Here is a 65,597-nt window from a genome sequence, read left to right as displayed (position 1 = left end):
GGACCCACCCACTCCGTTAGAGCCTCCCCTGTGGAGCGCTGTGATGAGGGAGCTCCACGCCGTCACGTCCACCCGGGCATCGCTCCACGCTGGTGGGCAGCCAGCTCCCTCCGGGGCAGGGGATGAATAAAATGGTGAAGGCCAAGTAGCCTTTCGGAACTTCCCCAGGAGCCGCGATTCCAAAGACGAAATTCCTCCAAATTTTGCCCTCCACCTCCTTTTCACCCCCAGCTTTCGCACCCCCTTCACCTGCCGATGTCCCTCTGCAGGAACCGCCGCCTTTCACACAAGACCGTGAAGGCGAGGAAGAGATCGCCAGAGAGGTCGCGAAGAGATCAGAGCGGAGAAGAAGGAGATCAGAGGGGGACGCGTGGGGAAGAGGAGAAGGAGAAGGAGAGGGTACTTCCATGCCCGTCCGCCATAGGGTAATCCCTCTGGCGCACCGAGGAACGGGAAAAGAAGGCCCCAGCGTCGCGCAGATCCGGGAGATGCGGGAATCATTCACGGGGGTGTCGGGAGATAAGTTATCCCGTGACATCCTTCCTTCTTCCACTCGTTCACCCACACTTGTTTTTACCTGCCATTGTCTGTCCTCCACCTCCAAAATCTCCTTCGTCCCCACCTTGCCCCTCCCTTGCATCAGTCCCCTTGGTACCCTCACTCATCTGCCTCCCTCGGACTGTCATCCTCACCTTCTCGCTCCACCACTCCCCTCCATTTCTACCACATTCTACTCCCATGGTTCTTCACTTCCCAACACTTACCGCCTCTCTCTCCACCGCCCCAAAATCGCTCTCGCCCTCCACCCCTCCCTCTAACTACCCGCCTTTCCACTCTCCAGGATCCTCTCTCCCTCTTCTGTTTCTCCCTCCTGCTGTACCTCAAACTCCCTCCCTACTCCACTGCAACCTTACATCACCTCTTTCACTCATCTCCTTTTCCGCTTCCTCCCACTATCCATATAACAACCCTTCGCCTTTCTGTTCCTGTCCCTCTTCCCACCCCCACACTGCTCTCTCCCTCTCCGTTTACCCCACCCCCCACCACTTCTCCCACCCTCCCGCCTCACTCCCCTTCTCTCCTTACCCATATCACCCGCCCGCTGCATCCATCTCTTTCTCTCTCCCCCTCAGTCAGAGGGACCCCACCCACCCACGCCTTCCGCCCGGCGCACCTCTTTTCTCGGCGTTAGGATGAGTTTCCGATAGTCTTCTGCTGTTCTTGGTGCAGAGGCGAGGAGAGCAAGGGAAAGACTGGTGAGTTTTGCAACAGACGGACCGATTCTTGTGCAGAGGATGAGGAAATGGAGGGAGGGGGAGGGAGGGACAAGCAAGCGATATGTGTGGGCCGTTTGTTAAAGCGATAGAAGTGGAGAGAGCAGATGAGTGGGAGATAAATGAATGTTTCGAAAGAGGGAGGAAAACGGCAACGGGACGGAATGAGGTAAGAACCCGGGGGGAGTGTTGTGGTAGGGAGAGATTGTTGACGAGTTATTGTGTGGACAGGTTGGAGCCTCGGATCAACATTAGGAGTGGAGTAGAGAGTGCAGGTGGGGTTGAACATTATAGGCAGGAAAATCTTTCCCCCCTAACTCGTGGGTCCCTCGCTCAGAAGGAGGAGATTCTCAAAGAGAAGTTAGAGACCGAATGGGTAGAGAGGTGAGAGGGGAACGGAGGATGTGAGGAGGGGTGGCGGGTTGGATAGCAAATGTTAGAGATCTGCTTCATGACCCTGTTCTCCACTCCGGCCGTCTCTGACCGTGGCTTTCTGCCTCTCTGTGAAGGCTCGGAACATCCGAACGGAAACATCACGGCGGATGGCGGCGCACGACAAGGCGAGGGACAGAGTGGAATCCACTCCATCTCCCTCTCCTATTCACTACAACAACGCCGTCTGCCCTACTTGTTTCTCCAACCTCGCTGTCTCTCTCTCTTCTAGATATAAATGCACAGGTATTTTTTTTCCACTCTGCCTCCCTCTCCCTATCCCGCTCCTATCCCTTGAATCTCACGGTTCCTCACCTCTCCATCCTCACGATCCTTTCTCCCTGTCTCTCACTCTCATTCACTGTCCGCCAGCCATGGATTCTCTAACCGTTTCACTTCATATCTCTCCCCTACAGTTACATCTGCATCTGTCACACAGCCTCCCTCTACAACCGTCTCTAACTTTCTCTCCCCCCTCCATATTACCCCTCTCGCCGTCATCACCGTCCCTATCGCCTCCTTTCTCCCTCTAGACCACCCTTCGTCATCTCTATCCCCATATTCCACTCTCTCCCGACTGTCTGTTATGCCGCTACCCCCTCTCTAACTGTCCATGTGCCTTCCCACACCCTCTCTCTCCCACACCCTTCCTCTCCCCAAACTCCATCCCATCCTCTCCCCTTCCGTTCACCTCTCCTCTCTCTCCCCACTCCCCCTTTCTCTGGTTCGCTGCCTTCACTCTCTATATGAGAAAGTTTCTCTCAGTCTAAACTTATTTTACGATTCTTTCTCTGCCTCCCCCTCAATAACCACCCTCGCTATCCCCAACCTGCTTAAATTTCGCTCCTCTGTCCAGCTCGCTCACGCACTGTACCCACTCTCTCCCTATCCCTATCATTCTCACTGTGCTTTACACACAGTCCTCTCTTTCACTCTCCCTTCTATCTTTCTCCACGACCCTCACTCTCATCCTTTCTCTCTTCCCAATCTCTCCCGCCCGCACTGAATTCGCACCAGACTGATATCCGATAACAGAGCGGCTCACTGTTCCGTTTCCGGGAAAAGCGCCCCAGCTGGACAGGTTCGTCCTCGTCACCATTTTTATCACCGCAATCGGGATCGGTCACACATTCCATTGTAAGTCAGGTGAGCGGTTAAAGTAGAACGTATCTTTGGAAATGATGGATGTGTAGAGAGGGAGCAGGTGGGGATTGTCCGGACAGGTGCAGAGAGAGAGAGAGAGAGTGAGACACGAAAAGTGACACGGACAACCTCAGCAATGCCCATACACACATACCCTACGTCAGACACAGAGTGAAGCTTACTCTGCACCGTCCCATTACACACCCCCGGGGTTAGACACAGAGTGAATCTCCCTACACACCGTCGCATTACACTCTCCCGGGGTCAGACACAGAGTGAATCTCCCTCCACACAGTCCCATCACACTCTCAAGGGTTCAGACGCAGAGTGAATCTCCCTACACACCGTCGAATTACACACTCCCGGGGTCACACACAAAGGGAATCGCTCTCCGCACCGTCCTACCACACACTACCGGGGTTAGACATGGACTGAATCTCCCTCTGCACCGTCCCATCACACTTCGGGATCAGACACAGAGTGAATCTCCCTCCAAACCGTCCCATCGCACACTCCCGTGGTCAGACACAGAGTGAATCTCCCTCCACACCGTCCCATCACACTCTCCCGGGGTCAGACACAGAGTGAATCTCCCTCCACACCGTCGCATTACACACTCCCGGGGTCACACACACAGGGAATCGCTCTCCGCACCGTCCTACCACACACTACCGGGGTCAGACATGGACTGAATCTCCCTCTGCACCGTCCCATCACACACTTCCGGGGTCAGACACAGAGTGAATCTCCCTCCACACCGCCCCATCACACACTCCCTGGGTCAGACACAGAGTGAATCTCCCTCCACACAGTCCCAATGTACTCTCAAGAGGTCAGACACAGAGTGAATCTCCCTCCACACCGTCCCATCACACACTTCCGTGGTCACACACAGAGTGAATCTCCCTCCACACCGTCCCATCACACACTCCCGGGGTCAGACACAGACTGAATCTCCCTCCACACCGTCCCGTCACACAGTCCCGGGGTCAGACACACAGTGAATCTCCCTCCACACCGTCCCATCACACACTCCCGGGGTCAGACACAGAGTGAATCTCCCAGCACACCGTCCCGTCACTCATTCCCGGGGTCAGACACAGAGTGAAGCTCCCTCCGCACCGTTCCAGTAAACACTCAACGGGTCAGACACACAGTGAAGCTCCCTCCACACCGTCCCATTCACATATTCCCGGTGTCACACACAGAGTGAATCTCCCTCCGCACCGTCTCATCACCTCTCCCAGTGTCAGACACCGAGTGAATCTCCCTCCACACCGTCACATCACACACTCCCGGGGTTTGACACAGAGTGAATCTCCCTCCACACCGTCCCATTCACATACTACCGGGGTCACACACATAGTGAATCTCTCTCCACACCGTCTCATCAACCTCTCCCAGTGTCAGACACACAGAGTGAATCTACCTCCACACCGTACCATTACACACTTCCGGTGTCAGACACAGAGTGAATCTCCCTCCATACCGTTGCATCAAACACTCCCGGGGTCAGACACAGAGAGAATCTCCCTCCGCACCGTCCCATCACACACTCCCGTGGTCAGACACAGAGTGAATCTCCCGCCACATCGTCCCGTCACACACTCCCGGGGTCAGACACACTGTGAATCTCCCTCCACACGGTCCCATCACACAATCCCGGGGTAAGACACAGAGTGAATCTCCCTCCACACCGTCCAGTCACACACTTGCGGGGTCAGACACAGAGTGAATCTCCCTCCACACCATCCCATCGCACACTCCCGTGGTCAGACACAGAGTGAATCTCCCTCCACACCGTCCCATCACACTCTCCCGGGGTCTGACACAGAGTGAATCTCCCTCCACACAGTCCCTTCACACTCTCAAGGGGTCAGGCACAGAGTGAATCTCCCTCCACACCATCCCATCACACACTTCCGGGGTCAGACACAGAATGTATCTCCCTCCACACCGCCCCATCACACACTTCCGGGGTCAGGCACAGAGTGAATCTCCCTCCACACCGTCCCATCACACAGTCCCGGGGTCAGACACACAGTGAAGCTCCCTCCACACCGTCCCATCACAGACTTCCGGGGTCAGACACAGAGTGAACCTCCCTCCACACCGTCCCGACACACACTCCCGGGGTCAGACACAGAGTGAATATCCCTCCACACCGTCCAGTCACACACTTCCGGGGTCAGACACAGAGTGAATCTCCCTCCACACCGTCCCATCACACTCTCCCGGGGTCAGACACAGATTGAATCTCCCTCCACACCGTCCCATCACACACTTCCGGGGTCAGACACAGAGTGAATCTCCCTCCACACCGCCCCATCACACACTCCCTGGGTCAGACACAGAGTGAATTTCCCTCCGCACCGTCCCATCACACACTTCCGGGGTCAGACACAGAGTGAATCTCCCTCCACACCGTCCCATCGCACACTCCCGTGGTCAGACACAGAGTGAATCTCCCTCCACACAGTCCCATCACACTCTCAAGGGGTCAGACACAGAGTGAATCTCCCTCCACACCGTCCCATTACACACTTCCGTGGTCAGACGCAGAGTGAATCTCCCTCCACACCGTCCCATCACACACTCCCGGGGTCAGACACAGAGTGAATCTCCCTCCACACCGTCCCGTCACACTGTCCCGTGGTCAGACACACAGTGAACCTCCCTCCACACCGTCCCATCACGCTCTCGCGGGGTCAGACACAGAGTGAATCTCCCTCCAAACCGTCCCATCACACTCTCCCGGGGTCAGACACAGAGTGAATCTCCCTCCACACCGTCCCATCACACACCTAAGGGGTCAGACACAGAGTGAATCTCCCTCCACACCGTCCTATCACACACTCCCGGGGTCAGACACAGAGTGAATCTCCCTCCCCACCGTCCTATCACACACTCAGGGGGTCATGCACAGAGTGAATCTCCCTCCACACCGTCCCATCATACACACCTGAGGTCATACACAGAGAGAATCACCCTCCACACCCTCAGATCCCACACGCCCGGGGTCAGACACAGAGTGAATCTCCCTCCAGACCGTCTCATCACAATCCCGGGGTCAGACACAGTGCCTCTCCCTCCAGTCCGTCCCATCACACACTCCCGGGGTCAGACACACAGTGAATCTCACTCCACACCATCTTATCACACACTTTCGGGGTCCGACACAGAATAATGCTTCCTCCACACCGTTCCAGCAAACACTCCAGAATTCAGAGAGGTTAGCGAAACTCCCTCCACCTTTCCGATCAAACGCACCCGTGATCAGGCATGTAATGGAGCTCTCTCCCTTCATCATTCTGCCCCGCTCACCTCTGGAAGGAGTCCGTGATTCTAGCTTGGCGACCTTTGCATTCATGTATGTATCGCTCAGTCGTCCTGTCGAGGATTCTCTGCGTCTCTGAGCTCAGTGTGTGGAAGTAACCGTTGTCAGAGGAAGTCTGCGTTGATAAGGGAATCAGAACGACACAAATATCGGATGAGCAGCTGATAAAGAGACCGGGGGAGGAGAGAAATTGAGGATGTTTGGGAGCGTGATCGAGTGAGTCGAAGGTGGCGGGGCAATTAATAGTGAGAGTGGGGAGGCAGGGGGGAGTTAGATAGTTTGGTGTTGCTGGAGAGAGAGAACTGGCTAACAGGTTGCAGTCTGGTTAGAGAGAAAGAGAGAAGTGGGAGTGTGAGGCGTGACCTGGGAAAGTAAGAGATGGAGACGACAATCGTACGGTTAGGAAGACTTAGAGAGGGACTCAGAGGGAGTAAGGAGAAGGCGAGCAAACTGGGAAAACAGAGAGTGAGAGATGGAATGTGAGGAACGGAGAGGAGAAGGGGGACGAGAGGGAGAGCGGGAAGGGTGAAAAGGGGCTCATGGAAGGGAGGAATGAAGTAGAGAGAATGACGATGGAGGCGGAGAGTTCTCGAATAAGCGGGAGAGAGAGGAAATAATTTAAGCGAGGGGGGTGGGGAGGGAGGGGAGTAGAGAGAGGACAGGCGCAAGGAGGTGGAATTGGAGGGAATCACGGATGGATGTGTGTCTATAATAGAGAGAATCCATTTCGACTGTTGTTACAGTTGTGTCACCGAATTATAGGAAAGATGTCAACAAAATATAGTTAGTAACGAGATTTACTAGAATGTTACCTGGGTTTCTGCACCTATGTTACAGGGAAAGGTTGAATAAGTTAGGAATTTACTCTTTGGAGAGAAGAAGGTTGAGGGGGGGACGGACTTGATAGAGGTATTTAAATTTATGAGGGGGATACAGTTGATGTGGTTAGGCTTTTTCCATTGAGAGTAGCGGGGATTCAAACAAGAGGACATGAGCTGAGAGTTAGGGGGCAAAAGTTTAGGGGTAACACGAGGGGGAATTTCTTTACTCAGAGAGTGGTAGCTCCGTGGAGCGAGATTCCAGTAGAAGTGGTAGATGAAGATGGTGGTGCTAGTCATAAAAAAATCAATAGGTACATGGACAGGAAAGGAATGGAGGGTTATGGGCTGAGTGCAGGTCGTTGGTTTAGGTGAGATTAAGTGTTCGGCACGGACTAGAAGGAACGAGATGGCCTGTTTCTGTGCTGTTATTGTTATAGGGTTAACCTCAAATTCCATGACGCAAAAGCCTTCACAGAACACATCAGCTCGGTGGATGAAAACGTTAAATCTACATCGGACGCGTCGAGAACAATGGACTGCCTTTTTTAGACTGTGGAGTCCTTATCCAAGGAAATGGACATCTGGATATTGAAGTTCACAGGAAACCAACACAGACAGATCACCATCTACGGTTTGACTCTGATCACCCATTAGAACATAATTGTGGGTTATCAGAACATGACATCACCGGGCCGAGTGGAACCCCATCAATATTACAGCTAAAGTCAGGGAGCGCAGGTATTTGACAGAAGCCTTGAAGGCGAGCGGCTACCCGGACTGGCCCTTCGTCAAGACAGCAACAACAAAAATAAACAGTAGTGACGTCAGCCCAGCAGACAGCTGGAAGGAGCAAAGCAAACGGAAAAACAGAGTCATGCCATACGAAGCTGGAGCTTCAGAGAAATTCAGAAGTGTTTTCAACAACCACCCCTCCTTCTCTACTCCCTCTCCCTCCATCCCACACCCTTGTGTTTCTCACTGTCCCTATATAACTTTTTCAACCATCTACCTCTCCCTATATCTCCGTGACCTCTCTCTAACGCCTGCTATCACGTTGATTGTCCTTTTCTCTCCCTCCGCAGCTCGTTCCGTCTCTCTACTCTCTCTATCCCTCTGCCTTTCCACCTCACTGCACTCCTCACTGGGCCGTCTCGGAATATCTCCCCTCTTCCTTTCTCCCCTATCCATTCAACACACCTTTCTCTTCCCTCTCTCTCCCAATCCCACAGAATTGTCTCCTGACGGAAATCTGACAGCTCGAACACACCTCCCGGGGTCAGAGACAGAGTGACGCTCCTCAAGACGGCCCCATCATACGCTCCCGGTTTCGGACACAGTGTTAAGGTCCCTACACCCTGAAATATCACATATTTAATAGGGTCAAATCCAGTGTGCACCTCCCTGCACACCGACCCATCACACACTCCTGGGGTCAGACACAGAGTGAATCGACCTCCACAACGTCCCATCACACACTCCCGGGGTCAGACACAGAGTGAATCTCCCTCCACACCGTCCCATCACACACTTCAACGGCCAGGCACCAGGTGGCGCTTCGTCCGCACCGTCCAATCACACAATCCGTGGGCCAGACCCTCAGTGAAGTTCCCTTCGCTCTCTGCCATAATACGGTAACGGGGTCAGAAACTCTGCGAATCCCTTTCTCTCTGACCACTCTCTCCTCTCACCAATCCCCAGCACATCCGCGTTCCTGTAGTCTTGCATTCTGTGTCTGTTTCAGAGATGGTATGTGTGTGTGACCGGAAGCAGCGCAGAAGGAAAAGGGGGAGAGTGAGGGCACTGAAGATGTGGTGAGGTGCAGTTCCTGACAGGAAACCGTTTTGAACCACACGACCGGTCTGTCCACATGGAAACGCAGAGAAGCTCAGCCCGAGAGATCGATATCAGATGGTGAGGAGGAAGTGTAACACGGGACGTCAGCTCCCCCCTATTCTCCCCACAATTCCCTGTGATCACAGAGCGGGAAGCGTTTGGATGCGAGTGGTTAGTTACGGAGACGTTGGGGCTGCTGGTGATGAGGCCGGAAACGGGAACTGGGCATCGGGGAGGGAGAGCATGCCTGAGAAGGGGAGGGGTGTAGATCCCACAATGTCGCAAAAACATAGGGGCTGTTTGTGGACTATAGCGGACTGGAGACAGCCTGAGCTCTATTGACATCAATGGAATTGCGGTTGAGAGGTGACCAGCTTTACGTTCCTCGGCATTTACATCACCGAGGAACTAATGCGGACTGTACATAGCGGCTGTGCGGAGAAAAATGCACAACAGCGCCTCTTACACCTCAGACAGTAGACAATGTTTGGTATGGGTCATCAAAACATTAGAACTTTCCACAGAGACACAACAGGGAGCATCCTGAGTGGATACATCACTGACTGGTATGGGAATCTTATCCCCTCAATCGCAGGACTCTTCAGAGAGCGGTGTGGACAGCCCAGCGCATCTGTAGATGTCAACTGCCCAGGATTCAGAACATTTACAGAGACAGGTGTGTAAAAGTGGCGTGAAGGATTATCGGGGACCCGAGTCAACCCAACAACCAACTGTTCCAGCTGCTACCATCCGAGAACGTGTAGCACAGCAAAAAAAAAAACACAGGACCAACATGCTCCGTGAGAGCGTCTTCCGTCAGGCCGTCAGACTGATTAATGCACGCTGATACAACAGAATTTCTAAGTTATATTCACTGTCCTGTTGTACACAATGTTTATTACAAATTGCTATAAAATGCACATTCCACATTTAGACATAACATAAACATTTTGACTTCTCATGTATATGAAGTATGGAAGTAATAAAGTCAATTCGTTTCGATTGAAGGGGCGGGGGGGTGTAGATGGGGGATAAGGTGACGGAGACGGGGAGGGGTGTAGATGAGGGATAAGGTGACGGAGACGGGGAGGGGTGTAGATGAGGGATAAGGTGACGGAGGTGGGGAGGGGTGTAGATGCGGGACACGGTGGCGGAGACGGGGAGAACTGTCGAGTGGACTGGAGTTGCCGAGGATATCTTCAATCTCTCACTGTTGCAGACGGAATTTACCCCCTACTTGAAAATGCGGAAAATGACACCATGCCCGAGAAGAGTAGGGTGAGCTTCCTCAACTACACTCGCCCAGTGACACTCACAACTGCTGTGATTAAGCGCTTTGAGAGTCGGGTCACACCCAGAGTTAAACTCTTCTCCAGCAAGGACGTGGACGCGCTGCACCCTGACGATGAGCACAATAGGTCTACATCCGACCCTGTTCGCTCCCCACTGGTCACTGGACCACCTGGACAATACAACACCGGGCAGCTGTCCTCCTCATCGGGAAACCTCAGTCTGTGCAGATCGGCAGTGGAATCCCCGATCTACAGATAGTGTTGAGGAAGCAGAGAGGCTACAGAATGTTCCAGAGAGATTGAGAGAATGGGGAAAGAAGCGGCGGATGGATCACAGTGCCGGGATGTGTATGGTCATGCACTTTGATGGAGAAAATAATGGCACAGACTGTTCTATAAACGGGGAGAGAATTCAAACACTTGAGCTACAAAAAGACTTGGGAGTCCTTGTGCTGGATTCCCTGAAGATGAATTTGCAGGCGGAGTCGGTGGCGAGGAAGCCAAATGCAATGCAGCATTCATGTCGAGAGGATTAGAATGGAACAGCAGGGATGTAAAGTTGAGGCTTTATAAAGCACTGGTGAGGTCTCAACGAAGATCGTAAGCAGTTCCGGGTCCTTTACCTTACCCGGCCGGATGCCTTTGCATTGGAAAGGGTTGAAAGGAAGTTCACGGAAATCGCTCCGGATTGATAAGTTTATCAAATTAAGGGCGTTTTATGGCTGGAACTCTGAAGAATGGTGGGGTGGTGGGAGGTGGGAGGGTGGTGGTTAGTGTTGTTGAAACCGATCAAATGCTTAAAGGCCTCGCTAAAATAGATGTGGAGAGAAGTTTCCCTAGGGTGGGAGAGTCTAAAGCCAGTGGGCCCACCTGGAATAGCGGCCCGTCATTTTAAAACGCAGCTGAGGAGAGTTTCGTTCGCCTTTCTGGGATGAAGCTATGGAATCAGTTGCCACAGCAGGCTGCGAAAGTTTTGGCCTGATATTTAAAGGAGAGGCAGACAGAATCTTGATTAGTCATGCCATGTCGGGATACAGGGAGACGGCGGGAGATTGGGGCTGAGAGGGAAATGGATCGGCCATCATGAAATGGCGGAGCAGACCCGATGGGGCAAAGAGCTTAATTCTGCCTCTCTATCGTATGATCGCATTTGAAGTTCCTGTGTTGCTGAGAGTCGGCATCTCAGAGGATCGACACTGGGCGTCCAGGATTCGGAACCTCCATTCCCCGGAGAATGGTTAGCTGTCACTGTCCCTTTTAAGGGTGTGACTGCCAATGATTGCCCGGCAGTAATTAAAGGGCTCGTGCTGTACTAGTAGTTTTAATGGTACAGATTGTGATTTAATCTTTGGATTTTCGTCACTGTCGTCTTGTTTATTTCGAGTCTGAGTCTGAGTATATTCTGGACCATACTCTACACTTACCTTCACCACCACCCATATCTCTCCCATTACAGAAGGCGTTACAACGCCAGGAGATTGAGAATATTTGACCATTCAATGAAGACCAGGAATTGTCTACAGATTAACGTTGGGAGCATTCTGACTTGGAGCATGTCCGCCTGGTGTGGAGGCCGCAAGGGACAGGGTCACCGGAGGCTGCAGAGGGGTGTAGACTCAACCAGCGTCAAATGCACCACCTTCCCCAGCATTGGGGACATCTTCAAGATGCGATGCCTCGAGAAGGGAGCATCCATCAGTGAGGCCCCTCACCCCGGGAGATTCTCCCTGCTTAATACCACCATCGGGGAAGAGGAACAGAAGCCTGAACACTCAAGGATTCGGAAACACCTCCTTCCCCTCCAGCACCACGGTTTCGAACGCATGTGCAACACCCCCACATTTTTCAGGTCTTTCATTAACTTTTTTTTTTGGTAATTTACATTGATTCTACATCTTTGCGCCGTATCGATGCTGCAACACAAAAAATTCCAGGTTTTATAAGTTACAGATAATAAATCAAATAGCGGTGTGGCCGCCCTGCTTCAGGAAAAATGTCAGTGAACTGGACAGAATGTACAGGGAGTTCTCCAGGGATGTGACCGAAACTCGGAGGACTGAGTTATGGAGGGAGGGAGGGAAAGTTGGGACTATTTCCTGTAGAGTAGTTGTAAATTTACAGATTTCCTTAAACCCAAGAGGGGCACAGACAGAGGAAATAGGCATAGCCATTTATCCAGGGTTGGGTTGTCGAGCAACAACGGCACAGGATTGAGATGAGAGTGTGTGGAAAGCAGAAAGAGAGACGGAGATTTTAGAGAGAACGGGAAGTGGAGGTAGAGAGTTCCTGAGGAGGGAAGGGAAGAGAGGAGTAAGATATATGCAGATGACGTAGAGAAAGAGCGGGCGGAGTAGGTTCGAGGGAATAAGGGGAGCTGAGCGGCAGAGAGAAAGGTAGAGGGAGCTCGGAAGAGCGGGACGCGGGGAATAGGAGATAGCCGGCCGGAGGGGTTTGTCGGTGTCTCGTGGAGAGATTATGCTTGAGATAAGAGGAGGAGGGAGTTGGAGTGTGGGGAGCAAATTTGAAAGAATTTATTAGTGAGAGTGAAGGAGACAGAAGGAGGAGAATGTCCGGGTATTCAATAGATACATGTCGACTCCACTGGCTGTTGACAGAGACCCTGGATCTCTTCAGGAATATCCGGTAGCAAAGGTGCCGACTTCTCGCAGATGAAACGCCGATCACTATCACAAGGGTAACTTCCTACGCGTGGTCCGCAGTCTCTGCAGACGGACGTCCCAGGGGACACATTGTACAGGAGGGCCAAGCCAACAGTCCTATCGAAGAGGGTTAAACAATTTCAACAGAGACAAAACAGCTCCAGCAGAGAACCCGAGCCGAGACCGTCCCCAAGATAATCTATGAAATCGCTCTCTCCTGCGTCACACCCACAACTCATCCCACTCAACCACTCCCTCCCCACCGTCCCGTGTCAGTATACAGACAGATACCACGGTCCCAATGTCTCCCGACAGCCCTGCGTCTCCCAAACTAATCCCACCGAATCGCTTTCTCACCACAGACCTCTGTCAGTCATCATACGAATCGAACAGACCAACCCTCTTCCCTCTGATCTGTTTCAGTCCCCGAACAAACCCCACTGTCCCACCGTCCCCCCACAGAGTTATATCTGTCAGGCCTTTTTCGGTCCCAAATCAATCCTGTTGCCCCTCCCTCTATCCAGAGCTTCGTGTCTGTCTCCAGACATATGCCACTACACCGCGCTCTCCCCACAGCCTCTCGTTTTCCTCCAGAATTATACCACTGGCACCCTCTCTCCCACACCATTGCCTCAGTTCGCAAACTAATCCCATTAACCCACTCTGTGACCACCGCCCTGTATCGATCTCCAAACTCATCCAGTTGTCCTACTCTCGCCCCTCAGAGCCATGTAATTCACCAAACTAATCCCACTGTTGCTCCTTCTCCACTGTTGCCCGGCGACTATCTCCAAAATCATGCGTCACTACAAGAATGAATTAATTTCTGTGTATTGAACTCTCCCCACTGTCACCTAACAGTTTCCGAACTATTTCCACTGCCCTGTCCTTCCCCGACAGACACGTGTCGGCCAAAAAACGTTCCCATTGTACCACACGCTCCCGACAACCTCGTACAGTTTAATCGTAAACTAATCCCATTTTGTCCCGTCAGGACTAGGTCAAAGTCCAACTCTTACCCCATGTATCAGTACAAATCTCACCCGTTTTCGCATTTTCCAATCCAGTGTGCAAGGTTTCGGTACAAAAGTTTGTGGGATACAAGGCTCTGGAAAATAAAATTTATTTCATTATTGCCAAAAATTGAAAAATATCTACGGAGCTTCACTCTGTTGATGACAACAGGAAAGTGTGATGGGGCGGTGTGCATTCTGTGTCTGACCTTGAGAGTGTGTGCGGAGACGGTGTGGAAGGAACTTCACTCCGCATTAGACACCGTGAGAGTGTGCTGGGAGTGCATGGTGGGTATTCACTCTGTGTCTGGTCCGGGGCGTGTGTGATGGGAAGGTGTGGAGGGAGATTCACTCTGTGCCTGACCCCGGAAGTGTGTGATGGGATGGTATGGTGGGAGAATCACTCTGTGTCTGACCATGGGTGTGTGTGATGGGACGGTGTGGAGGGAGATTCACTCTGTGTCTGACCCCGGAAGAGTGTGATGGGATGGTGTGGTGGGAGACTCACTCTGTGTCTGACCATGGGAGTGTGTGATGGGACGGTGTGGAGGGAGATTCACTCTGTGTCTGACCATGTGAGTGTGTGATGAGACGGTGTGGAGGGAGATTCACTCTGTGTCTGACCCTGGGATTCTGTGATGGGACGGTTTGGAGGCGGATTCACTCTGTTATTTACCCCGGGAGTGTGTGATGGTACGGTGGGGAGGGAGGATTCACTCTTGTGCCTGACACTGGAAGTGTGTGATGGGACGGTGTGGAGGGAGATTCAATCTGTGTCTGGCCCCGGCAGCGTGTGATGGGACGGTATGGATGGAGATTCACTCGGTGTCTGATCCCGGGATTTTGTGATGATTCCCGTGTTACTGTGGGATTTGCTCGTGCTGTGATACATACCGTTTCATCACTTGAATTGATTTCGAGCAGCCTTGAATCACGGTTTGAACATTCTTGCATCGCTCTGGGGAAAGAAGCTTCAAACGTCGAGACGTAATAACACCTGTCATTATTTGTGACCCATTCCTTGGAACACGTTTGCTCTGGAAATCAGGAACAAGGAACAGTGAGACACAGAGTGAATCTCACTTCAGACTGTCCCGTCACACACACGTGGAGTGTCACACAGAGTGTATCTCATCACGCACACCTGAGGTCAGGCACAGAGTGAACACCCCCACACTCCCCCCACACCATCCAATCGGACATTAACAAGGATCAGGAAGAGTGAAGTTCCCAGCAGTCCATCCACGACACACTCGCGTGGATAAGACACAGAGTGAACATCGTACCACACTGTCTCATCACACACTCCCTTGTTCAGAGATCAGAAATTAGTAACCTCCACCAATTCCAATAACACACAGCCTTGGTTAGGCAGAGTGTGAATCCCTCTCTCCCCGGCCACATCACACACTCCAGCAGTCAGACACGGAAAGAAACTCCCTCAGCACACACGATAAATGTCAGAGGGGGAGTGATTCTCCCTCCAGAGCTTCTCAACACACCACACAGCAAATCGAGGGAAGCTGGCTCCACTCGGTACCATCAGATACTCCCGAGTCTAAGAAAACGTCAATCCCCCTCCTTACGTCCCAACACACTCCCTGGCGAGTCACAGAGTGTAGCTCTGTCTGAACCCCCCCCCCCCCATCACTCCCCCCTGTGTTCTCACACAAAGAGTAGTTCGGCCCACCCCCACCCATGGCACACTCACTGGGTCAGACTCCCTCGAAAACATCCAGTCACCATATCCTGTGTCACACAGAGTGAACTTCTCTCTGCACAGTCACTCACTGACTCAGACACAGACGCACTCTCTCTACGATCCCATTAGACACTCTGGGAGTCAGACACACAGTGAAGCTTCATCCACACCGTCCCATCACGTACTGCTGATTCAGACACAGAGTGTATCTCGCTCTACACCGTCGCATGACAGAATCTAGGACACAGATTGAAACTATCTCGGCCAGATCCCACACTCACTCCCGCAGTCAGACTTAGACGCTCTCTCTATCTCTCTCTCTCTCTCTCTCTCTCTCTCTCTCTCTCTCTCTCTCTCTCTCTCTCTCTCTCTCTCTCCGTTGCCATTTCATATTCCGGAAATCAGACACAGAGTGAAGGTCCAGTCAAACCATCCTATCACACTGTCTTATCACTCACTCCCGGGATCAGACGCAGACTGAATCCTTCTTTCCAGGAACCCATCATGCACACCTCAAGTAAAAAATACCAGGAGTCTCTCTACGATATCATTACACACTCCGGGAGTCAGACACAGAGTGAACCTCCAACTGCACCGTCCCGTTTCACACTCCCGGATTCAGACAGAGTGAAAACCTCTCTGCACCGTCCCATCACACACTACCGGATTCAGTCAGAGTGAAACTCTTTCTTCATGGTCCCATAACAACTTTCAAGGGTCAGACATGGGTTGAAGCTCTCTGGGCACTGTTCCATCACACAATCCGGCTGTCAGACACAAGGTGAAACTGGATCTATACTGCCGCATCAGAGATTCCCGGAGTGAGACATAGAGTGAAGCGTTAATGTTTCGTCTCACAATCCCTGGTCAGACACGGTGACTCCACCTCACAACGTCCCATCATATTCTCCTGGATTCAGTGATAGAGTGAAACTTCCTTCTCGTAGACCTATCACACACTCACGGGTCAAACCCAGATTGAATCACGCCATATACCATCTCTACACACTCTCCCGATGTTAGGCACGGAGTGACGCTTCCTGTCTCCATGCCTGTCCTGTGATGAGGAGCGGGTGAAAGAGGGGGATGATGTCTCACCTCTTCTGCTGGTCAAAAATTCACAGATTTGAGCCTTGGTTTCGTTGACGGATCTGTACTTCGTTTCCATCTCATTGAACTGGTGACGGAGATCGCTGTGCATTCGTTTAAGATCGGACAGATTAGAGTTGAGCGCAGAAAGCTTGGATTGAAGGGTTGAGTTTAACTCATTGTAGTTTCCGTGACAGGTTTCCTTAGAGTGACGAATCTGTGACTCTGAGAGAGATGGCGAAGGATGTTTAGCGTTTACAGTGACACGTGAGTCAGCGCCAAGCTACCGAACAGGTCCCAGAGAGTGTTGTGTCAGTGTCACGGTGAAGGGTGTCACAGTGAAGGATGTGCTTGTGGCACAATGAGAGGCGTCGGCGTCACCATGAGCGACGTGTCGTTGTCACGCTGAGGGGTATTTCAATATCCATCTGAAGTTTTTATTGTTGTTACCAGTAAGGGCTGCGTCTGTATCGTGCGGGACATGTCCGAATAGGGACTTGTCAGTGTTCAATCTAATAGGAGTTTCTGTGCCCCGGCGTGAGTTGTGCCGGGTCACAACGAACTGGATCACGATGTCAAAACGAGGAACATTTCAGTGTGAGGGGCCCTGGGGTGTTACCGAGGGTGGAGTATGTGTGTAATGGTGTGCTGTTCTCGCAGAGCGGGGTTATGTCTGTGTCACGGTGAGATATGTCATGGCCACGGTGTGTGTGAGAGTGTCACGCTGAGGGATGTGTTGGTGTCATGGAGAGGACTTCGGTGGCATTGTGAACGTCTGTTTCACGTTAAGTGGTTTCCATGGGTCAGGGTGAGGTGTGGGTACCTGCCTCAATGAGCGGTACATCGGTGTTATGTTGAGGGGTGATACTGTCTCGGTAAGGGCTGTTACAGTGAGCAGTGTCGGCGTCACCATCAGGGACGTGTCGGGGTCGCGCTGAGGGGTATATCAATGTCACGGTGAAGGTTTTTTTTTGTTTTTACCATGAGGGTTTGCGTCACTACCGTGCGGGGCATGTTCAGGTTGTTGTGACGGACGTGTCGGTGTCACTCTAATAGGAGTTCCTGTGCACCACCGAGAGGTGTAACGGGTCACAATGAAGTGTATCTCGATATCAAGACGAGGGAAATGTCAGGGTGAGGGGTCCTGTGGTGGCACTGTTCGTGGAGTATCTGTGTCATGGTGTGGGGTGTGCTAAGAAGGGTATGTCTGTGTCACGGCAAGAGACAAATCATCACCACAGTTTTAGCGAGGGTATGACGCTGAGGTGTGTTTCGGTGTCACGGAGAGTACTATGTCGGTGTCATTGTGAATTTAGGTGTCCGTATCACGGTGACGGATTTGCCTGTGTCAGCGTGAGGTGTGGGTAATTGCCTCAGCGAGCTGTGCATCGGTGTTATGTTGAGGGACGATACTGTCTCGGTAAGTGGTGTTACCGTGACTTCTGAGTCTTTGTCACGATGCGTTGCGGGGCGGATCACGTTGAGGAGTTTGAAGGTGTCTCGGAATACGGTACCTCAGTGTCACGGTGAACCGCGTGTCGGTGTCACTGTGAAGTGTGTTTATGTGTCCATTTGAGGAGCTTATCAGTGACACGGTCAGGAGAATGTCGATGTGACAGTGAGGGGTACGTTGTGGTCAGTGTGACAGCCACGTGTGTGTCACGGCGATGGCCGTGTCAGTGTCGCGGTTAGGAGTGCATCTGTGTCTCGTTCAAGGTCGTGACCGGGACAGTGTTGTTCATGGTAGAATGACTGGCGTGTCAGTGTCAGGACGAGTCTTGATTGTGTTACGGTAAAGGCGGTGTCTTCATCACGGTTAGAGTGGTGACCGTATCATGGTGATGGGTTTTAGTCGGTGTTACGGTGAGGGGCGTGTCGGTGCCCCTGTGGTCTTTTACAATAACTATTTATTCCACTCTTTTTACTTACGGTCTGTCTCCACCAGGAGCCCGTTCCACTCACCGTGGATCGAGAGACCGGCCACAATAATGGCGAGGGCGGACATAGCAAGGCAGAGTAGGCAGATCAGACGGTACGGTCTCCTTCCGATGTTCCCTTTCGGCTCCTTTTCATGAGCAGCTGTGGAGAGACCACGCCACCATAACACCATAAGACACAGTGATAGGCAATTCGGGCCATCGACTCTGTTCCGTCATTCACTCATGGGCTGACCCAATTCCTCCAGTAATCCCCGCTCCCCTGCCTTCACCCCATACCCTTTGATTCCCTGGCTAATCAATAGCCTGTCTATCTCTGCATTAAATGCACCCAATGACTTCTCCCCCACAGCCGCTCGTGGAAACAATTTCCACATATTTACCACCGTCTGACAAAAGTGATTTCTGAGCATCTCCGTTCCAAATAGACATCCTTTAATCCTGAGTTTCTGTCCTCTTGTCCTAGATTCCCCTATCACGGGAAGTAACTTTGCCATATCTATTCTGTTCAGGCTTTTGACATTCGGAATGTTTTCACGAACACCCCCGCCCCCATTCTCCTGAGACATTGAACAGTCTTTGTACACCACGGTTCCTGTACCTTGTCATCCTTCCCGTGTCTCTTTGGAACGTACCACTGCAGAATGCCACGTAAAGAACCCCTGAACATTTGCCACATTCCTGCCGTACATTTCCCTTGGAGCAACTACTACCAAATAATGCTTCCAGATTCCCGACAGACATCTTCTTATTTTCCCTTACTCCAAGTAAAGATTGTCTAACGTGTCCGTCCCTCTCCCTCTCCAATGCTATGGTAATGGAGATAGAATTGTGGTCACTTCCTCCAAAATGCTCTTCCACTGAGAGACCAGACACCTGACCGGGTTCATTACCCAATACCAGGCCAAGTACAGACTCTGCTCTGCTAGGCATATCTACATATCTACATATTATGTCAGGAAACCTTCTTGGACACACGGCACCAAGTCCACCCCATCTAAAACTCTTGCTCTATGGAGTTACTAATCAACATTTGGGACATTAAAATCTCCCACCACGACGTGGTTATGACATTGTTACACCTTTCCAGGATCAGACTCCCTATCTGCTCTTATATGTCCCCTGCTACTATTGGGTGGTCTATTAAAAAACACCCAGTAGCCTGACCCCTTACTGTCTCTAACTCCCACGCACAGAGACTCGGCAGACAATCCCTCCGTTTCTTCCTCCTTTTCTGCAACAGTGATACCATCACTGATCAACAGTGCCGCGTCCCCCTGTTTTCCCTTCCCCCTGTCCGTTCAGGTTTGTTCATATTGGTAGATACAATGTACGCTAAATTTTAAAAAATACATTAACAAGATTCTATATGGTCGATCGCTCTATAGGATGGTAGACCGGGAGTTGGGGAAAGGCAGAGAAGGAATGGAGCGGGAGTTACGAGGAGGCAGAGAAGGAATGGAGCGCTGAGACGGGGAGGCAGAGAAGGAATGGACCGCTGAGACGGGGAGGCAGAGAAGGAATGGAGCGGGAGTTACGGGGAGGCAGAGAAGGAATGGAGCGGGAGTTACGGGGAGGCAGAGAAGGAATGGAGCGCTGAGACGGGGAGGTAGAAGGGAAGATAGTGAGAGTAGAAGAGAGAATGACGAGGGAGATGCCGGATGGTGTGAGACCCAGGGAAAGTTGTCGGGTTAATTTGACGTGGGAGGACGGATCAGGCACTAGTAGTGGATGCAGCGTACAGAGACTTGACCAAGGCTATTAAGAAGGGCTCAGATGATAGACTGTTCTGGAGAATGACGTGCAAACAAAGGCGATCTCTTTGAATGCAGAGGTCTGATCAGGTCTGGATGGCTGATGTAACATACACAACATTTAACAAGGTCACAGAAGGTACATCGCTCTGGAAGAATTGGCTTTGCGGTAGGGACAAAGGTTTAGGGTGGAAGTTCGTTTCTCAGACAACCAGACCGGCACCAGCGGTGTTCTCCGGGGAGTGGGTGGTGAGACCTGTCATCATTGTCAAATATCGACCATTTATAGCAGATTGTACAGGACACGGGTGGTAAGCTTGCAGACATTGGTGGCGTGTTCAACAGTCGAGACAGTTAACTCTTGCCGTGGGATCTCGATTAGCAAGGGAAGAGGGCCAGGCGGTACAAAATGTAATTTATTTCGCATAAGTGTGGACTATCATATTCCAGGAAGGGAAATCAGGGTAAAACTTTCAGTTTTCGTGAGGAACCCTGGGGTGTGTTGTAAAGCAGTGTGTTGGGCCCAGGTACATGGTTCCGGAAAGTGAGATCAGAAGGAGGCGGGACGGCGAAGAAGGTGTCTGCCGCTCCGGCATTCATCAGTCGGGATGCCGAGTACAGGGCTATGGGGGTCACGTTGCTGTTGTACAAGACATCCCTAAGGCCACACATGGCGCTCTGGTCCCCTTGCTGTAGGAAAGATGCCACTGAGCTGGAAAGAGCACAAAGGGAGATTTACAGGATGTTCCGGAACACGACGGACTGAGTTACGAAGACTTGTCAGGCTTTGGAGCGCAGGGATGACCTTATAGAGGTCTATAAAACCAAGTGGGCACAGACAGGGTGAATGCGCACTGTCATTTTTTTTTCTGGGCTTGGAGAACCGAGGACGAAAGCGGACATGTCAGAGATTAGCAGAAAGAGATTTAATCTGGGACACAAGTGACAACGCGCTGCCACAGCAAGTGGTCAAGGCAGATGCAATATATCTAGTACACTTGAGACCATCAGAGTGACGTCAGTAATGTGAACTTTGACCTGTTTGTGCAGTCACCGGCAGTTCGGCGGGTCCCGAGGCGGTGGGAGGATCTTCACAATCATCGATGTGAAGTTTGTCTTTCGGAAGGTTCAGCACTGAATAGATGGATGGTAGACCGTCTGGGAAAGAAAGCCAATGTGAGACAGTGAAATAGAAGGAGGGGAGACCGGTAGGGTGTGGGGGTTGAGGAAAGAGAGAGAGCAGAGATAGTGGGAGAGCGTAAGGAGAGAGAGGTTTAAGTGAGGGAGAAAAAAGGGCCAAGAGGGAGAATCAGGTGCGAGGTGATGTGTGAAGTGCAGGTGAGAGGGATGAGTGAGGTAGCGAAAGAGTGCGGGAGGGAGGGTGAGAGTGATGGGAGGGTAAAAGTAGGAGACAGAGCAAGATAATTGAGGGAGAGCAAGTGGGGGTGAACGTGGAGATAGACTGAGATTGGATGGAGCGTACGTGGAGGGGCGAAGTGAGCGGTGTGAGGGAGAGAGTGCGCCAGTACAGCGAGAGCGGTAGAGAGGGGGAGTGTGATATAGCAGAGAGTGTGGGGAAGGGGAGAGTTGCGAAAGGGAAGTAGATAGAGGGGAAATGGCAACAGAGAAAGCAGGAGTAGCAGGGGAGACCTGGAAAAGACAGAGAGAAGGGTTGGGAATGGGGAGAGCGGTTGGGTGGGAGGGTGAGGGAAAGGAAGTAGTGAGCCAGAGAGGAGGAAAGGGTGTGAGGGAGGATTAGCGTGTAAGAGATGGGGGAAAAAGGGGGAAGCAGGAGAGAGGAGAGAAAGTGATGAGAGGGAGGGTGAGGGAAAGGAAGTAGTGAGCCAGCGAGGAGGAAAGGGTGTGAGGGAGGATTAGCGTGTAAGAGATGGGGGAGAAAGGGGGAGGCAGGAGAGAGGAGTGAGAGCGTGAGAGGGAGGGTGAGGGAAAGGAAGTAGTGAGCCAGCGAGGAGGAAAGGGTGTGAGGGAGGATTAGCGAGTAAGAGATGTGAGAGAAAGGGGGAGGCAGGAGAGAGGAGAGAGAGTGATGAGAGACTGGGGTTGGAAAGGGGAGAGTGCTGCACACATTTTATAAAGTTCACGTTCCTGACTGCTTCTTGCCAGTTTCTTCCCTCCTCGCCACTCCCCCCAGGGTGTTTCTGCTCACCGACCATGCCACATCACTCACTGATCACGCACCACCCTCCTCACCACACAGCTCTCCCTCATCATTGCCCCCAGTTTAAACCCCTCTCACGGTACTCCCACCACACAAAAAAATCTCATGGCATTCTCTGCACCGAATCCCCCAGAGAAACTCCTCACCCCGTTCCTCAGCTCTCCCTCTGTTGCTCTGCCTCCACCGTCTCTCCGGCTCTGCCCTACTCACCTCTCGATGGAGACAGTGAATCCGGTTTTACGAGCTGCACATTCATGTCAGCCCCGCTGTCGTCCATCCTGTTGAGGATCCTCTGCGTCTCTGAGCTTAGAAAAGAGAAGTAACCGTTGTCAGAGGAAGCCCGTGTTGACAAGCGGATCAGACCGACTCAGCCAAACACTAGAACAGCGGCTGATAAAGAGAGGAGCCGAGAGCAGGGGGAGGACGTGCTGTGGAAGAGTGAAATCGAGGGTGTGAAGCGGGGTTGACTGGATCGATGAGAGAGGCGGGAGGAAGAGTCGTGTGACTGGGGATAGACAGAGGCAGGTGCCTGTGAGGGGAAGGTGAGGGTTTGGTGGAAAGTGAGGCGTGGGTGACAGGGGTCAGAAAGGAGATTGGAATGACACAAGGGGAGTGCAAGAAGTGTGGTAGAATGGGGAGAGAGAGGGGTAGAAATTGAAAGGGTGGATTGTTGGAGGGAGTCATCCACAGTTAGTAAGGCGGGGAAGTGAATGGAAATGGGAGCTTTTGAAATGGGAGTGAGAGTTCTGCCTTACGGGGTGGTGGCGCGGGAGGGGATGTGCTGTAGCGGCTGTGTGTGTGTGTCTCTGTGTGAGAGAGAGAGAGAGAGAGAGAGAGAGAGAGAGAGAGAGAGAGAGAGAGAGAGCGAGAGATGAGAGAGAGAGAGAGAGAGAGAGAGAGAGAGAGAGAGAGAGAGAGAGAGAGGAGAGAGAGAGAGAGAGAGGAAGATAGACAGCAAGACAGACAGACAGACAGAGAGAGCCTCGGCTCCGCCGAACAAGTACTCTCGGAGTCAGACACAAAGCGAATCTCCCTCCATACCGTCGCAACACACACTCCAGTAATCAGACACAGAGCGCATCTCCCTCTTCTCTCCCTCTCTATCCTCCCACCAATCACCAGCACTTCAGCGTTTCTGTATTCTCCAACAGTTTGTCTGTCTCTGAGATAATAAGTGTGTGTGAGACCAAAGGTAGAACTGATAACTGTGTCTGATCCCGTGAGTGTGTGATGCGACAATGATGAGGGAACTTCAACATGAGTCTGTTCCCGGGAGTGTGTGATGCGACGCTGAGGAGAGAGATTCACTCTATGACGGATACTTGGAGTGGGGACGGTGTGGAGGGAGCTTCGCAGTGCGTCTCATCCCCGAATTATGAAATGGGACGGAGTGAGGGGATGTATGTATGGTGTGCATGTATCTTCTGTGTGGCTCACACTTACCTCTTCCTCTTTTGAACTTATTTCAAGACGCTTTGAAAGTGAGACAGTACAATGCTGCTTCGGCCCATCGTCTGTTCTGGAAAAAAGGAACAATGAGCAGTGAATCTCCGCACAGGGGCCATTCCATCCGTCGGTAGTCAGTCAGAGAAAGGGGAATTTTTCACATCTGCCCATCACGCACTCCCGGTGTCAGACACAGATTTAATCTGGAGCCTCGCTGTCCGATAACACAGTAACGGATTCAGAAACAGAGCGAACACCCCTCCACACTCCCACTCTGCCCCTCACCAATCACCAGCAGTACAGCATTCCTGTAGTTTCCGACATTGTGTCGTCTCAGAGATGATAAGTGTGTGTGAGACTAGAGGTGGAACAGAGGAGGGAGTGGAGTGGAAAAAGGGCTGTGAGTTAGCAGTCACTGGGAGGAAATGGTGTGAAACCACACGACTGGCCTGTGCAGACAGTGACGCAGACAAGCGAGAAACGAGAGATCGTTATCCGTGGGAAGCGAGCAGATGTAGCAGCAACCGTGTGCAAGGTGCTTGACCATGTGTCTGACCCCGGGAGTGCGTGATGGAACGGTTTGGAGGGAGATTCACTCTGTGTCTGACCCCGAGAGTATGTGAGTGGACAGGGTAGAGGCAGATTCACTCTGTGTCTGACCACGGAACTGTGTGATAGGACGGTGTTGAGTGGGCTTTGGCATGTGGTTGACCCCGGGGGTGTGTGATGGGACGGTGTGGAGGGAGATTCACACTGTGCCTGACCCCGGGGGTGTGCGATGGGACAGTGTGGAGTGAGATTCACTCTGTGACTGACCCCGGGAGTGTGTGATGGGGCGGTGTGGAGGGAGATTCACTCTGTATCTGACCCCGGGTGTGTGTGATGGGACGGTGTGGAGGGAGATTCACTCTGTGTCTGAACTTGAGAAAGTTTGATGGGACAGTGTGGGGGGTGATTCACTCAGATTCGGACACCAAGAGTTTGTGATAGGGCGGTGTGGAGGGAACTTCATTCTGTGTCTGAAAACGGGAGTGTGCGACGGGACGGTGGTGAGGGAGATTCACTCTGTGTCTGACCCCGGGAGTGTGTGATGGGACGGTGTGGAGGGAGATTCACTCTGTGTCTGACGCCGGGAATGTGTGATGGGACGGTGCGGAGGGAGATTGACTCTGTGTCTGACCACGGAAGTGTGTGATGGGACGGCGTGGAGGGAGATTCACTCTGTGACTGACCCCGGGAGTGTGTGATGGGACGGTGTGGAGGGAGATTCACTCTGTATCTGACACCGGGAATGTGTGATGGGACGGTGCGGAGGGAGATTGACTCTGTATCTGACCCCGGGATTGTGTGATGGGACCGTGTAGAGGAATAATCACACTGGGTCTGACCCCGGGAGTGTGTGATGGGACAGTGTGGAGGGAGATTCACTCTGTGTCTGACCCCGGCAGTGTTTGATGGGACCGTGTAGAGGAATAATCACACTGTGTCTGACCCCGGGAGTGTGTGATGGGACGGTGCGGAGGGAGATTGACTCTGTGTCTGACCACGGAAGTGTGTGATGGGACGGCGTGGAGGGAGATTCACTCTGTGTCTGACCCCGGGAGTGTGTGATGGGACGGTGTGGAGGGAGATTCACTCTGTATCTGACACCGGGAATGTGTGATGGGACGGTGCGGAGGGAGATTGACTCCGTATCTGACCCCGGGATTGTGTGATGGGACCGTGTAGAGGAATAATCACACTGGGTCTGACCCCGGGAGTGTGTGATGGGACAGTGTGGAGGGAGATTCACTCTGTGTCTGACCCCGGCAGTGTTTGATTGGACCGTGTAGAGGAATAATCACACTGTGTCTGACCCCGGGAGTGTGTGATGGGACAGTGTGGAGGGAAATTCACTCTGTGTCTGACCCCCGGGAGTGTGTATTGGAACGGTGCGGAAAGGGATTTACTCAGCGTATGTCCCCGGGTGTGTGTGATGGGACGGTGTGGAGGGAGCTTCACTGTGCGTCTGATCAGCCGAATTCTGAAATGGGATGGAGCTTCAATCTGGTCTTTATGTATCTTATGTGTGGCTCACAATTCCCTCTTCCACTTTTGAACTTATTTCAAGACGCTTTGAAACAGATTCATAACAATGCTACATCGCCCCAGCGTCTGTTCTGGAAACTCGTCCAATGAACAGTGTATCTCTCTCCACAGCGTCCATAAAATCCGTCCATAAAAGCAGACAGAGAAAAGGGAATCGTTCCTACCGGCCCATCACTCATTCACGGCGTCGCTTGTAAAGTGAAGAACACTCCAAACTGTCCGATTTCGCAGACTCGCCCGGTGAGTGAAAGAGTGAAGCTCCCTCTGCACTGTTCCATCAAATTATAATGTTAACTGACATACTGAGAAGTTCCCAAAACACTTTTTCCAAAGCACATTCCCGCGATCAGGCACACAGTCAAGAAACAAAAACCCACTATCAGCTCATAAAAACAGTTGTAGAAAACGAGTGAAGTGTCTTCCACACCATCCCATCTCACACATCCGGGGTTAAACACCGAGCGAAACTCCCTCCACCCACCGGAGCCAGACTCGGAATTGAATGTCTCTCCACACCTTCTCAGCACACGCTCCCGGGGTCAGACACAGATTTAATCTGCCGCCTCACTGTCCGATAACACAGTAACGGATTCAAAAACAGAGCGAACATCCCTCCACACTCCCACTCTGCCCCTCACCAATCACCAGCAGTACAGCATTCCTGTAGTTTCCGACATTGTGTCATCTCAGAGATGATATGTGTGTGTGAGACTAGAGGTGGAACAGAGGAGGGCGTGGAGTGGAAAGAGGGCAGTGAGTTTTCAGTCACTGGGAGGAAATGGTGTGAAACCACACGACTGGCCTGTGCAGACAGTGACGCAGAGAAGCTAGAAACGAGAGATCATTATCCGGTGGAAGCGAGCAGATGTAGCAGCAACCGTGTGCAAGGTGCTTGACCATGTGTCTGACCCCGGGAGTGCGTGATGGAACGGTTTGGAGGGAGATTCACTCTGTGTCTGACCCCGAGAGTGTGTGAGTAGACAGGGTAGAGGCAGATTCACTCTGTGTCTGACCACGGAACTGTGTGATAGGACGGTGTTGAGTGTGCTTTGCCATGTGGTTGACCCCGGGGGTGTGCGATTGGACAGTGTGGAGTGAGATTCACTCTGTGACTGACCCCGGGAGTGTGTGATGGGGCGGTGTGGAGGGAGATTCACTCTGTATCTGACATGGGGAATGTGTGATGGGACGGTGCGGAGGGAGATTGACTCTGTGTCTGACCACGGAAGTGTGTGATGGGACGGCGTGGAGGGAGATTCACTCTGTATCTGACATGGGGAATGTGTGATGGGACGGTGCGGAGGGAGATTGACTCTGTATCTAACCCCGGGATTGTGTGATAGGACCGTGTAGAGGAATAATCACTCTGTGACTGACCCCGGGAGTGTGAGATGGGACGGCGTGGAGGGAGATTCACTCTGTGTCTGACCCCGGGAGAGTTTGATGGGACAGTGTGGAGGGATATTCACTCTGTGTCTGACCCCCGGGAGTGTGTATTGGAACGGTGCGGAGAGGGATTTACCCAGCGTATGTCCCCGGGTGTGTGTGATGGGACGGTGTGGAGGGAGCTTCACTGTGCGTCTGATCAGCCGAATTCTGAAATGGGATGGAGCTTCAATCTGGTCTTTATGTATCTTATGTGTGGCTCACAATTCCCTCTTCCTCTTTTGAACTTATTTCAAGACGCTTTGAAACAGATTCATAACAATGCAGATTCATACAGATTCATACTGAGAAGTTCCCAAAACACTTTTTCCAAAGCACATTCCCGCGATCAGGCACACAGTCAAGAAACAAAAACCCACTATCAGCTCATAAAAACAGTTTTAGAAAACGAGTGAAGTGTCTTCCACAGCGTCCCATCACACACTCCCGGGGTCAGACACTGAGTGAATCTCCCTCCACACCGTCCCATCACACACTCCCGGGGTCAGACACAGAGTGAATCTCCCTCCACACCGTCCCATCACACACTCCCGGGGTCAGACACAGAGTGAATCTCCCTCCACACCATCCCATCTCACACATCCGGGATTAAACACCGAGCGAAACTCCCTCCACCCACCGGAGCCAGACTCGGAATTGAATGTCTCTCCACACCTTCTTATCACACGCTCCCGGGGTCAGACACAGATTTAATCTGCCGCCTCACTGTCCGATAACACAGTAACGGATACAGAAACAGAGCGAACATCCCTCCACACTCCCACTCTGCCCCTCACCAATCACCAGCAGTACAGCATTCCTGTAGTTTCCGACATTGTGTCATCTCAGAAATGATATGTGTGTGTGAGACTAGAGGTGGAACAGAGGAGGGAGTGGAGTGGAAAGAGGGCAGTGAGTTTTCAGTCACTGGGAGGAAATGGTGTGAAACCACACGACTGGCCTGTGCAGACAGTGACGCAGACAAGCGAGAAACGAGAGATCATTATCCAGTGGAAGCGAGCAGATGTAGCAGCAACCGTGTGCAAGGTGCTTGATCATGTGTCTGACCCCGGGAGTGCGTGACGGAATGGTTAGGACGGAGATTCACTCTGTGTCTAACCCCGGGAGTGTGTGAGTGGACGGGGTATAGGGAGATTCACCATGTGTTTGATCGCGGGGGTCTGTGACAGGACGGTGTGGGGGAGATTCATCATGTGTTTGACCGCGGGGGTGTGTGACGGGACGGTGTGGGGGAGATTCAGCATGTGTTTGACCCCGCGAGTTTGTGATGGGACGGTATTCAACAAAGACCAGAAAACAGTACATCACAGTAAATGTCCTTCCGCCCGCAATGTTCTGCCAACCCTTATACACGGTCTCCCATATAACCATCCACCATAAATCCCACCTAGTACCTGTCTAGTAGTCTCTTAAAATTCACTAGTGTATCTGCCTCCACCACTGACTCAGGCAATACATTCCACGCACCAACCGCTCTCTGAGTAGAAAACATTCCTCTGAAAGATCCTGTCTCGAAGAATATTCTCCTAGAGCCTTCCCACCACAGGCGAAAGGCTCACTGGGCTATAATTATCCGGATTATCCCTGCTAACCTACTTGAAGAAGGATACACAATTAGCCTCCCTCCAATCATCTGGTACCATTCCTGTGGACAACGACCACATAATGATCCTATCCAGAGGCTCAGCAATCTCTTCCCTCGCTCGTGGAGCAGCCTGGGGCAGATTGCGTCAGGCTCTGGGGACTTACCCGACCTAATGTATTTTAACAAATCCAACACCTCCTCTCCCTCAATATGAACATGCTGCAGATCATCAATCTCACTCATATTGTCCTCACCGAAATACAGTTCCCTCTGATTAGCAAATACTGAAGAGAATTATTCAATGAGGACCTCGCTCACTTCCACAGCCTCCAGGCACATTGTCCCTAACGTTATCTCTAATCAGTCGTACTCCTGTTATCCTTTTGTTCTTCACATAATACAAACATTTCTTGTGATTTTCCTTTACCCTGATCTCCTAGACCTTCTCATGCCCCTTTCGTGCTCTCCTGAGCCCCTTCTAAAGGTCCTTTCTTATTATCCAATATTCCTCAATTGACCCATCTGATGCTTGCTTTCTAAACCTCATGTATGCTGTCTTCTTCCACGTCACCAGATTCTCCACCACACACGTCACCCATGGAGGCTTCATCCTACCATTGTTTATCTAACTCACAGGGACAGATTTACGCTAATATCCTGCAACAGATATCTGAACATCGAACACATTTCCATAGTACATTTCCCTGCAGAAACGTGTAACTGTGTTACAACTACTCAGTTCCAACTGACATCGATCTCTCCGTTCTCAGCTTTTCTACGTCTCTGCTTTTAAAAGCCGGTCCTGTACTTTCGCACCACTTTCTGCTAGTGACTGCAAAATCAGCACCACTTCACAACCTTCTCTCTCCTCCCCTTCCATCCTCTGTCGTGCCCCTGGAATCACTCAAACTGATTATCTCTGAGACAGACACACTGTTGAAGACAGTTCACTCTTTTGAGGAACGTTGAAAAACTGTTGCTTGGTGAGAGGGGAGAGCTGGTTCTGAATCCGGTCCTGTGTTATCAGACTGTGAGGCGGCAGATTGAATCTGCGTCTGACCCCGGGACTATGTGATGGGACGGTGTGGAGGGATATTCACTCTGTGTCTGATCCCCGGGTGTGTGTAATCGAACGGTGCGGAGAGGGATTTACTCAGCGTCTGTCCCCGGGGGTGTGTGATGGGACGGTGTGGAGGGAAATTCACTCTGTGTCTGACCCCCGGGAGTGTGTAATGGAACGGTGCGGAGAGGGATTTACTCAGCGTATGTCCCCGAGTGTGTGTGATGGGACGGTGTGGAGGGAGCTTCACTGTGCGTCTGATCAGCCGAATTCTGAAATGGGATGGAGTGGAGAGAGCTTCAATCTGGTCTTTATGTACCTTATGTGTGGCTCACAATTCCCTCTTCCTCTTTTGAACTTATTTCAAGACGCTTTGAAACAGATTCATAACAATGCTACTTCGCCCCAGCGTCTGTTCTGGAAACTAGTCCAATGAACAGTGTATCTCTCTCCACAGCGTCCATAAAATCCGTCCATAAAATCAGACAGAGAAAAGGGAATCGTTCCCACCGGCCCATCACTCATTCACGGCTTCGCTTGTAAAGTGAAGAACACTCCAAACTGTCCGATTTCGCAGACTCGCCCGGTGAGTGAAAGAGTGAAGCTCCCTCTGCACTGTTCCATCAAATTATAATGTTAACTGACATACTGAGAAGTTCCCAAAACACTTTTTCCAAAGCACATTCCCGCGATCAGGCACACAGTCAAGAAACAAAAACCCACTATCAGCTCATAAAAACAGTTGTAGAAAACGAGTGAAGTGTCTTCCACACCATCCCATCTCACACATCCGGGGTTAAACACCGAGCGAAACTCCCTCCACCCACCGGAGCCAGACTCGGAATTGAATGTCTCTCCACACCTTCTCAGCACACGCTCCCGGGGTCAGACACAGATTTAATCTGCCGCCTCACTGTCCGATAACACAGTAACGGATTCAAAAACAGAGCGAACATCCCTCCACACTCCCACTCTGCCCCTCACCAATCACCAGCAGTACAGCATTCCTGTAGTTTCCGACATTGTGTCATCTCAGAGATGATATGTGTGTGAGAGACTAGAGGTGGAACAGAGGAGGGAGTGGAGTGGAAAGAGGGCAGTGAGTTTTCAGTCACTGGGAGGAAATGGTGTGAAACCACACGACTGGCCTGTGCAGACAGTGACGCAGAGAAGCGAGAAACGAGAGATCCTTATCCGGTGGAAGCGAGCAGATGTAGCATCAACCGTGTGCAAGGTGCTTGACCATGTGTCTGACCCCGGGAGTGCGTGACGGAATGGTTAGGACAGAGATTCACTCTGTGTCTAACCCCGGGAGTGTGTGAGTGGACGGGGTATAGGGAGATTCACCATGTGTTTGACCGCGGGGGTCTGTGACGTGACGGTGTGGGGGAGATTCATCATGTGTTTGACCCCGCGAGTTTGTGATGGGACGGTGTGGAGGGAGATTCCCTCTGTGTCTGACCCCAGGAGTGTGTGATGGGACGGTGTGGAAGGAGATGCATCATGTGTTTGAAGCCGTGAGTATGTGATGGGACGGTATTCAACAAAGACCAGAAAACAGTACATCACAGTAAATGTCCTTCCGCCCGCAATGTTCTGCCAACCCTTATACACGGTCTCCCATATAACCATCCACCATAAATCCCACCTAGTACCTGTCTAGTAGTCTCTTAAAATTCACTAGTGTATCTGCCTCCACCACTGACTCAGGCAGTACATTCCACGCACCAACCACTCTCTGAGTAGAAAACATTCCTCTGAAAGATCCTGTCTCGAAGAATATTCTCCTAGAGCCTTCCCACCACAGACGAAAGGCTCACTGGACTATAATTATCCGGATTATCCCTGCTAACCTACTTGAAGAAGGGTACACAATTAGCCTCCCTCCAATCATCTGGTACCATTCCTGTGGACAACGAGGACATAATGATCCTATCCAGAGGCTCGGCAATCTCTTCCCTCGCTCGTGGAGCAGCCTGGGGAAGATTGCGTCAGGCTCTGGGGACTTACCCGACCTAATGAATTTTAACAAATCCAACACCTCCTCTCCCTCAATATGAACATGCTGCAGATCATCAATCTCACTCATATTGTCCTCACCGAAATACAGTTCCCTCTGATTAGCAAATACTGAAAAGAATTATTCAATGAGGACCTCGCTCACTTCCACAGCCTCCAGGCATATTGTCCCTAACGTTATCTCTAATCAGTCGTACTCCTGTTATCCTTTTGTTCTTCACATAATACAAACATTTCTTGTGATTTTCCTTTACCCTGATCTCCTAGACCTTCTCATGCCCCTTTCGTGCTCTCCTGAGCCCCTTCTAAAGGTCCTTTCTTATTATCCAATATTCCTCAATTGACCCATCTGATGCTTGCTTTCTAAACCTCATGTATGCTGTCTTCTTCCACGTGACCAGATTCTCCACCACACACGTCACCCATGGAGGCTTCATCCTACCATTGTTTATCTAACTCACAGGGACAGATTTACGCTAATATCCTGCAACAGATATCTGAACATCGAACACATTTCCTTAGTACATTTCCCTGCAGAAAACTTGTAACTGTGTTACAACTACTCAGTTCCAGCTGATATCGATCTCTCCGTTCTCAGCTTTTCTACGTCTCTGTTTTTAAAAGCAGGTCCTGTACTTTCGCACCACTTTCTCCTAGTGACTGCAAAATCAGCACCACTTCACAACCTTCTCTCTCCTCCCCTTCCATCCTCTGTCGTGCCCCTGGTATCACACACACTGATTATCTCTGAGACAGACACACTGTTGAAAACTGTTCACTCTTTTGAGGAACGTTGAAAAACTGTTGCTTGGTGAGAGGGGAGAGCTGGTTCTGAATCCGGTGTGGAGGGAGACTCACTCTGTGTCTGACCCCGGGAGTGTGTGATGGGACGGTGTGGAGGGAGACTCACTCTGTGTCTGACCCCTGGAGTGTGTGATGGGACGGTGTGGAGGGAGATTCACTCTGTGTCTGACCCCGGGAGTGTGTGATGGGATGGTGTGGAAGGTACTTCACTCGTTTTCTAAAACTGTTTCTATGTGCTGGTAGTGGGATTTTGGTTCTTGTCTCTGTGTCTGATCAGGGGAATGTGCTTTGGAAAAAGTGTTTTGGGAACTTCTCAGTATGTCTGGGAACATGATTATTTGATGGGACAGTGCAGAGGGAGCTTCACTCTTTCACTCACCGGGCGAGTCTGTGAAATCGGAATGTGTTATCAGACTGTGAGGCGGCAGATTGAATCTGCGGCTGACCCCGGGAGTGTGTGATGTGATGGTGTGGAGGGAGATTCACTCTGTGTCTGACCCCGGGAGTGTGTGATGGGATGGTGTGGAGGGAGAGTCACTCTGTGTCTGACCCCGGGAGTGTGTGATGGGATGGTGTGGAGGGAGATTCACTCTGTGTCTGACCCCTGGAGTGTGTGATGGGACGGTGTAGAGGGAGATTCAATCTGTGTTTGACCCCTGCAGTATGTGATGCGGCGGTGTGGAGGGAGATTCTCTCTGTGTCAGATCGCGGCTTTGTATGATGGGATGGTGTGGAGGGAGATGCAAACTTTGTCTGACCCCGGGATTGTGTGATGGGATGGTGTGGACGGAGATTCACTCTGTGTCTGACCCCGGGTGAATGTGATGGGACGGTGTGGATGAAAATTTCATTTTGTGTCTCTCTGCAGGAGTGTGTGATTGGACGGTGTGGAGGGAGATTCACTCTGTGTCTAATCCCGGGAGTGTGTGATGGGACGGTGTGGAGGGAGATTCACTCTGTGTCTGACCCCGGGAGTCTCTGATGGGATGGTGTGGATGAAAATTTCATTCTGTGTCTCCCTGCGGGAGTGTGTGATGGTACGGTGTGCAGGGGGATTAACTCACTGTCCTACCCCGGGAGTGTGTGTGGGTACAGTGTGGAGAGAGAGTCACTCTGTGTCTGACCCCGGCAGTGTGTGATAGGACGGTGTGGAGGGAGATTCACTCTGTGTCTGACTCCTTGTGTGTGTGATTTGACGGTATGGAGGGAGTTTCACTCTGTGTCTGACCCCGGGAGTGTGTGATGGGACGGTGTGGAGGGAGATTCACTCTGTATCTGACCCCGGGAGTGTGTGATGGGACGGTGTGGAGGGAGATTCACTCTGTGTCTGACCCCGGGAGTGTGTGATGCGACGGTGTGGAGGGAGACTCACTCTGTGTCTGACCCGGGGAGTGTGTGATGGGATGGTGTGGAAGGTACTTCACTCGTTTTCTAAAACTGTTTCTATGTGCTGGTAGTGGGATTTTGGTTCTTGTTCTGTGTCTGATCAGGGGAATGTGCTTTGGAAAAAGTGTTTTGGGAACATCTCAGTATGTCTGGGAACATGATTATTTGATGGGACAATGCAGAGGGGGCTTCACTCTTTCACTCACCGGGCGAGGCTGTGAAATCGGACGGTTTGGAGAGATTTTCACCTTAAGACCGAAGCCGTGAATGAATGATGGGCCGTTGGGACGATTCCCTTTTCTCTGTCGGACTACCGGCGGATTTTATGGACGTGTGGAGAGAGATACACTGTTCATTGGACTATTTTGTGAACAGACGCTGGGGCGAAGTAGCATTGTTCTAAATCTGTTTCAAAGCGTCTTGAAATAAGTTCAAAAGAGGAAGAAGGAATTGTGAGCCACACACCGAAGATTCATGCACACCAGACTGTAGTTCACTTCACTCCATCGCATTTCAGAATTTGGGGGATCAGACGCAGTGTGAAGCTCCCTCCACAACGTCTGATCACACACTCCCAGTGTCAGATACAGAGTGAATGCCCTTCCGCACAGTCCCATCACACACTCCCGGTGACAGACACAGTGAATCTCCCTCGACACTGTCCCATCACACACAAACCGGCGGTAAGACACAGATTTAATCTGCCGCCTCACTGTCCGACAATACAGCAACGGATTCAGAAACAGAGCGTACGTCCCTCCACACTCCCACTCTGCCCCTGACCAATCACCAGCAGTACAGCATTCCTGTAGTTTCCGACATTGTGTTGTCTCAGAGATGATAAGTGCGTGTGAGACTAGATGTAGAATAGAGGTGGGAGGGAGAGTGGAAAAAGGGCTGTGAGTTTGCAGTCACTGGGAGGAAATGGTGTGAAACCACACGACTGGCCTGTGCAGACAGTCACGCAGAGAAGCTAGAAACGATAGATCGTTATCCGGTGGCAGCTAGCAGATGTAGCAGCAACCGTGTGCAAGGTGCTTGACCATGTGTCTGACCCCGAGAAAGTGTGATAGGCTGGTGTGGAGAGAGCTTAGCTCTGTGTCTGACCCCGGGAGTGTGTGATGGGACGGTGTGGTGGGAGCTTCACCGTGTGTTTGACCCCGGGAGTGTGTGACGGAACGGTTTTGCGGGAGATTCCCACAGGGTCTGACCCCGGGAGTGTGTGCTGGGACGGCGTGGAGGGAGATTCACTCTGTATCTGACCCCGGGATTGTGTGATGGGGCGGTGTGGAGGAAGCTTCACCATGTGTTTGACCCAGGGTGTGTGTGACGGGACGGTGTGGAGGGAGCTACAGCATGTGTTTGAACCCGGGAGTGTGGGAAGGGACGGTGTGGAGGGAGGTTCACCATGCGTTTGACTCCTGGGTTTTGTGACGGGGCGCTGTGGATGGAGATTCATTCTGTACCTGACCCCGGAACTGTGTGACAGGACGGTGTGGGTGGAGCTTCACAACGTGCTTTGACCCGGGAGTGTGTGACGGGACGGTGGGGAGGGTGTTTCATCATGTTTTTGACGCCGCGAGTTTGTGATGGGACGCCATACAACATAGAACAGAAAGACCCTTCGGCCCACATTGTTCTGGCAACCCTTATACTGCCTCCCATATAACCATCCACCGTAAGTCCCTCCATATAACTGTTCAGTAGTCCCTTAAATTTCACTAGTGTATCTGCCTCCACCACTGAATCAGGCAGTGCATTCCAAGCACCAACCACTCACTGTGTAAAAACCTTCCTCCGATAGATCCTGTCTCTAAGAGTATTTTCCAACAGCTTTCCCACCACAGACGTATATCTCACTGTTCTATAATTATCCGGACTATCCATGCTACCCAACTTGAAGAAGGGAACACAATTCACCTCCCTCCAATCCTCTGGTATCATTCATGTGTACAACGTGGTTATAATGATCCTGTCCAGAGACTCAGCAATCTCTTCCCTCGCCTCGTGGACAAGCCTAGGGAAGATTCCGTCAGGCCCTGGGGACTTACCCGACCTAATGTATTTTAAAAAACTCGAACACCTCCTCTCTCTCAATATTAACATGCTGCAGAACATCAATCTCACTCATATTGTCGTCACCGAAATAAAGTTCCCTCTCATTAGCGAATACAGAAGAGAGGTACTCAGTGAGGACCTCGCTCACTTCCAGAGCCTCCTGGCTCATTTTCCCACCTTTATCTCTAATCGGTCGTACCTTCACTCTTGTTATCCTTTTGTTCTTCACAGAATAGAAGAATCCCCTGTGATTTTCCTTTACCCTGCTCTCCAAGACCTTCTCATGCCCCTTTCTTCCTCTCTTCAGCCCTTTCTTAAGGTCCTTTCTTGTTATTCAATATTCCTCGATTGATCCATCTGATGCTTGCTTTCTAAACATCATGTATGCTGTCTTCTTCCACCTGACTAGATTCTCCACCTCACTCGTCACCCATGGAGGCTTAATCCTACCATTCTTTATCTTACTTACTGGGACTGATTTATGCTAACATCGTGCAAGAGATATCTGAACATCGAACACATTTCCATAGTACATTTCTCTGCAGAAACTTCATCCCAATTCACACCCCCAAGTTCTAACCTCATAACCTCATAATCTTCCGTCCCCCAATTTAAAAATGCTAATGTTTACCATGAGGGAATTGGAGTGAGTTGAACACTCTATCTGACCATGTGAGGTTATGAACGGTTTAGAGGGAGATTCACTCTGTGTCTGACAGCCAGAGAGTGTCAAAAACGGTGTGGAGGGATTTTCGCAGTGTGACTGACCCCAGGAGAGTGTGATGACACAGTGTGGGCAGAGACATCACACATTCCAAAGGGGCAGAAACAGAGACAATCTCCCACGCAGCACACATTCCGAGAATCAGACACAGAGTGAATCTGCCGCCTCACAGTCCGATAACACAGTAACGGATTCAGAACCAGATCGAATCTCACTCGCTCTCTCCCCTCTCACCATCACCAATTTTTCAACGTTCTTCACCAGAGTAAGCACTCTTCAACAGTGTGTCTGTCTCAGAGATAATCATTGTGTGTGATACCAGGGGCAGGACAGAGGATGGAGGGGGAGGAGCGAGAGGGCTGTGAAGTGGTGCTGAGTTTGCAGTCACTGGGAGGAAGAGGTGTGAAACCACACGACCAGCCTGTAGAAGCAGAGATGTAAACAAGCTGAGAACCGAGAGATCGATATCCGGTGGAAGTGAGTAGTTGGAACAACAAAGATGTGCAGGGAGCATCACCATGTTTCTGACCACGAAACTGTGCGACAGGGCGGAGTGGAGGAAGATTCACTCCGTGTCTGACCCTGGGAGTGTGTGATGGGACGGTGTAGAGGTGGAATTCACTCTCTGTCTGACCCCGGGAGTGTGTGATGGGACGGTGTGGAGGGTGATTCACCATGAGTCTGACCCCGAGACTGTGTGATGGGACAGTGTGTAGGGAGCATCACCAAGTGTCTGACCCCGAGACTGTGTGATGGGACAGTGTGGAGGGAGATTCACACTGCGTCTGACCCCGGGAGTGAGTGGTGTGACAGTGTGGAGGGAGATGAACTCTGTGTCTGACCCCGGGAGTGTGTGATGGGACGGTGTGGAGGGAGATTCACACTGCGTCTGACCCCGGGAGTGAGTGATGGGACGGTGTGGAGGGAGATTCACACTGTGTCTGACCCCGGGAGTGTGTGATGGGACGGTGTGGAGGGAGATTCACACTGCGTCTGACCCCGGGAGTGAGTGGTGGGACAGTGTGGAGGGAGATGAACTCTGTGTCTGACCCCGGGATTGTGTGATGGGAGACAGTGGGGGGAGATTCACTCTGTTTCCGACCCTGTGAGTGTGTGATGAGACGTTGTGGAGGTCGCCTTTCTGTGTGAATGACATAATGGACGGTGTGGAGGGAGCTACTCTGTGTGTCTGTACCCCGAAGTATGTGATGGGTTGGAGTGGAGGGAGTTTCACTCTGGTGTGGATATTTCACACATACCTGCACGGCAATTGAATTTATTTCAAGACGCTTTGAGTTAGAGTTCGAACAATGCTGCTTCGCTCCAACATCTGCTCTGGAAAACAGGAACAGTGATCAGTCAATCTCTCTGCCTTTTATCAGCCTTTAGTCAGACACAGAATGGGAGGCCTTTCACATATTTCCATCACACATTCAGGGCGTTACTTGCAAGGGGAAGATCCCTCCGAAACGTCTGATTACACACACTCGGCGGTTTAGAGACAGAGTGATTCTCCCTCCACTCCGTCACATCACACAGTCTCGGGGTCAGACACAGAGTGAAACTCCTCCACACCGTCCAATCACACACTCCCGGGGTCAGACACAGAGTGATTCTCCCTCCACCCGTCACGTCGCACACTCTCGGCGTCAGACACAGAGTCAGTCTGCCGCTTCACAGTACGATAGCACAAAACGGATTCAGAAACAGATCGAAACTCCCTCTTCACTCCCTCTCTCCCCTCTCACCCAGCAGCAGCACATCAGTGTTCCTGTAGTCTCTCTCAGAGATAATAAGTGTGTGTGAGACCAGAGATAGAACTGAGGATGGGGGGGGGGAGGGGGTACAGCTGTGGAGGTGTGGTGAGTTTGCAGTCACTGGGAGGTAGAGGTCTGAAAGCACAAGACCGGGAATCTCAGGAGAAATCGATATTGGGTTTATGTGAGCAGAAATAACACCAACGATGTGGAGGGAGCTTAATCATGCGTCTGATCCCGGAAGTGTATGATGGGACGATATAGAACATCGAACATAGAACTATATAGCACAGTGCAGGACTTTCGGCACTATCTACAACAGCACCAACCTTTGTGTCGTCTGCAAACTTGCCAACCCACGCTTCTACTCCCACAGGTCGTTAATAAAATCACGAAAAGTAGAGGTCCCAGAACCGATGCTTGAGAGACACCTCTAGTAGTAACTCACTCCACAACGACCCACTGCTTTCTGCATGCAAGCCAATTCTGAATCCACCTGGCCAAACCTCCTTAGATTCCATGGCCTCTGACTTTCTTAATAAGCCTACTGTGTGGAACCTTGTCACATGCTTTACTAAAATCCATGTAGATCGCATCTACTTCACTACCCTCATCTATATGCCTGGTCACTTCCTCAAAGAACTCTAACAGATTTATTAGACACGATTTGACCTTCACAAAGCCATGCTGAATGTCCCTAATCAGACAATGATTCTCTAAATGCCCATAGATCCAATCTCTAAGAATCTTTTCCAGCAGCTTTCCCACCAAACACGAAAGGCTCACTGGTCTATAATTAACCGGAATATCCCTGTACCTATTTTGAACAAGGGGACAACATTCCCCTTCTCCATTCCTCCGGTACCATTTCCGTTGAAAACGGGGACATACAGATCCTAGCCAGAGGCTCTGCTATCTCTTCCCTCGCATCGAGGAGCTGTCTGGGGAATATTCCATCGGGCCTGCTGGAGTTATCCGTCCTAATGTATTTTAACAACTCCTACAACCACCTCTCCCTTAATATCAACATCCTCCAGAACATCTATCTCACTGGTATTATCCTCACCGTCATCAACTTCCCTCTCATTGGTGAATACCGAAGAAATGTATTCATTGAGGACCTTGCTCACTTCCACAGCCTCCAGCCTCATTTTCCCACCTTTATTTCTAATCGGTCGTACCTCCAGTTATCCTTTTGTTCTTCACATCATTGAAGAGTGCCTTGGGGTTTTCCTTTACCCTATTCGCCAATCCTTCTCAAGCCCCCTTCTTGCTCTTCTCAGCCCCTTCTTACGCTCCTTTCTTGCTACCCTATATTCCTCAATAGACCCATCTGAAACTTGCTTTCTAAACCTCGTGTATGCTGCCTTCTTCCACCTGACTAGATATTCCACTTGTCACAAATGGTTCCCTCACCCTACCATTCTTTATCTTCCTCAATGGGACAAATTTATCCCTAACATCCTGCACGATATCTCTGCAATCTGCGACAATCCTCTACACTGTCCACTACACCAGCAAACTGTGTGTTATTTGTAAACGTGCCAACCCAGCCTTCGATCCCCACATGCAGGTCGTTAAATAAGTCACGATATGTAGTGATCCTAGAACCGATGCTTGAAGGACCTCTCTAGTAACAACTTTCCGATCTGCCAATTCTAATCCACCTGTCCAAACTTCCTTGGATTCCATGGACTCTGACTTTCTGAATAGGCCGACTGTGTGGAACCTTGCCAAATGCCTTACTAAATTCCGTGTAGATTTCATCCACTGCCCTACCCTCATCTATATGCCTGGTAACCCCCTCAAAGAACTATATCAAGCATGTTAGACAGGACAGGCCGTTCACAAATCCATGCTTATTGTCCCTAATCAGATAATGATTCTCCAAATGCCCATAGATCATACCATAAAGGATATTTTCCAACAGCTTTCCCACCACGGACGCAAGGTTCACTGGTCTATAATTACCTGGACTATCCCTGCTACCTTTTTTGTAGAAGGGGACAACAGTCGTCTTCTCCAATCCTCCGGTACCATTACCCCTGACAACGAGGACAAAAAGATCCTATGCAGAGGCTCTGCTATCTCTTCCCTCGCCTCCACGAGCTGCCTGGGGAATATTCCGTCAGGCCCCGTGGACCTATCCGTCCTAATGTAATTTAACAACTCCAACACCACCTGTCTCTTAATATGAACATCTTGCAGACCATCAATCTCAGTAATATTGTCCTCACCGTCATCAAGTTTCCTTTCATTGGCGAATACCGAACAGAAGTAACCATTGAGGAACTCGCTCACTTCCAAATCCTCCAGGCACAACTTCCCACCTTTAACTCTTATCGGTCCTACCTTCACTCCTGTAATCCTTTTGCTCTTTACATAACTGAAGAGTGCCTTGTTGTTTTGCCTTATATTACTCGCCAAGGCTTTCTCATGCCCCCGTCTTGCTTAGAGATAGGATCAATGGGCATTTAGAGTACCATGGTCTGATCAGGGACAGTCTGCATGGATTTGTGAAAGGCAGATCTTGTCTGACAAGCCTGATAGATTTCCTTGAGGAGGTGACCGAGCATATCTATGAGGGTTGTGTAGTGGATGTGATCTACATAGATTTTAGTAAGGCATTTGACAAGGGTCCGCTCGGTAGGTTTATTCCCCTCCTTGCTCTCCTCAGCCGCTTCTTCAGCTTTTTCTTCCTACAGTATATTCCTCAATAGACCCATCTGATCCTTGTACCCCTAACATCCTGCAAGACATCCCTAAATATCGACCGAATGCCCATAGTGCACTGCCCTGCATAGTGCATTGCTCTCTTACCAAGCCTCCAGGCATATCTTCCTACTTTTATCTTTAATCGGTCCTACCTTCACTACTGTATTCCTTTTGATCTGCACATAATTGAAGAATGCCTTGGGGTTTTCCTTTACCCTACTCGCGAACCGCTTCTCATGCCCCCTTCGTGCTCTCTTCAGCCCCTTAGAAGCTCGTTTCTTCCTATCGTATATTCCTCAATAGACACATCTGATCCTTGCTTCCTAAACGTCAGGTGTGCTGCCTTCTTACACGAGACTAGATTCTCCACTTCGCATATCACCCATGATTCCTTCACCTTGCCATTCATTATCTTCCTCACCGGGACAGATTTATCCATAACATCATGCAAGGGATCCCTCAACATTGACGACATATCCATAGTACTCTTCCCAGAAAAAATGCTATATCCCTATTCACAACCTAGCCTTATAGCATCATAATTTGCCCTTCCCCAATTAAGAAAATCCCGTGCTCTCTGATTCTATCCTTTTCCATGAGGGAAATGGAGGGAGTTAAACTCTTTGTCTGACCCCGGGAGTATGAGATGGGACGGTTTGGAGGGAGATTCACTTTGTGTCTGAACCCGGGAGAGTGTGTGATGGGACGGTGTGGAGGGAGATTCACTCTGTGTCTGACCCCGGGAGAGTGTGTGATGGGACGGTGTGGAGGGAGATTCTCTCTGTGTCTGACCACGGGAGTGTGTGATGGGATGGAAGGAGGGAGCTTCACACTAGGGTCGATATATCACACATACCTCTTCCTCTTTTTACTTTATTTCAGGACGCTTTGAAACAGAGTACGGGCAATGTTGCCTCGCCGCATCGTCTGCTCTGGAAAATAAGACCAATGAACAGTGAATCTCTCTCCACACCGTCCATTACATCCGCCGGTAGTCAGACACAGAAAGGGAAACCTTTCACACCAGACCATCACACATTCCCGGCGTCAGTTGCAAAAAGAAAATCCCTCTGAACCGTCCGATCACACAGTCTCGCCAGCTAAGAGTTAGAGTGAAGCGCCCTCTGCACTGTCCCATCAAATAATCTTTTTGTCAGACATATAGAGAAGTTCCCAGCACACTCTCCGAGAAAACTTTCCGTGGATCAGCCACAGAGTCAAGATCGCAAACGCTGCCCCAGCACATACAAACTGCGTTAGACACAAAGTGAAGCTCTCTCCACACCGTCCCATTACCCACTCCCGAACTCAGACACAGGGTGAAGCCCCTGCTACACCGACCCATTATCCAATCCCCGAGTTAGAAAGTGATTGAAACTCACTCCCTCCGTGTCTGTCCCACTCCCCTCTCGCTGTTTTCCATCCTGTCGAGGATCCTCTGCGGCTCTGAGCTCTGTGAGGGGAAGTAACGGTTGTCAGAGGAAGCCCGTGTTGACAAGCGGATCAGACCGACTCAGAGAAACACCGGATGAAAAGCTGATAAAGAGAGGAGCCGAGAGCCGGACGAGGAAGTGAGTGTGTCATGGGATGCGGATTTTGGGGGTGCGGAATTTAATAAGGGGAGGGCGAAAAGTGGGTGAGAATCGACAGTGAGACGGGTAAAAATAGAAAGGGTGGATTCTTGGATAGAAATTAGTGGAGAGAGTGAGAAGACGGACGGATATGTTGTCACTCATGCAGAGCTTATACTGTCGGAGAGATTTGCAACCAGTACTGAATCACCTACTCCAACCTTCAGTTGATTCAGACCCTCTATGCATTAGAAACAACGGCCCTGGGACAAATCCGCGACACCCACCGAAGTAGGCGAGCCGCCTCCCATCGAGAGGCCGGCAGAGCAAAAGATTGCCCTTTTTAGACTGTGTAGCAGTGACGTTCAGGAGCTCTCTCAAAAACCCTCCATCACCTTCTGTCTATCATTTTCTCTCTTTCAGTCCCTTACTCTCCCTTCAAAGACAGTACATGTGTGTGTGAGATTAGATGTCGAAAAGAGGAAGGAGGGGTAGGAGAGGGACGGCTGGGAAAGGGAACTGAGTTTGCAATCACTGGGAGGAAGTGCTGTGAAGCCACACGGCCGGCCTGTATTCACACAGACATAGAGAAGCTGAGAACCTAGAGATCGATGTCCGGTCGAACTGAGATGACGTGGTGGGAGCAACATCACGTGTCTGACCCATATCTAACAGGAGTCACAAAACAGAAACATGTACAGAGATAACCCGAAAAGTTGACAGATTTGTAGTCTTTAGAGCTTTCTGGTTATGGGAAGTTTCAGAGTGTTAACGTGTTGTTTGTAGTCTGACGTAAAAATATAAATAAATGTTCCTTATTGTTATATTTGCGTTCATGGATATAAAATTTGCTGTGAATTTATAAAAGATTTATGATAAAGAAATGATCCCAAAGAGATCCTTTTTAGTTCCTTCTGTCCGGCAGTATTCAGAGAGGATTTATTTGTTTATTTGTGCATTTAAAGTTAATAAGTAATATTTGATGCTGCTCATGTGCGATTCTCTGGATATGTTAGCATATGTTTAGTGTTTGTGTTTTAGTTTGAGTTAGAAAAATTACTTTAAAATAAGGATGTGCTGGCACCCGGGAGTGTGTGATGGGACGGTGTGAAGGGAGATTCACTCTGTGTCTGACCCGGGAGTGTGTGATGGGACGGTGTGGAGGGAGATTCACTCTGTTGCTGACCCCGGGAGTGTGCGATGGGTCGGTGTGGCGGGAGTTGCACTTTGTGTCTGATCCCAGGAATGTGTGATGGGATCGAGTGGAGGGAGTTTCGCTCTGGTGTGGGTATATCCTTTGTCTATCTGACACATGTCTCTGACTCTTTTCATTTATTTCAGTTCTCTTTGAATAAGGATTAGAAATCTGTTGCTTCATATCAGCTGCTCTAGAATATAGAAGTAAAAAAAAACAGTGACTCTATCTCTCTGTCTGCACCGTCCATTACATCCACCGGCAGTCAGAATCAGAATGTCGATCCCTTCACACCTGCCCATCTCACAATCCCGGCGTCAGTTGTAAAGTGACGATCCATCTTAACTGTCCGATCACACAGAACCGCTGGGTTAGAGACAAAGTGAATTCTCCTCGGGACCGCCCCATCAAATAAAGCTGTTGTCAAACATACAGAGAATTTCCAAACACTCTCTTCCACAAAACACTCACGGCAGCGTGATTGGACGGTTGTTAATGTTGTTTATTTATTCAAGAAAGGGAGTAGAGGTCGCCCAGAATATTATAGACCAGTGCGCCTTAACTCAGTGTTTGGTAGATTGATGGAGAAGGTCCTGACAGGCAGGATTTTTGTACATTTGGAGAGTTATGAGATGACTAGGAATAGTCAGCATGGCTTTGTTAAGGGAAACTTGTGCCTTCCGAGCATGATTGAATTTACTGAGGATGAGACTAATCACATTGATGAAGGAAGATCGGTAGATGTAGTGGATATGGATTTCTGCAATGCATTTAATAAAATACCAGTGTTACGGATTCAGCAACAATAAATATATCAGTGAGGCAGGGCTTTTATTTTGACAAATAAACCATGTATTAAACACTGAAAAACAAACCCCAAAAGTAAACAAACGCCTAAAGCAACCGGAAATCAGCTGCTGTGCGGCAGCTGAAACAGTTCTTAAAGGGATAATGCGAAAATAGTTCTTAAATCGATGTTGCAAAATCTGTTCTTCAAAGTAGTACTGCGGAAGTTCAAAATGCTTACAGTCCATTAAAGAAGAGACATTTGGTTGACGATATAAATTCTCTTTCACGTCGTGTTGTTGCTGTTCCCCGTCGACCTATACTTTTCCCGGAGAATTTACGAAGATGAAAATGAAACACCTTAAAGGCACTGACCTTTTCTTGACAAAACTGCACCTAACCCTTTCTGCTATTATTTGCTGGGGTTAATACGGGCACCGCCAACGAATTCCTACCGAATGAGGATCATACATGGTTGAAACTGTTTCACCGTCGAAATCGACTTCCCTCGATCTTACAGCTCCCGAACTCCGATCTTCACTCTCCACTGATATTTAACTGGCAGTATTATAAAGAAACTGCCGGGAATGACCTTTTAAACTTTAGGCATTAAATATAACTCCACCTTTCAACGGAACTGCGTCATAATATTGCAGCACTCAGTAGCATGGAGTCAAAATGGCAAATCCAGCCACGAACTGCCCCTCCTCTCAGGAAGGTGTCCACTTTTTATAACCTTTTGAAAAAAAAAACCTGTCATATAATCTTTGCTGGCGTGAAAATGACGTCCCACCACCATCACAAGAGCATTACCTTAGTTCCAGTATAGCTTCAACACCACTGTCACGTGACAAGTACAACATACCCACGGTATTAATTTTCTTAGAAAAGTAAGCTGCTGGAATATCAACCTTATCACCCGCAGTCCTTTGCATTAAAACTGCTCCTGCAGCCTCATCACTAGCATAAACAGTTAATGAAAAAGTTATTTTCAAAGTCGGATGTCTTGAGCACAGGTTGATGACATGTCATAGTTTTCAATTTCTCAAATGATCCTTGACAAGGCACTGTCCACACAAACTTCTCATTCTTCTTCACAGATTGAATATCCCCCAACAGCGTCTCATCACACACTCCCGGGGTCCGACACAGGGGCCTCTCCCCCCACACTGTCACATCACTCACTCCCGGGGTCAGAAACTGAATGAAGCTCCCTCCACACCATCCCATCACACACTCTCGGGGTCAGACACAGAGTGAATCTCCCTCCACACCGTCCCATCACACACTCCCGGGGTCAGACACAGTGAAGATCCTTCCACCCCGTTCCATCACACTCTCCTCAGTTCAGAGCCTGAGTAAACCAATCTCTCTCCCTCCCTCTCTCTTCCTCTCTCTCTCTCTCTCTCTCTCTCTCTCTGCCCCTTCCTCTATCTGTCTCTCTCCATCTCCCTCCCTCTGTCTCTGTACCTCATTCTCTGTCTTTCTCTCGCTCTCGCTCTGTCTGTCTCTCTATTTCTCTCCCTTGAGAATGGGGTTAAGCGGGTTGCGTAGGAAGTTTCACTCTGCCTGACTCCAGGTGCTTTTGTGGGGGCGGGATCTTCACTCTGGATTTGATCCTGTGGCTGTGTGATGGGACGATGTGAACTGAACTTCACACTGTGTCTGACCCCGGTTCTGCTTGTTCGGACAGTCCAGTGGTTCTTGTCATTTATCTCTCTCTCTCTCTCTCTCTCTCTCTCTCTCTCTCTCTCTCTCTCTCTCTCTCTCTCTCTCTCTCTCTCTCTCTATATATATATATATATATATATATATATATATATATATATATATTCATATAGACAATCATGTCAGATGTTGTTTGTGGCAGTGACACCGAAACACTTTCAGTGTCCCATTGAAGAACATCTCCGTGTCACAGTGAGGTCTGTGTGTCTCGTTCATAGGTTATGCAAACGGTACTGTCCTCCCTGCAATCAAGTCTCACTAATATCTGCCGGGTCAGGTTCAGAGGCGTTGACCCCTGACCTGAGCGCAACTGCCCTTCAAACAATACTTCCTGTATTGAAACGTACGCAGCTCAGAACATGAGTCCCAGCAGGCTCAACCTTTTGCTTCTTGACTGTTTCTGAGACTTCTGTAAACAACCACTTAACTATCTGTAATGGCGTTCTTGTTTACATGTCCCTGATACTCTAGTTTGTAACACCACTCTCCCCTTCTCATGGCAAACCTTACCCCTGGGATATTAGTTCCAATCCAGTTCAAGTGTAAATTGAGAGAGTTGATCATGGAAGATGAAATGAAGGAACTGAGCAAGGTGGGGGCGGTGTGCGGCGGCCTCCAGGCTGGAGTATGTGCTGGCCCCCAGTATTCGCTCGGCAAAATACAATCTGTTTTGTGAACAATTGTAGATTACAGTGCCATTCAAAATGCCAGGGGGCCTCAAACTGCATAAATGTGTGTGTGTGTGTGTGTGTGTGTGTGTGTGTGTGTGTGTGTGTGTGTGTGTGTGTGTTTGTGTGTGTGTGTGTGTGTGTGTGTCTGTGTGTGTTTGTGTGTGTTTGTGTGTGTGTGTGTGTGTATGTGTGTGTGTGTGTTTGTGTGTGTGTGTGTGTGTGTGTCTGTGTGTGTGTGTGTGTGTGTACATAATGCGTGAAAGTACTGACTGATATCCTACGTATCCTACGTATGAATATCTTCGTATTCTATACATATTCTGTGCGCTTCAACCCAAACACTTTAGCCGAATTTTAGCCACAACATAAATTTGCAGAACAGTCTCCCTTTTCCTACCTATATGTTGATAATGATAACAACCACATTCCATCGAGGAATCTCGTTCTCGTCTACAGCACCTCTTTTCCCTTCACATAACAAAAACTACCCTATCGATACAACTCGCCATATTTCACCCCCTTCCCTGCTGAGCCACAGAAGCACAGTCAGTGCCAGAGAACTGACCGGCGGGACTTCCCCGTGCATGGCCATTTGCACCTTTCTCCTCCCATCCAGAAGTATCCAAAGTGGTCTACCTGTTATTGAGCGGGTTGGCCACAAGGGGATGTTTAACCCCCTTCGCCTTCCTGTCTGTCACCCATTTTCCTGTATCCTACACCGTAGCTGTTAATACCTCTCTATATGTCTTCCCTATCACCCTTGCAGACTCTCGAATTATCCCGAGTTCATCCAGTTTCAGTCCCAACATTGTTACGCAGAGCGTCACGGCGAGATGCTCGTGGGTTCGCGGTTTAGGGTCGCTTAGCGTCCGTTCCGGTTTGTGTCCATGTCATGGTGAGGGGGGTGTAGGTGTCACAGTGACAGCTGTGTGTCTCGCTCACTGCCGATGCTGTCTATAAAGTGGTTGTTCTCTGTGTTTCGCAATCTGTCGTCAAAGTCCTTGATTTACCCCACCACATCTCTGCCCATTCGATGAATTTAAATCTTTCTTCACGCGCCTCTTGCAGAGCAGTAATCGTAAATCACCGAACAGAATAAACCCTTCGGCCCACAATGTTGTAATATACCGACTGGAGTAAATCATTTCTGACTGCACAATAACCATCCCTGAACATTACCGTCTCTATTAAAGAGGCACATGAACCCCTCTTGTCCTGAGTTTATCAATGAACCTCGTGTGATTAGTCAAGCCGCCCCTCAACTTTGTATACTTCCTGCTTTTCTTCTAAGATTCAGAGATATAATTGTTCAATGTAACATTCCGTCGAGGAAAGTCTACCATTAAAGGACAGTAGCTGAGCTCAACCGTAACAGTTCCGTCTACAGTCCGACTGCTGGAGATGTCGTCTTTGGTTTGGGTTGGTGCCGGCTTGTTCATTTCGAGTCTGAGTCTGAATTAATTCCAGACCTGACTCTGCATTTGGGTTCAACACCATCCACAGTTGTCTCCGTTCGGAAGGGATCACAGCTTTAGGAGTTTGAGGGGATCTGCTCTCTCAGTGAAGATGAGGAAAATTCTATGGATTTTCGTTGGGGAACTTTCTGTCTAGCCGCATCGCCGCCGGGTGCGGATGCTGCAACGCACAGAATAGTAACGGGCTACAGAGGGTTCCAGCCTCAGCCGCCACTCTGACGGTCACACCCCTCCCCACCATCGCGGACATTGTCAAGAGGCGATGCCTCGGGAAGGCGGCATCCATCACTGAGTACTCTCCCCACCCGGGAGAAGCTCTCTAATCATTACTACCATCAGGGATGAGTCGCAGGAGCCTGAACACCCACACACAACGATTCAGGAACATCTTCTCACCTTGCGCCAACATGTCTCTGAACGCACAAGCGCACACTCGACATTTCAGCCGTGTTTATTAATGTTTGTAATTTACATTAGCTCTACATATTTTGGCCGTTCTGATGCCGCAAAAGAAGAAATTCAAGGCCGGATAAATTTTAGGTAAGACATTCAAATGGCGTTTCTGCCTGGAAGTATTCGATACGACAGAACACTTGGCACGCTGATCTTCTCCAGTCCGGGCACTGAGCACAGGAGTCGGGACATCACGTTGCGTTGGTACAAGACGTCGGGGAGGCTTTCTGGTTTTGGAGAAATGTCACTGAACCGGACAGAGTGTCAGGGAGTTCTGCGGGGAAACTGCAATAAGTCGAGGGTTACCGAGAGAGGGAGGGAAGATTGGGACCTTATTCCCTGGAGCGTTGTCGTAACCTGACAGAGGGGCATAAACACAAGAGCGACACAGACGGAGGAAATAGGCATAGTTTATTTTTTAACCTAGAGTTGGCTTATCGAGGATGAGATTGCAAAGGATTGAGGTGAGAATGCGTGGAAAGGAGAAAGAAAGAGAGATCAGGGAGACGGAGGGTTCAGAGAGAACGTAGAGGGAGGGTAGAGAAAGGGGTAACGAGGGGGGTGAAAGTGTGAAAGTGTTGGCAGAGGGAGAGGAGAAAGAGCGGGCGGAGAAAGGGCGGAGATTTAGTGGGTGGGCCCAGATATTGAGGGAGTGGAGAAGAGCGGGACGGGGTGGAAAGCGAGAAAGAAGGGGGTATTCTCTTCTGCCGCCGGCGTGGAAAGGCGAGTCTGTTGAGACCCTGGGGACTTGTGGAAACTGTGTGGTGATTTATTTTGAACTTATAATCCTTTAACATCTTTGGACTATTTTTCCTGTGCCCATGCTCTGCTTTTATATCAATTATGCTATTGTTTGTACTGTTGTAACTATATGTTGTAATTATGTGGTTTTGTGCAGGTCTTGTAGCTTTAGTTTTTGGTCTTCTTTATCTGGTGGATTTGGAGCTCCTTTCCGGGGAACGCGCGAAGACGGTAGCGCGATATTAATACGCAGTAGCCTCCCCGGACTGGATTGGTGATTGCCAAACGTTACGTGGATTGTCTGGTGTAGTCTGTTTTGTCATGTGCTTTTGTGATATCATTTTGGAGGAACGTTGTCTCATTTTTTTAACTGCATTGCATTTGTGGTTTCTAAATGACAATAAACTGAATCTGAATCTGAATCGAAATGGGGAGAAAGGTTTGTCGTTGTGTGTTGGGGGAATGGGGACGCGACTAGAGGAAGAGAATGGAGTAGGAGGAAGGAACACAGGGTGAGGAGGGAGTTTGAGAGGATGGAGGAGTGAGAGTTGATGGAAGAGGTAATGGGGAGGAAAAGATGGTAGTCACTTGATTCAAACAGGCCGCACAGCAACGGACGGCAGAGGATTGAGGCGAGAGTGGGTGGAAAGGAGACAGAGAGGGAGGGATCAGGGAGACAGAGGGTTCAGAGAGATCGGGAAAGGGAAGTTAGTCACTTGATTCAATTCGGCCCCACTGGCTGCTGACAGAGATCCTGATAATTTCAGCAATATCCTGGAAAGGGTGTGCCGACCTCTCACAGATGAACCGGCGATCGCGATTGCAAGGGTCTACCCCTGGGTACGTGCGGCAGTCTCTGCAGTCGGACGTCCCGGAGGACACATTGTACAGGAGACCCGTGTCCATATTCCTATCCAAGAGGGTTAAAAAATTTCAATAGATACAAAACAGCTCCAGCAGAGAATCCGAGACGAGACCTACCCTAAGCTAATCCCAAGAATTCGCTCACCCCGAAGAGCCTGTGTCAGTCCCCAAACTTATCGCACTGACTCAATGTCTCCCCACTGCCCCGTATCCCCCAAACTAATCCCACCGAACCGCTTCCCCGCCACAGTCCCCTTTCAGTCCCCATACGAATCGAACAGGCCACCCCACGATCTGTTTCAGTCCCCGAACAAACCCCACTGTCCCACCGTCTCCCCACAGACCTATGTCTGTCCGAAATGAATCCCACTGTTCCACACTCTCCCCTCTGATCTGTCTCAGTCCCCGAACAAACCCCACTGTCCCACCGTCTCCCCACAGACCTATGTCTGTCCGAAATGAATCCCTCTGTTCCACCCTCCCCCCTCTGATCTGTTTAAGGCCCCGAACAAACCCCACTGTCCCACCGTCTCCCCACAGATCTATGTCTGTCCGAAATGAATCCCAATGTCCCACCCTCCCCCCTCTGATCTGTTTCAGTCCCCGAATAAACCCCACTGTCCCACCGTCTCCCCACAGACCTATGTCTGTTCCGAAATGAATCCCACTGTTCCACATTCTTCCCTCAGCCCTCTGTCGGTCCCGGATTAATTCCGTTGCCCCCATATCTACTCAGAGCTTCTTGTCAGTTTCCGAACATATCCCACTACTCCGCACTCTCCTCATATCCTCTGGCCCGCCTCCAGTCTTATACCACTGGCACCCTCTCTCCCACATCCTTGTCTCAGTTCGCAAACTAATCCCGTTAACCCACTGTGTGCCCAGCGTCCTGCATCGGTTTCCCAACTCATCCCGCTGCCCAGCGCTTTTCTCTCAGATACATGTCATTCACCAAAGGAATCACGCTGTTGCTCCCTCTCCTCACAGCCCGGCGACTATCGCCAAAATAATCCAACTGCACCGCGCTCTCATGGGGAAATACCAAAATAATCTCTGTGTACTGAACTCTCCCCACTGCCCCGTGACAGATTCCAAAATATTCCAACATATTTGTCCTTACCCAACAGACACGTGTCGGCTCCAAAATGTCCCCATAGATCCACCCTAACCCCTACCGACGGACAGTCTACAAACAAATCCCATGCCCCTCCCTTTTCCCACAAAACTACTTCAGTCCGTAAACGAATCCCATTTTCTCCCATTTGAAATATGTCAATTCCCAACTCCCATCCCAAAGATCAGTCCAAGTCTTACCCGATTTCGCATTTTCCAATCCAATATGCAACGTTTCTGTCCAGAAGATTGAGGGATACAAAGCTCTGGAAAATTAAATTTACTTCATTAATGCCGAGAATCGAAAATTATGTACGGAGTTGATTCGCAGTTGATTACAACAGGAATCTGCAATTGGACTGTGTTGAGGGAGCCTCACATACGCTGTGTCTGACCCCACGAGAGTGTAATTGGACAGCGTGAAGGGGCCTTAACTGTGTGTCATCTTCCAGCCCACTGATTAGTTCAAATCTCAGCCGTCTTCGCATTTTCCAATCCAGTATGCACGGGTTCGGCTACCAAGTATGTGGTGTATAGATGTCTGTGACATTAAATTTATTTGGTTACTGCCAAGATTCGAAAACTATGTATGGAGCTTCTCTCAGCTGATTACAAAATGAATCTGTATTGGTACGATGCAGAGGGAGATTCAGTCTGTGTCTGACATCAGGAGAGTTTGAGGTGGGTGTTAATATTTAATTTGACTCCAGGAGTGTGTGATGGGACTCTGTGGAAGGAACTTCTCTCTGTATGTGATGAGACTGTTGGAGGGAGACTCACTCTGTGTCTGACCACGCAAGTGTGTGATGGGACGGTGTGGAGGGAGATTCACTGTGTCTGACCCCGCAAGTGTGTGATGGGACAGTATGGAGGGAGCTTCACTTTGCGTCTTACTCCCGGAGTGCGTGACGGGACGGTGAGGAGGTAGCTTCACTCTGTGGCTGACCCCGCGTGAATGTGACGGGATTGTATGGTGGAGATTCAGTCTGTGTCTGACCCCGGGGGTGTGTGATGATTCCTGCGTTGCTGTGGGATCTTCTCGTGCTGTGATACATACCGCTTCATCACTTGAACTGATTTCCAGCAGACTTGAATCGCGGTTTGAACATACTTGCATCGCTGTGCAGAAAGATGTTTCAAACGTGGATAGGTAATAACACCGGTCTTTATTGTTGATCCAGTCCTGGCACAACGTTTGCTCTGGAAATCAGGGACAAGGATCAGTGAGACACAGAGTGAATCGCTCTTCACACTTTCCCATCACACACGCGCCGGTTGTGAATCCCCCCTCCGCCCCACGCCGTCCCCTCGCACATTAACATGATCAGGCACAGTGAAGTTCCCTCCACATCATCCATTGCAGATACTCCAGTCAGGCACAAATTGAGGTTATCTCTAGACCCTCCCCGAAACAGTCACGGATTCAGACCTAAAGTGATGTTCGTTCCACGCTGTCCAAACACAGACCCCTAGGAGAGAAGCTCACACTACTGCGTCTCTTCAAACAGCCTATGGGTCGGATCCAGAGTGAATTTCCATCCACACTCTTATATCGATCACCCCAGAGGTCAGATACGCAGTGAAGCTATCACCTTCTCTCTCCCCACGGCCCCATCACAGGGGTTCAAACTGCAAGCTGCTCACTGACAAATCACACGCTCTTGTGGACAGTCACAAGAGTGAATCTTCCTCCAGACCGTCCCAACACACATCCCCGGAGAGAGACAGAGAGCGAAGCGACTGTCACAGTATCCTCTCGTACACTCCAGGGATCAGGCACAGTGTAGCTTCTTCAGCACCGTCCGATTACTGACACCCGAGAAAGACATGAAGTGAGGCTCTTTCTCACTCTCCCTTGACACAGGCGCGGGGTCAGAAACAGTGTGCACCGTCCGCAACGTCTCATCAGACTCTCGCGAGATCAGACTCAGAGTTAACCTCCTCCACACCGTCCTATCACAGGCACTCGGAGACTGTTACAGAGTGAAAACCACTGCAGGCCATTCAATCACACTCTTCCATACGGGTCAGACACAAACTTGGATTCCATCCACAATGTCGCGTCAGACATTCTCGGGGACAGACGAAGAATGAAGCTCTTGTCTCACGGTCGCATCATACTCTCCCGGGGTCAGACACAGAGTGAATCCCCCTCCACACTGTCCCATCACACAGTCCCGGGGTCAGTCACAGAGTGAATCTAACTCCACATCGTCCCATCACACAGTCCGGGGGTCAGACACAGAGTGAATCTCCCTCCAGACCGTCACATCACACACTCCCGGGGTCAGACACAGAGTGAATCTCCCTCCACACCGTCCCATCACCACTCCCGGGGTCAGAAACAGAGTGAATCTCCCTCCACACCGTCTCATGACACGCTCCCGGGGTCAGAAACACAGTGAATCTCCCTCCACACCGTCCCATCACACACTCCCTGGGTCAGACAGAGTGCTGCCCCTTCCACACCGTCCCATCACACACTCCCGGGGTCAGACAGAGTGCTGCCCCTTCCACACTGTCCCATCACACACGACCGGGTCAGCCTCAGACTGAAGCTTTCTATCCACCTCACTATCAGACACTCTTTTCCTTGGGTCAGACATGGAGTGAAGGTCCCTGCACACTTTCCCATCACGCAGCCCTCGAACAAACACAGAGTGAACCTTCCTCCACACTGCCCCATTACACGCTCCCGTGATCAGATAGGAAATGAAACACTCTCGGCACCAGCCCACCGCACACATTATGCTCCTTCTACCTGGTGACATCACACAACACAGGGGTCGGAAGACAAGAGAAGTACCCTCCGCGCTGTCCTATTACACACCCCTGTTATGAGACACAGAACGGAACACCATCCTATTCATTATTCCTGGTGTCAGACACACATATGACGACCACCTAAATAAAAAGGCACTCATTCACCCCCCGTCCCGCGATAGCTTCCCATCACAGGCACACTGTGTCACATACAGAGTCCGATCACACTCAGACGGGGTGAGACACAGATTGAAGCTTTCTACACACCGTTCGTTCACACACTCACACGATCAGACACGCCGATTGAATTTCTCTCTCCACGGACCAATCACAGACTTCAGGCGTCGGAATTGGAGGGAGGATCATGTCCACATTGTTCCATCACACACTCCCGGAGTCACACAATGAGTTTAGCTCCCTCTACAAAGCCTCGTTCCGCACTGCTTGCATCAGACACAGATTGAATCCCTCTCTGCATGGCCTCCTCACTCATTCCACCGTCCTGTCACACTCTTCCGGGGACAGATTCTGAGTGTTACTCCTTGCACACCGTCTCATCACACACTCCCTCTTTCAGACACAGAGGGACTCTCCCTCCACACCGCCGCTCACACACTCCCTGGTTCAGCGAACAGAATTTAGATCCCCCCACAATGTCGGGTCACACACAGCCTTTGTCAGACACAGTGTGAATGTCTATCTCCACGGCCCCATCACACATTTCCAGCGGTCAGACACAGAAACAGAGAGAGAGAGAGAGAGAGGAGCAGGGACTGAGAGGGAAGAAAGTTAGGAAGGAGAGGGGTAGGGACAGAGGAGAGAGAGAGAGTAGTAGGGACAGAGTGAGAAAGAGGAGTAGGGCCTGAGAGGGAGGAGAGAGAGATTTGGACTGAGAGGGAGGACAGAGAGAATAGTAGGGACTGAGAGGTAGGAGATTCAGAGGAATTGGGACTGAGATGAATGGAGGGGTAGGGAGTTAGGACAGGGTCATTTTTCTGTAGGCTTGGATAATCGAGGACCAAAATGCTCAGGGATAAAGAGAAAGCAGTAGATGATGCAACTGGGGACAAGAATGACAACATCTTGTTTACCCCGACAGTGGTCCGTCTGTGGAACGAGCGGCCAAAGGAAGTGGTCGAAGCAGATTCATTAAAACTTGAACACTTGTGCATAACACACGTGACCCCTTAAGAGTGATGTCGTTATTGTGAACTCTGACCTGTCTGTGCAACCACTGACATTTCCGCAGGTCCCGGGGCAATGGGAGGATCTTCATACTCTTCGGTGATAAGTTCGTCATTAGGAAGTTTGAGCACTGAGTAGGTGGAGTTCAGACCGTCTGAGAGGTGAGAGAGAAAAAGAGAGAAATAAAAGGAGAGGCGTCAACAGACGTCTTTTCGTAGGTCTGCGGCGGCTATTTGAAAAGGTGGTTTCGAGAGCGTTAGTCCATTGAACGTGGGCTGTCACTGGCTCTAACCGGATGGCCAATCGGCAGTTGGATAGCAGGGCAGGTTCAGGGAGCTGCTGGCCCATGGAGCGTTTACCAAAGGGGCGGTTATCAAAGGAGTGACCTGAGGCAGAGCGGCAGGGCTTTGATACATCCGGGCTTCGGCGATAACGGGTCGAGGCGAGGTGAGCTACCTGTGAGGAACAGAACAGGAAGAGTGTCTGTGAGGCCAGTGTTATATACTGCGTGTTAGATGTGGGAAGTCCGGGAGAATCTCAGCTTCCCGGACGGCCACTTCCTCACCAGCTACGTCGAGCTACAGCTCCTTAGGGACCGCGATACGGAAATAGAGACGCAGCTCAATGACCTTCGTCTGGTCAGGGAGAGTGCGAAGATGATAGAGGGTATTTGCAGGCAAGCAGTCACACCGTGTCCCCGGGAGACTGATAAATGGGTAACAGTCAGGGGAGGGAAACGTCTGGTCAGGGAGAGTGAGGAGATGATAGAGGGGATTTACAGGCAAGCAGTCACTCCGGGCCCTCGGGAGACAGATAAATGGGTAACAGTCAGGAGAAGGAAACGTCTGGTCAGGGAGAGTGAGGAGATGATAGAGGGGATTTACAGGCAAGCAGTCACACCGGGTCCCCGGGAGACAGATAAATGGGTAACAGTCAGGGGAGGGAAAGGCAGGTGTCAGATAATTGAGAATACCCGTGTGGCTGTCCCTTTAAACAATAAGTGCTCCTGTTTGAGTACTGTTGGGGAGAGGTGGGGACTGCATACATTTGGGATGCAACAATTGACGTGCTCCTGGCACAAGGTCTGGCCCTGTTGCTCAGAAGGGTAGAGAAAGCAAGAAGACAGCAGTAAATCGTGACTCTATAGTTAGGGGGTCAGTCAGGCGATCCTGAGGACGCAGGTAAGATACACTGGTGGTTGCTTCCCTCCCTGTTGCCTGGGAGCGGGATGTTTCTGATCGCGTCCATGATATCCTGGAGTGGGATGGATAACAGCCTGAGGTCGTGATACCTATTGGTACCGACGATATAGGAAGGAAAAGGGAAGAGGTCCTGAATATAGAGAGTTAGGAAGGAAGATGAGAAACAGGACCTCAAAGATAAGAATATCGGGATTACTATCTGTGCCTGGGGACAAGTGAGTTTAGGAACAGAGTGATGAGGAGGATAAATGAGTAGAGGAGGGATTGGAGCAAGGGCCAGGAACTCAGAGTTCTGGATCATTCGGTCCTCTTTTGGGCCAGGTGTGGCCTGTACAATAAGGACGGGTGGCACCTGAATCCGAGGGGGACAAATAGTCTGGCGGAGAGGCCTGCTAAGGCTACCGAGGAGAGTTTAAACACGAATTGATGGCGGGTGGGAACCGGACTGAAGAGACTGGGGAAGAGGAGGTTGGCTCACAGGAAGAGAACGCTTGGGGACAGCGCGAGAGGGAGGACAGACAGGTGATAGACAAGGGACGCGCTCAGACCGATGGTTTCAGATGTGCCTATTTTAAGGCAAGGAGCATCATGAACAAATCGGATGAGCTGAGAACATGGAACAGAGCTTGGAGCGATGATGTTGTGGCCGTTACAGAGACTTGGATGGCTCAGGGACGGGAATGGCTCCTTACAGTGCCGGTCTTTAGATGTTTCAGAAAGCAGAGACGTAGGCAACAGAGGTGGGGGCGTGGCACTGCTGATCAGAGATAGTGTCACGGCTGCAGAAAAGGAGGAAGGCATGGCGGGATTGTCCATTGAGTCTCTGTGGCTGATGTTCGAAGCAGGAACGGGTTAATAACTCCATTGAATGTTTTTAATGGACCACCCAATAGCAACACGGGCATCAAGATACAGATAGGGATATAAATTCTGGAAAGGTTTAATTATAAGAGAGTGCTCGTGGAAGGAGATTTTAATTTCGCAAATATTCGTTGTCATATCCCTAGACCAAGGGGTTTAGATAGGATGGAGTTTGTTAGGTCTGTTAGGAAGGTCTCCTGATACAATGTGTAGATAAGCCTACAAGAAGACAGGCTGTACATGATCTGGTATTGGGAAAAGAACATGGTGAAATATCATGCAGGTCAGTGGGAGAGCATTTTGAGATAGTGATCGCAATTCTATCTCCTTTACTTTTGTATTGGAGAGCAAGAAGAACAAACAAGTTGAGGAAGCGTTTAATTGGAGTAAGGGGACATACGAAGTTATAAACCAGGAACTTGGGAGCATAAACTTGGAACACATGTTTTGAGGGAAATAGACGGCAGAAATGTGCCAAATCCTCAGGGTGCGTTCCAATGAGACAAGAGCAAGATGGTAGGGCGCAGGAAACGTGGTGTATAAAGGCTGTTGAAATTCTGTTCAGAAAGTAAAGAAAAACGTTCAAAAGTTCAAACGCCTAGGTAATGATAGCGATCTAGAAGATTATATGGCGAGGAGGAACAAACTTGAAAAAGAAACTAGGAGAGCCAGAAAGAACCATGAGAAGTCCTTGGCGGACAGCATTGAGAAAAACCCTAGTACAACGCTAGTAAGCAGCTTCCTCCCACTAGCTGTCAGACTGCTAAATAGCTGCTCTACCTGATTCTGCATTGGACACTTGCACTGGACACATATAACTTCTTTTTAACCGACATGTGGCTGTTGTGTTTTACTATTTATGGTTGTGTTTACTATTTATTGTTGCGTTTGTTGTTATGATTGCACTGCTCCTGGGAACCGCTGTCTCATTCTGCCCTGTGGAGCTGATATACGGATAGAATGACAATAAAGTTTTTGAATATTGAATCTTGAATCTTACAGTGCTTCCCCATCCTTCCTATAGTAAGGCGAACAGAACTGGGCACAGTACCTCGTCTGGCCTAAAAGTTTTATAGAGCTGCATCATTACCTCGCGACTCTTAAACTCTATCCCTCGATTCATGAAAACTAACACTTTCATATGTTTTCATAACTACCCTATCTAATTGTGAGGTAACCTTTCAGGGATCTGTGGACATGTATGCCCCGATCCCTCTGCTTCTTCACACTATCCACTATCCTGCCATTTACTTTGTACTCTGCCTTGGAGTTTGTCCTTCTGAATTGTACCTTCTCACACTTCTCCGGGTAGAACTCCATCTGCCACTGCTCAGCCCACTTCTGCATCCTATCAATGTCTCTACAATCTTCGACAATCCTCGACACTATCCAAAACAGCACCATTTTATTTGTCGTCGGCGAACTTGCCAACCCAACCTTCTACCACAATATCCAGGTAGTTTAAAAAAATCACAAAAAGTAGCAGTCCGAGAGCCGATCCTTGGGGGACACCACTGGTCCCAACCCTCCAATCTGAATGTACTCCCTTCACCACAACGCTCTGCGTTCTGCACGGAAGCCAATTCTGAATCTACCTGGCAAAATATCCCTGTATTGCCTTCTGGCATTCTAAATATGCCTACCGAGCCGAACCTTATTAAATGCCTTACGAAAACCCATGTAGACCACTTACACTACACTACCCTCATCGAAATGCCTGGTGACCTCATAAATGACCATGATTTTCTGAATGCCCAGAGATCATATATCTAAGAATCTTTTCCAAATATTACGTCTGTCCCATGAGAGACGTAAGGCTTACTGGTCTATAATTACCCGGACTAGACCTACTACATTTTTTTTATAAGGGGACAACATTCGTCTCCCTCTAATCCCCGTCGACAACGAGGACTTAAAGATCCTAGCTACAGGATCAGTTAATCTCTTCCATCGCCTCGTGCTGCAGCCTGGGGAATATTCCGACAGGCCCCGGGGACTTATCCGTTCTACTGTATTTTAACAACTCCAACACCTCCTCTCCCTTAACATTAACGTGTTCCAGAACATCAACCTCACTCATACTGTCCTCAAATTCAGAAAGTTCCCTCTCATTGGTGAATATCGAAGACAAGTATTTATTGAGGACCTCGCTCACTTCCACATACACCAGACACATCTACCCACTTTTATCTCTAATCGGTCCGACCTTTACTCCTGTCAGCCTTTTGTTCTTCACATAATTGAGGAATGCCTTGTTGTTTTCCTTTACCCTACTAGCCAAGGCTTTCTCATGCCCCCATCTTGCTCTCCTCAGCCCCTTCTTAATCTGCTTTCTTTCTAGTTTATATTCCTCAATAGCCCCATCTGATCCTTGCTTCCTAAACCTGATGTATGCTGCCTTCTTCAACCTGAATAGATTTTCCAACTCACTTGTCAACCATGGATCATTCACCCTAACATTCATTACCTTCTTCACCGGGACAAATGTATTCCTAACATCATGCAAGAGATCCCTAAACATTCATCACTTTTCCATAGTACATTTCCCTCCAAAAAAAAACATCATCCCAATTCACACCCCTAAGTTCTAGCCTCATAGCCTCATAATTTGCGCTTTCCCAATTAAAAACAAAATCCTGTTTTCTCTGGTTTTATCATTTTCCATGATAATGTTAAAGGCCAGGGAGAGATGTTCACTGTCACCCAGATCCTGCACAAACTGAGAGACCTGTGACCTAACTCGGTTCGTTACCTAATACTAGATCTAGTATTGCATCTCTCTCTACTCGGCCTACCAACATATTGTGACAGGAATCCGTCCTGGACGCACTTAACAAATTCTGTCCCATCTGGAGCATTAGAACTAATCAGGTGGCCATCGATATTAAGAAAGTTAAAGTCACCCATGATAACAACCCTGTTATTTTTGCATCTTTCCAAAATCTGCCTCTAACTCTGCTCTTCCGTATCTCTGCTGCTACCAGCGGACCGACAGAATACTCCGAAAAGAGTAACTGCTCCCTCGCCGTTCCTGACTTCCGCCCAAACTGCCCCAAAAGAGGATCCTGCTACATTACCTACCCTTTCTGTAGTTGTAATACTATCCCCGACCAGTAATGCCACCTCTCCTTCCGTTCTCCCCACCCCCACCCCTCATCTATATTCCTTCTAAATCATTGAAATCCAGGAATATTGAGAATCCTTTCCTTCCCTGGTTCCAGCCATGTCTCTGCAATGGCCAGAACATCATAATTCCATATATGTATCCAAGGTCTCAATTCATCTCCTTTGCTCCTGCTGTTTCTTGCACTGAGGTGGACGCAGTTTAGCTCTTCTACCTTAGTACCTTTGCACCCTTAACTCTGCTTATCTTTCCTCAAATCCTCTTTATATGTTAAATATGGCTATACTCCATGCACTGTGCATGCAGCTCTGGAATGACCGTTATCCTCCTCGACCTGACTATCGGCTCTATCGGCTCAGGGGTGGTTCCCCTCCCCCTGCAAATCTAGTTTAATCCCCCCTCCCCTCGGAGCAGCTTTGCAGGCCTTCTGCACGATCCACAACACCACCTATCTCTGTATCAACTGCAACCGTACCAACACACCCTTCTGCATTGCCATCCAGATTAATTATATCGATCACAGACACGGGAGAGTTCCCAGACACATACATAGATACAGATCACATCATTGGAGTAGAACGGAGTGAAATAAAAAACGATTGCAGAATAAAAGGAAAATGCACGCAGACAGGCAATCATACGCAAGGGCCACGAAGGGGCATAATCTGAGGTCAGGTTTATATCTTACTGCAGTAACGGACCCTTCAATAGTCTGGTAACAGTGATGTGGAAGATGTCCCTGAGCCGAGTGAGACATGCTTTCCATCTTCTCACGGATAGGAGTGTGCAGAGGAGAGATTATTCAGGGTGGGCCGAGGTAGTTCTTTGAGGATGCTGGCTGCTTTCCCGAGGGAGGAGGATGTGCAGAAACAGTTCATGCAGGGTGGGCTGGTTTTGGAGCTGGGCTCAGCTCTGTCCACAACGCGATCATGGGTTTCTTGCGATCATGGGTGGAGCAGTGTTTATATTTGTAGTGAGGAACCAGGAAGTTTCATGAGAACAGGGTGGTAGGCATGGTGACCAGGGAAGTCAATAAGACATTTAACTATTTTCCCTAGGTAGACTAACTGTACAGAATGGTGTGGACCAAGAGAGGTTTGAAGGATTAATATGCATCGATTGATAGACAGAATGGAAGCTTGACAAGTCCGGTACCAAGATCCCAGATGGTAGATCAGTCTGGAAGATGGGAGAGAGGACCGAGAAGGAATGAAGCCGTGGGACTGGGCGGGAGAGGGGAAAATAGTTAGAGTAGAAGAGAGAAGGACGAATGTGATGACACGTGGCGTGAGACGCAGGGAGATTTGTCAGGCTGATTTGAATGGTGGGGGAACAGAAGAGGAATTGGTAGCAGATGTACAATACAGATGTTTGAAGAGGCTATTAACAAGGGCTCAGATGGTAGACTGTTCTGGAGATGGAGATTTGTGTCACCAATTTGATTGTGGAGGACAGATCGGGTGCTGGATGTAATGTACATAGATTTTCATAAGTGCCCACTAACAATAGGTATTCCTGCCTGATTCCTGTTGGGTGGTGACGGCCTACCTGGAGGAAGCAACAATGGTCGTGCCTCTGTAAGAGAGTCTGGTCCCGTGGCTCGGATGTACAGGGAAAGGAAGAGGAATGCAGTAGCGATAGGGGACTCTGTAGTTCGGAGGTCAGATAGGCGATTCTGTGGACGTACGAAAAAACGCGGATGGTCGTTTGCCTCCCAGGTACCAGTGTCGGAGATGTTTCTGATCTGGTCCACGATATCTTGTAGTGTAAAGGAGAACAGCCTCAGATCTTATTGTACCCCTTGACAATAAGTACTCATGTTTGAGTACTGTTGTGGGGGACAGTCTACCTGGTGGAAGTGACAGCGGGTAGCTCAGAAGGGTAGGGATAGAAGAAAGAGGACCATAGTAATAGGGGACTCAATAGTCAGGGGTTCAGACAGGGGGTTCTGTGGAGGTTATCGGGAGTCCCGGTTGGTAATTTGCCTCCATGGTGCCAGGGTTCGGGACGTTTCTGATCGCGTCCAAGATTTCCTGAAATGGGAGTGTGAGGAGCCAGAGGTCGTGGTACATGTAGGTACCAATGACATAGGTAGGAAGGGGAAGAGGTCCTGAAACGAGAGTATAGGGAGTTAGGAAGGCAGTTAAGAAGAAGGATCGCAAAGGTAGGAATCACGGGATCATTGGGAACTCTTCTGGGGCAAACGTGACCTGTTCAAGAAGGACGGGTTACACTTGAATCCTGGGGGGACCAATATCCTAGCAGGGAGGTTTGCTAGGGCTACAGGCAGATTTTGAACTAGTAAGACGGGGGGGGGTGGCTTTAATCAATTTGAGGAAACTATGGGAGAGGAGGTTAGTTCACCAGTAGAACAAGTAAATAGACAGTGTGAGGGAGGAAAGGCAGGTGATGGAGAAGGGATGCGCTCAGCCTGAAGATGTAGTCGAGAAGAAAGAAAAGGATAATAAATTTGAATGCATTGTTAGGGATGAAAAGAGATGAGGAGGTAGAGAGTATCTTAAATATATCTATTTTAACGCTAGGAGCATTGTAAGAAAGGTGGATGAGCTGAAAGCGTGGATTGATACCTGGAATTATGATGTTGTAGCTATTAGTGAAATTAGTGGATTTAGTTGCTTCAGGTGTGATAGAGTAGGAGGGGCCAGAGGAGGAGGTGTTGCATTGCTTGTCCGAGAAAATCTTATGTCGGTGCTTTGGAAGGATAGATTAGAGAGCTCCTCTAGGGAGGCTATTTGGATGGAATTGAGGAATGGGAAAGGTGTAGTAACACTGATAGGAGTGTATTACAGGCCACCTAATGGAGAGCGTGAGTTGGAAGAGCAAATGTGTAAGGAGATAGCAAATATTTGTAGTAAACACAAGGTGGTGATTGTGGGAGGTTTTAATTTTCCACACGTAGACTGGAAAGCTCATTCTGTAAAAGGGCTGGATGGTTTAGAGTTTGTGAAATGTGTGCAGGATAGATTTTTGAAACAATACATAGAAGTACCGACTAGAGATGGGGCACTGTTGGATCTTCTGTTAGGGAATACGATAGGACAGCTGACAAATGTATGCGTTGGGGAGCACTTCGGGTCCAGTGATCACAATAGTATTAGCTTCAATATAATTATGGAGAAGGACAGGGCAGGACCGAGAGTTGAGATTTTTGATTGGAGAAAGGCAAACTTTGAGGAGATGCAAAGGGATTTAGAGAGAGTGGATTGGGTCAAGTTGTTTTCTGGGAAGGATGTAATAGAGAAATGGAGGTCATTTAAGGGTGAAATTACGAGGGTACAGAATCTTTATGTTCCTGTCAGGTTGAAAGGAAAGGTTAAAGGTTTGAAAGCACTATGGCTTTCAAGGGATATTAGAAATTTGGTTCGGAAAATGAGGGATGTCTACAATAGATATAGGCAGCATGGAGTAAAGGAATAGCTCGAGGAATATGAAGAATGTAAACGGAATCTTAAGAAAGAGATTAGAAAAGCTAAAAGAAGATACGAGATTGGCTTGGCAAATAAGGAGAAAGTAAATCCGAAAGGTTTCTATTGTTATATTAAAAGCAAGAGGATAGTGAGGGATAAAATTGGCCCCTTAGATAATCAGATTGGTCAACTATGTTTTTTGAGCCGAGGGAGATGGGATGGATTTTGAACGATTTCTTCTCTTCGGTATTCACTAAGGAGAAGGATATTGAATTGTGTAAGGTGTGGGAAACAAGAAAGGAAGGTATGGAACTTATGACAATTAAAGAGGTGGAAGTACTGGCGCTTATAAGAAATTTAAATGTGGAAAAATGTCCGGGTCCTGACAGGATATTCCCCAGGACCTTGAGGGAGGTTTGTGTAGAAATAGCAGGAGCTCTGACGGAGATCTTTAAGATGTCATTAGAAACGGGGATTGTGCAGGAGGATTGGCGTTTTGCTCATGTGGTTCCATTGTTTAAAAGGGTTCTAGAAGTAAGCCTAGCAATTATAGACCTGTCAGTTTGACATCAGTGGTGGGTAAAATAATGGAAGGTATTCTTAGAGATAGTATTAATAATTATCTGGATAGACAGGATCTGATTAGGAGTAGCTAGCATGGATTTGTGCGTGGAAGGTCATGTTTGACAAACATTATTGAATGTTTTGAAGAAGTTACGAGGAATGTTGAAGAGGGTAAGGCAGTGGATGTAGTCTATATGGACTTCAGCAAAGCCTTTGACAATGTTCCACATGGGAGGTTTGTTAAGAATGTTCAGTCGTTAGGTATTAATGCTGGAGTAATAAAATGGATTCAACAGTGGATAGATGGGAGATACGAGAG

At 49.7% G+C, this 65,597-nt stretch overlaps 1 protein-coding gene across 1 annotated transcript; it reads right to left on the bottom strand.

The window, feature by feature from the left end:
• Positions 1-10,324: 10,324 nt before the first annotated feature.
• On the bottom strand, positions 10,325-16,697 carry LOC132389191 (killer cell lectin-like receptor subfamily B member 1B allele B). The gene is made up of 5 exons (XM_059961647.1): positions 16,606-16,697; positions 14,700-14,842; positions 13,836-13,900; positions 12,722-12,909; positions 10,325-10,381 (listed from the first exon to the last, which is right to left on the bottom strand). Exons 1-5 carry the CDS (start codon positions 16,673-16,675, stop codon positions 10,335-10,337), a joined length of 513 nt encoding a protein of 170 aa, XP_059817630.1. The 5' UTR covers positions 16,676-16,697; the 3' UTR covers positions 10,325-10,334.
• Between the last annotated feature and the right edge of the window lie 48,900 nt (positions 16,698-65,597).

Source organism: Hypanus sabinus, unplaced genomic scaffold (assembly GCF_030144855.1).
Source record: "Hypanus sabinus isolate sHypSab1 unplaced genomic scaffold, sHypSab1.hap1 scaffold_496, whole genome shotgun sequence".
NCBI classification, from domain to species: domain Eukaryota; kingdom Metazoa; phylum Chordata; class Chondrichthyes; order Myliobatiformes; family Dasyatidae; genus Hypanus; species Hypanus sabinus.
This window is presented reverse-complemented; position numbering and strand designations above follow the sequence as displayed.

Coding starts and splice junctions, on each gene's coding strand:
- LOC132389191 (XM_059961647.1), bottom strand. CDS start 16,675: ATGGAAACGAAGTACAGATCCGTCAACGAAACCAAGGCTCAAATCTGT. Junction 13,901..14,699: donor TCAATTCAAGTGATGAAACG/GTATGTATCACA, acceptor TTTATTTTCCAG/AGCCTTGTATCCCACAAACT. Junction 12,910..13,835: donor ATTGGAAAATGCGAAAACGG/GTGAGATTTGTA, acceptor CCTCTTCGATAG/GACTGTTGGCTTGGCCCTCC.